This window comes from Crocodylus porosus, unplaced genomic scaffold (genome assembly GCF_001723895.1).
Source record: "Crocodylus porosus isolate Cpor-Errol unplaced genomic scaffold, CroPor_comp1, whole genome shotgun sequence".
NCBI lineage: Eukaryota > Metazoa > Chordata > Crocodylia > Crocodylidae > Crocodylus > Crocodylus porosus.
In genome coordinates, this window is record NW_017728951.1 from 17,103,517 (window position 1) to 17,164,511 (window position 60,995).

General features: G+C 41.4%; 1 protein-coding gene across 1 annotated transcript; it reads right to left on the minus strand.

The window, feature by feature from the left end:
- Positions 1-11,973: 11,973 nt before the first annotated feature.
- On the minus strand, positions 11,974-52,120 carry FAM160B1 (family with sequence similarity 160 member B1). Its single transcript, XM_019555476.1, has 17 exons — positions 52,103-52,120; positions 50,654-50,732; positions 43,810-43,979; positions 40,559-40,663; positions 39,845-39,967; positions 34,748-35,041; positions 34,058-34,254; positions 32,641-32,755; positions 32,445-32,521; positions 32,163-32,355; positions 30,640-30,809; positions 29,148-29,291; positions 26,486-26,576; positions 24,851-24,994; positions 18,115-18,255; positions 16,650-16,753; positions 11,974-16,538 (listed from the first exon to the last, which is right to left on the minus strand). The coding sequence occupies exons 1-17, from the start codon at positions 52,118-52,120 to the stop codon at positions 16,433-16,435; spliced, it is 2,271 nt and encodes a 756-aa protein (XP_019411021.1). The 3' UTR covers positions 11,974-16,432.
- Between the last annotated feature and the right edge of the window lie 8,875 nt (positions 52,121-60,995).

A 60,995-nucleotide genomic window follows, 5' to 3' on the forward strand; every position in this document is an offset into this window, starting at 1 on the left:
GAAAAACAGAACAAGTTTATGGGCGGGGGGCAACATTGGGGACGGGGGGCGGGGGACTTACCATAATTCATTTAAGTTGGGAGACTTTTTTTTTTTTTTTTTTCCAAAACGAGTCACTAGCATGAAGTGTTCTGGTAAGTTATTGCATAGACTCCAGGCTTCCTTTCACCTCTCGCCTGCTCCCAGAAAGGGCAGCAGCATTTCTGAGCAGCATAATAATGGCAGCCAAATCCTTCTGCAGCAAGATGGACAAGGGGAGAAGGACTCTGTACAAGAGGCAGAATGCAGGTCAACACTGCAAAGTATGAACGCAAATCATCGAATCATAGTTGCTCCTTTCCAACAAGTCCTTTCTTTAAGGACTTGAATATTTTCCTTTTTTTAATGGGTCTCAGAACACACAGTGGACATTTTTAATCCAGTGGGACAAGCTTGCAGGAGCAGAGGGATAGCAAGTCTTCTGAAATAAGCCCTATTTTGCTTAAAGAAAGGTACAAAGAAAGGACATGAGACCATGAAAAAGATCCATTGGACCATGAAGTATTTGAAGCTACCGGTGCGTGATGGCAGAGCCCCCTCTGTAGAAAAGGGACCAGATTTTACTGACAGTATCAAACACTCCCTTGAATAAATCATCAACCCAGGGTGGTTTTGGTTGTTACTGCTTTGTTTTGCACTACAGCCAAATCCTGACTTCACTAGTCAACCCGGCTTTTGACTTTTAGTGCAACCAGGGCTTGAGCAGTAAATACTTCTAATGCAAACCTTTTGCCTTCTGTCAGCTTTTGCTTTGGGGTCTGGTTGGGAGGAAAACCCAATGGAAACAGCTTCAACACCTTGAGCTGAGAGAGACTCTCCATCACTCAGCATCAGTGCCGATAACACCAGTCTTCTTTTGAAGGTTTCCACTACTGTAACACCTCCCACCCATCTTGGCAAACACTGGTTTGATTCCTGTTTAGACATGGCATGGAGGACACGCTGGGATCTAATGCACTTGGGTGCTTCTCCTGCTGCCTCGTGGGTTATCAATACCAGATTCAAGGTCCAGCAGCCTGCAGGACAGCCGAGCATTAGCAGATAAGAAAAAGAGAGGTTAACATTACAAACCACGAATCACCAGTCTGTAGCCTTTTTAAATCTTTTTCTGTTCTTTCCTTTCCTCCCACTGTAATTTTCAGTTGTAGCAATACCTATTGATAGCAGCCGCATTGTTACACTGTTGTGACACTTCAGGCGAGCCCTCATCCATTTCAGTCATTGATCCACTGGTGTGTGCCAGATGAAAAAGGGAGAGGTTGCACTCATTCTTCCTCCCCGCCCCCCCTTTCCACCTCACCGGGTGGCTGCCAAGTGCTCCACACTGTAAATCCCCGTTCGGTTGCAGAAGCGCAGTGTTAATTGCCATGCTACAAATGTTGACCCCCAAGAACAAAACTAAAATTAAAGCTACAGGGCCAAAGAAGTGGGTGAAATGCTATAAAAATGCTTCCACTGCATATCTCAGTGATGACTTTGGCCCACCGCCTGATAACAGCAGAAGGAACGATAAATTAAGACCTGCAATCCAAAACACAGGCATGGACTCACCCCGCGGGAATTCGGAGCGGCATGCGAAGCAGAAGGGGGTTGCCTAAAGGAGAGTACATTATAGTATATATAAAGGAATATTATATGGGAGAGAAAGAGAACAGCCTAGCAATCCCCAAACCCCAGAAAGACAGGGGTTAAATCACACCTCAGATACATAATTAATAATGAAAGCAGAGTTGAATGGATCTTATTTTGGACATTTACGGTTAATCCATATTGGAATCTTATGGTTAAGTAATCCGCTGAGTTAAAGAATCAATAACTGAAAAGAATCATTGATTAAGCTTATAGCTTGCTTTTTGGGGGTTTTTTTTAATATGTCCAAGTAACCTGTGGGCAGGCTCTCTTCCTTCTCCTTTCTCACTACATCCTCGTGCCATTTTTCCTTTTCTCTATATTGGTTATTTGGGGGATCAAAGAATAAAAGTGCATGAATATCTTGTTAGCTTTCAAAAGTCCACCCAGCAGTAGGTAATTGGTTTCCAGTCAACCCTAGATTGCCTTTGATCGTTAAAGCCCTTACAAAGGGATGTCTTGCCATGGTACTTGCCTGCACATTCAGCTGCCCATAGCTGTCATTTGCAAAGACTGCGGTTTATCTGATAAAGATGAGAGAGACTTATAATTCTGCTTTCTTTCATGGAAGGAAATGCAGCTTATTTGTTACAAACAGGAATGAGTTATGACTGGTTACATCCCTGTGACAAAGCTAAAAGTTTTCATGGGGAAAACAGAGGCTGCAAGTTGCACAGCAAGTGAGAAGCCAAGCCAGGAACAGAAGCCAGGCTCTTTTGACATCAAGGATTGAACCCCAAGATTATTCGTCCCTTCATACCATGTTTACATGGTGAACTTACCATGACAGGCAGTGGCACCGTCAGGCATGCCACACTGCTGTGCACAGGCTGTGGTGGTGCCTGAAGGCAGTGGAGCCACATGTATGTATGCGTGTGTGTTTGGCTCTGTGAGTGAGCTAATTAGCACGAGGGCAGGCTACCTTGCAATCACTTAGCAGTGCTAGCTAGCCTGCCCACAGATCTGCATGGATGCAGCTACATAGCTTCTGGTATAAGAGGCAGCCCACCCGAAACCACAAAGATTGTTTGATTGCACCCTTGCCTGGCACAGTAGATCTGACCTCAGTGCGCTCTTGCAAACAGCTTGTCCGCTCACAGTCAAGTGCTGTGCTCGCACTAGAAAAACAGGTACTTCAGAAAATTAGGGTGCAATTACCCTTCTCGGTTTAGTGGGAATATAAGTTTTTCATTTGCCAACCCTGCAATAAAACCACTGTTTGGGACATAAGGAACAGCCCCTTTTTTTTTTTTTTTTTTTTTAAGTCTGCAGGACCCAGCTCTTTGTGTTACCTACACACACGTATGCAACCTGTGACTGAGACCATTCCTTTGAATAAATGGGGTGCATTCATGCTGCTTAAAATTGGCCAGCCACCAGGTTCCTGCCCTAGAGCAACCACCAGCCTCACTGTCAGAATCACTCTCTGCGTCTCTGAAGGCTTCCTTAATAGAAGAGCAGCATCAGCTCTTTACAGCACATCGTCCCCGAGAGATGCAGCGGCAGCATCCCCTACATGATTTCTGACTCAGCCACCTTTATAGGCTCGTGGCTTAGAATGGTTTTAAATACAAATATCAGCTCCCACAAAATGCGTTGCAATATTTAGTGAGTCAAGACACCAAGAGAAAAATGCCAAGCTAATAATAGTTCCCACTGATAAATTATCTCCCCACCTGCACACTAACTTGTCAGGAAGAAATACAGTTCCTGCCAGGTTGGCACTGGAACAATGAACCATTATGTCTTTGGCGGGGGACCCGAGAGCAGAGAGAAGATTATTCTGATAGAATTGCATCTTGCAGGGGAAAGTGCAGCTATTGAGGGGGTGGCACAGGGAACGGGGCAGGGGGTGGGAATGAAATGCGCGGTGTTTCTAAGTTTAGGAATCGGGTCTAACTCTGAGGCCCTTTCTGAGCTGAATTTGCATCAGCTTAAAGGACACTGCCTGAGTAAGGCACTCAACAGCTGTCCCAGATAGCAAGTGCCATTCTTACTGCTGATCTTTTAGGTTGTCAGCTCGTGGTGGGAAGGGACTGAATTTTCTCTGGTTGCACAGGGGCTAGCACAACAAAGTTAGGCCAAATGTCAGTGCCGAAAACCAGAGAGGCTATTGGCCATGTTAGTCTGAAATTAGGCAGAGCAGGTGGCATCTTATAGACTAACTCATTCAAAGAAACATGAGCTCTATAACATGCCACCCTCCCCAGTGCTAAATAATGTTATTAACCAACTGTCCTGCTAACTGTTCAAGGATTCACATGATTAGCTTTGTATGAAAAACTTCTGCTAGGTGAAGTGCTAGAGGTCAGGAGTCCTCAAAGCTGTTGGAGATAGGAGTATGGTGGATGCTAGGAAAGGGATACTCATACTCTTCTCTTGGGGCTAGGTCCACCATACTCAGACAAAACAAATTCCTTTATGATTAGGGTGGTTGGCACAACCTCCCCGGGAACTACAGCACCTCCTGTCATGGGCCTGACAGTAATCAGCACACCTGCAGCTGTCCACCTTTGCACCGCATGCAAATCTAAGGCTGATGCCCTATATCTTGCAGCAGATTGTGCCTATGTTGCATACTGAAAAAATCCATAATGCAAATAAATACCTATGGTAAGTAACTCCTTCCTGGCCCCTCATTAGTCTATGTCCTGAAGCATTAAAAATGTTGTGTCATCATTTGCTGCAGAGATTACCAATGGTCAAAGTTGTCTGGCTCTCACATGGAAAGGAAAACGTTTCACTCATTCAAAAACAGAAACCCACGAGGTCAGCACTCCTGGCACAAAAGGGAATGGCTCAGCAGGGAGCCAGATATTATATCATCCCAGTGTGGGGAGAATAATAAAGGCAATTAAAAACAGCTAAATGGAGAAGGGAACAAGGTAGAGTGAACAATCAGCAAGAGAAACAGTAATGGAAATTTGCATGAGAACTAAGTAAACTTATGACAGATTTGTTTAAATGGTCTCCATTATTCTGCCCACGATTATTAGTACCAGGTTAGTTACAGTTCCCACATCCTTCATTCTTCCTGAAACAAAATGAAATTAAGATAGCCAAGTAGTGATCTACTGGATAAATATCAGCTTTCTGATACAACTGCTCATAGCTCAGGGAATCAATGTCAATTATACTGTAGTCCAAAGTGCCTTGCAAATAATAGACTTTTCCTTTCCATTTCAACCAGTATAGAAATACATTCAGTTGTTCCAGCTTTCCATTCTCATACTGAACCAGCCAGAACTGTGGTTGTCAAAGATCATGTTTGGGGTTTAGTGACTTTTAGCAACCGATTTTGAAATGGTGGTACCACCTGACTAGTTGAACAAATCACATTTAGTTTTATGTTGGCCTTTTTTAAAGGAAGTCTGTAAAATACATTATTCTAATTGATATATTACAACAAAGAGCAGCCTATTTTTGATGTCTAACAGTTGTGGGGAGTTGAGGAAACCAAACTGGCACAAAGAATTAAAAGTAAACTGCAAAGAAAAGGTACATCGAGTTTTTGCTTTTTTAGGATGTCTAGTAACATGCAAGAAAAGGATGAAGAATGACTTACTTTCAGAAGCTCATTGAATTCTATTCCAACTGTGCAATAGGTTTAATGGAAGACAATACCTTACGAATTCCTTGCTGGACCATTATAGTTACGTCACTCTTCCACTATAGTAATTGTTTGTTGAAAAAAACTGTCTAATTTGATTTTGCTATTAAAATAACATCTTCATAGCTGACATTGAGATGACTGCACCGCTGTGCTAGGTTCTGTGTGTATCTATAGTACAAGACTGCAACAGAAAGCTTACCATTGGAACAGGCAAATTTCAGAGCATTAGGATTATTATTTTTTCTGATCTCAATGGAAGGCCAGAGAAGAACAAACAAAGCTTCTTGAACTCTTATTAGATGGCGTTAGAGCCTTTCTAGATCAGCTGCTAGCTCGTCTTGCCTGGTCCCACAATACACACCCTATGTGCTTCAACCCTGCTTCAGTTATGCCCAGCCCATCGTCCCGCCTGCCCCTAGTTCTCTGTGCAACTCTGTAAGCCTTCCCCTTCGTTTCTTCTATGAGCCTTCTCTAACTCTGATTTATCATTTCCATCCCTTTGTCCTCATCGGAAATTAACCATTCTCTCTACATCTCCCTCCCTGCCAACAAGATGTCAGGAATAGCTTTCTTCAGCTCTAGCCAACCTCCGTCATGTACCCAGTGTTTGGTTAGTTTGGTCATGACCAAAGTCTAGTGAGCCCATGTCACAGGCCCTGTGAACAAAGGGTTGTTTCCACATTCACAAAAGCATTAAAACATTCCAGCAGTTTCATGATAACATTAGAACATCAGCAGGAGTTCAGATAGATTCAGACAGAGACCCCTTAAATTGTCATAAAGCTCTGACAGAAAGAAAAACTAACAAACAAAAACCTCCACAATTATCAAGCTTTCTTTATCCTTCGTAAGGAAGAAGGATGCACAATCATGATTTTCTTTTCTTCTTAGCAAATGTCCTTTCCTGGCTTGTTTTAAAGTCACTTTTTTGTCACTTGGAGTCCTCCTTTCTTTCCCTGGCCCACACTACCCCTAGTTGTTATTTTGGAGAAAGTTGAACCACTGCAGAAGGTTCATGAATTATTTGAAAGTGAAGACCTGGCACCAAAATTCCTATTTCTGTCAATATAGCCTGGAGATAGATGGATAGATAGATCTGTTGCTATCTATATAGCCACATATATATGGATATGGATATGTTAGTCCCCTGTCCTACAACTGCATCTAAATGGGAGAACCCATCTTGATTTTAGGATTAGGTTGATTTTTGAATGTGATGTCCTTAATGTACTTAGAAAATTGAAATAGTTATGAATTACTGAAGTTGAAAGGTAAAGAGAAGAGAGAGAGAGAGAGAGGATATTCTGTGAGACTTGAAGAAATAGAGATACACGAACAGGGAATGTAAAAAGGCAAGGCAGCAAATGTTATAAAAGTTTTACTTACCTTCCAGGGGTATAGGTTGTAGTCGTGTTGGTCTAAGGACATAGGGGGGCTAGGGAGAGACATTACACATAAGCTGGTTTAAGTGATCAGAAACTGATTTAAACCTGCAACAGAACATAAGTTCAGTGGATATAAACTAGTTTCAAAATGGCTGAAACTGGTTTAAAATAAACCTGGTTGAATGTGGTATCAGACTTATCTGATTTGGGTCAACCGGTTTATGCAATGTCTGTCCCAGACCCCTTCCTGGTCCAAAGTTAAACCAGAGTCCCCCAGCATCCCAGATGCTTTGCAGCCCTGGGCTGAGCTGGACTGGGCTGTTTGGTCCAGAGAGCAGGAATGGCCCTGTTCTTCTGCTCCCTAGATGGATCTTTAGCGGAGACTGGAGGCACAGCAGGGTCTGCCTGGCTTCCCCCTGCCCCCTGCTCAAGCAGTGATCCCCCCTTCCTTCCTCATATCTCCCACAGCACAAACTCCAGCCCCACAGACCCTAGGCTTATGGGATGCTAGTGAATGCTGAGAGGCGTCTGTGTGCGTCTCTCCCCAATTTCACTGGGACAGGACAAAGGCAGACAGGACAGTGTCTGCTTAGGGCTTTTGAAGTTAATCAGCAGGTCAACTGGTAATATCCCTCCGTTCCTTCCCTGGAAAAAGCTGTTTAAGAAGAGCTTGAACCAATGAGAGAGGCTTTTGTTTTGTTGATGGGCTGATAAATGCTCTGTTGTCAGCCCCCTGCTGGCTCCCTCCCATCAGGGTTGCAGATGGTCTGAAGAAGGGAGAGGGTGAATGAAAAGCTCCATATCATCAACAGATCCATGCACTGCACACACCCCCTTTGCCTCAGAGTGCTAGCCACGGCCTAGCAACACGCCCGCCCCTTGAGCAGCAAGTGGGGAAAAGCCTGGGACTGTGCAGGCAGGGTGGGGCTTTAAACCCCTCCCTAATCAGGGTATCCTGCTGGGGCCTGACAATGCCACCTGGAGCTCAGCACTTTGGAAGGGAAGGGGAGGGCTGCCCTAGTGCCCCCCACTTCTAGCTTGAGCCACTGCAGGCATGTGCCTGCATTTCCTCAGTCTAGAGAGAATGTCTGTGAAGTTGCAAACTGGTTCCGATATCTTTTATTAGTCCACCTAAAATAGTGGAAAAAATTCTTCTTTGCACACTGAAAATCTAACAAAGACAAGAATACCCAATTACCTGTGGGGGCACATTTCTCACATGAAAACCACTCTCCCCAATCTCCCAGTTCTAATCCTCAAAGGGAATTTTCAAAACATCTTTTGCAGACGAGCCTACAAACTTCACTTCATCAATCTCCTTGATACAAAAAATCATGGACTAATATAGACACTGCATTTATGGTACACTATAACTTGCCTAACATCTGATACTCCAGTTAACCTCTCTCCTATTTACCAGCTATATCTTATCACCAGGACTACATTCCCCTTCTCTCCCTCCCATCCAGGAAGAGCACAGAACAACTGCATATGCTTCCTCACCCTGAAGCGTGTTTGCACCTGAAGCGTGTAAAGAAGAACTTTTCCAACTATTTTAGCTGAGCTAATAAAAGATACCAGATTTACCTAAAGAACCTCATCTGCCTACTCACCTTTCAGGAAGCTTATAGGAAAACTGAAACTCTGGAAATAAACAAAGTGCTCACGGACATGCAGCTAAGGGCAAAAAAAAAGTCTCAAGGAAGACAGAGGAAATAAAAATTCATGACCCAGAAAATAAACTCAAATTAAGAAATACAAACTTGACAGGTGCTTCCTGTGGATAGGGAGATGAGGGAAGCAGAAGTGGGTTTCTTGAGTGAAAGATAATGAAGTTTCAGGGCCTGGGTAATTTGTTTCTTCTCTACAATGTGTCTCAGTGTGTGAGGATCCTTGGCAAAGCTAATCAGGCATCACCACCTGCTATTTGTGCAGGGCGCAACTCTTGGAATGAGGTTATTACTTAAGCAAATCTCATTGTAGGGGCTGAAAATTGCTTTCCTTGGATCACCGAGAATTATTTGGGTTAGACTTTCAGGGGGACCAATTCACTCTCCTATGTTCTAGCAGGACAGCTTTAAATTATTCAAGAGCCCTTAATAAGCCCAGAAACGTGAGAGATAAGAGACCCCTGAGCTCATCTCCTTCCCAGTGCAGGATGGCTTCCTGTTGTACATTAAATAGTGGTTTGTCCAGTCTGATTTTCAAATGTGTCAAGTGATGGGTTTGCTGCCATTCCTCCTGGGAGGCTGACAGATCTCGCTGTCAGGGAGTTTTCATTGACACTGAGCCTCAATTTTCCCTAGTGCCATCCCATTATGCCCAATTTCACTCCCATCAATTATGCTAAATAATTCCTCAGTTCTTGACAGTTAAATCCTTCATACCTTTGTAGATTTATGTTCCTCTTCCACCTTAGCCATTGGTTTAGGCACTCTGGACACATTTAACCCTTTTAACCTTTCCACCTCAGCCAGTCAGTCCCACTTTCCTGAATAGCTTTTGATGTTCTTGTCAGAACTCCCTCCAGCCCTGGTCTCAAAAGGCAAAAATAGTCATTTATTACTATGCAGGAGCAAGACCTGCAGTTTATCCTTTTTCCTTCCAAGCTGGGAGTAGATAATGTAGACTGGTAGCATCACCGCCTTCCCTGAAATGCACAAGCACACACAAAACATCTTCACCCCCACCACACCAACCTTCCTGGAGTTTTTTTTCTTAATCTTACCTAGCGGCCCCCAAACCCTGACAGATTGCACATCACCAATTTAAAATGATACAACCTTAAGTACCACCAGCAAATTTTTCAATTCAACCTTAAGTATCACCAGCAAATTTTTGCCACATAAAAAGTAATGATAATAAATCTGTTAATGCGTACCACTGGTGGTACCCGTACCACAGATTGGGAACCGCCTAGCAAACTCCTAAGGTAGACACGTGCTTAGTGGGCTGGGCTGACTCGGGTTCTCCATGGAGGATTTCTTCCCTTCCAGCTCTCCACCTGTGCAACTGTTTGTTTGAAGCAACTGAGGCCCATTTCATCTGGTTACCCAGATATGTCAACTGAATAGATTTGTACTTCTCTGCAGGATCTTCGATCTAAAATCATAGGATCATATTACACACAATAGGGACAGAAAGGGACCTCATGAGGTCATAACCCCGAGCTCAAGGCAGGATTCATTTCTGTCTAAACAATTCTAGCCAACTATTTAACATGCACTTAAACACTTGCAGTGGCAGAGATCCCACAACCTAAGTCAGCAGCTCCAGTGCTTAACCACCATAATTAGAGAGTTCTACCTAATATCCAACCTGAATTTTCCTGGTTGCAATTTTGGCAATCATCCAGCATACTATTACGTAATGCTTTTGTGGTAAGGGAGGAGGCCACCCTTTATTTTCTTTCCTGTGGAGAGTTATATTTTTCAGCATTTAAAGTACTTCACTAGGACAAAACACAACCATAATATGAAAGAGCAGAAAGGCAGAAGCAGTAAGTAGCATGCTCATGTTATCAAAGTGATGAGATATTGTTTTTTAATGTCATAGCTGTCAATCCTGTAGTATCATGGTATTTAATTTCATGCAACTGACAGCCTTTCCTGTAAACAAGCAGAAAGCAGGCCATGAAAGACTGATCAAAAGTGAGTCACATAACACAGGTATCATCCTCCAAGGGTGGCATCAATGGGCCCTGCCACTTGAAGAGAAGCCAAGTTGTAAAATGTCAGCCAGATGCACCTCAGTATCCTATTTTACAGATCTCCAAAAGCGAGACCAGCCATCTGTCTGAACTTGTAACATTTGGCTTTTCACACTTGCCTTGCTTTGAGATTCCCCAGAAGCTTATGACACCTGAAGGCTCTAATCCACCATGTGCCTCGCTTGATTTCTGAATTGTGCTTCAGTTCTCCCGTTCATCTTTCAAACAGAGCTCAGCAGATAAAGGCCGTGTCAGTGGCACAGGGTCTAGGCCCACAGGACTTATCCAGTTTGTGAGAGATTCATTTCTCTGAACATTAATCTACCTTAACTCACTTGGATCACATTCCACACCTGTTTGACACCAGAAGGATCAGGAGGTTAACGAAGTCAGTAAGTCAGCATTAATCATACTTGCATCAAAGAGGCCCTAAAACAGGTTAATAGTATTACAGTAAAAGCCACATCTAGATGGACCACTGTGTCTTTTTTTTTTTTTAAGGTATATAGAGCCTCAAAAGAGAAAGACATCTGAATGGCAAAAGCCTGAATATAGCAGCTTGGCTTTGAAATGTAGGATTGCTATACGGTATTTGGGAGATGCTAAAGCCATATAGTCAAAACTGAGAAAGATTTAAGACTAGCATTTTAAGCAGTCTCTCCATACTGCTAAGGACTTAAGTCCTGGAATCTTTGACTCCTTCCTGTAGGCAAAGCAAATAATGGGAAATGACAATTTCTGGGGCCTAAGAGTAAAGCTGGAAATCACAGAAACCCATAAATACATCTATTAAGTGCATCTTGACAGCAGGAAATCCAAGTGTTGCCATCTTTATGTTACAGCTGAGAAAGCATTTGCAGTGGTTTCTCTCCTTTACACGCAGCACAGTAACAGAGAGAGTAAAAATGGACATCAAGAAATAAAAAGATTTGTAAATGAGCTTACAGGAATTACAGTGCAACTGAAGCAGTTTTCAAGGACAGGTACCTGATAGATACCGTACCATGCTGACAACCCGCAATCACCCAGTACCACATACACATGTATGGGGATCTATATCATGTATTGCTCAAGTTGCTTTTTCATTAGAGTTCACAAGCTAAGTTGGGGAGAAAGAGAATGGAAACCTCAAGGTGCTGCAGGCACCTCACGGCAGCTGTTCAAGTAGATGGCATAGGCATTTGGGTCTGTAAACTAGGCACTGTGCTCTTGGAGGTCACCTGAGACATACAACTAGGGTCTTGACCATTTGCAAGCTCAAAGTAGTGGGACACTAGCCTATCTGGAGTGAGTGATTACATTCAGTCTGCTTCACTTACCTCCAGGTTTTAAATGGCAGACTGGATGTACTGTTTCACTTTGTGTACTAAACCATACTGCTGCTGTGTCCAAACAAACATCTGCTACGCTTTATCCCAGAAATGGCTGCATTTGTTGAAACACAAAACTTGTACAGAGCCTGAATATCCTTCAGGATGAAATGCACAATACAAAATACAACATTTTCATTCTGTCACAGCGATTTTGTGCCATTTTCTCCCAAAAATGAGCATCCAAAACTCATCTGGAATTTTGCAAAAATATAAATCAGCAATCACTTCATTTAAATTAGATTAATTTATTTTGAGAATATCCCTTTTAATCCTGCATGCATTGTTAGCACAAAAATTGTATTGTATCACAACCTCCTTTGTAAAACCTGGTATTGTACGTATTGTAATGTGGCTGCTTCAACAGTTCCTTTGTTGGAAATCACACATCTGCTAACCCTTGGCAACACTGTCAGTCAGTGACCTACACAAAGTTCAATAGAAAAAGTTTACTGAATATCCTCTGTTTAATGTAAACAAGGCAGGAGGCAAAACAAAGAGAATATATTCATAGAGTAACACTATTTTACAGGGCACAGAAAATATTAGTGACCATGGTTGGAAAGCCTTGTATATTATACAGTTTACAGATTGGGATTTATCATACAACCCAAAGCACATTTATGCAATCTGTAGATTTTACATAGTACTTCACTGTAACATTTCTCTCAGCAAGACAAATAAGGATGTATTTCATAATCACATGGCAGCTGTGCATTCATATAGTAAGTCATGGTAAGAAATTTACCATGCACGTACAAAGCAATTCCATGATTACCGGTGCCCTGTAAAATCAAGTGTAACAATCTTTACACTAGCAATAGTGTAAGCGAGCTCAGGATTTCGGTCCTTGTATATACACAGGTGATGTACAACCAGACTGAAGCTGTGTATCAAATCACAGCTCTCATATTGCACAGACGAATACATTACTGAACGTTACATTGATAAGATTTGAATGCTAGGGAGACTACAGGAAACAGACTATGGACAAACTTCTGTTCTAGCACGTATATGTTACTTATTACAAAATTTTCTACATCAGCTTCCAAATCAGGTACATACAATACATGGCAAAAAAGTAAAAATGTCTTTATTTACAGAAATGTGCATTAGGGTTAAAATGCAGTTTGGATCTGCTTATTGGAACCAACTACTCCCACTATTTACCCCCCAAGTATATCACTCTAACACTAGTGGCCACATTTTCCAGGGTAGTGAGCAGCACCTGCCAGTCCCACGCACACCTGAGGGATTTGCATATGCACTGAACATCTCGCTCCAAGGCCGGTGTTTCTCAGGTGTTCACTTGTGGGCAATAAATAACTAGTTACAAACGCACGTATAAACAGAGAGAACCAAAACGGGCATCTCAGTGACAGACATAGATCTGATGAATGAAAATGTGGACTTTAACTCTCTGCTTTAAAAAATAAAAGTGCATGAAAAACTTAAACAGAAAGAAAGCTCTATCTCTAAAGGAAAATTCAAATGGTCTTTTTTATATATAAAATAAAGTCATTGTCATCATTTCTGGTCATTATGGTTTCCTAAGGACCGCCCACATAAGCAGTAAAGGCTAACGCTTTCCTTTTCATTGATTCTTTAAGTATCAGGATAGATCCACTTTTTATAATTTATGGACTGAATTACATTTGGTTTGTCAGATAGCATCACCATGGCTACTGAAGACCGAACACTAAACAATTACATCTCCGATTTAAGAGTATTTGCAGTGAACCTTTATTGTTCTGCAGTGCAAGCACTAATTTATCAGAGTTGCAGCTAGGTGGATTGTTTTGCATTTAAAAGACACAGATGCTGCTGCTGTCTTTGCATGCAGTGATGGATACAACCCTTTACTGTGCAATGAGCTCAGGAATCAGCAACTGATTAAAAAAATAATGCCACTGTCTCCACCCTGCACTTCTTGAATGGCTTTACTGTGATTGCATTATTCAGACTGCTCCAGTGGAGATTTACCTTATGATCTTTCTTGCTTTCATGTTAACAGTGTTACGTCTTCTGGTTTGTTGCTAATAGGATATTAGGCAAATTCTAAGAGTCAGAGGGTTTGTTTCCCAATAAATAATGAAAATAGTAATTAAATTGGGAGGAAAACACAATTAAACTCAAACTACAAGCTAAAACAATAAAGGTGTCAATTCAGCAAAGCACTTAAATGTGTGTGTAGCTCCACTGCTTATCTTTGAGCATCTTCCTAAGTTTCATTAAAATGACTGTGATTTGGGAAGATACTTGAAATTAAGCTCATGTTTAAATGCTTGGCTAATTGAGGGCCTAAGTTAACATAACTGTGCGTATTACATATAAATCTACAAATATATATATATATATATATATATATTTGTGCTATGTGCACTGTGTACTGGCAGTTGCATTAAATTAACAAAGCTTCTCAAATGAACTGATTGTAATGCACATCACTCTAAAAATCATTTGCTACTCACAAAACATCTGTCTAAAAGGACAGGAATGAAGAGAAACCATTCTTCCTTAAATCTGCTCTTATTAACCTATCTGATGAAAACTTTATTTGGCCAAATTTAGCAAATCTGGCACAGGGAATTAAAAGGAATATTTCCATGTAACAGTTAAAGCCAAAGCCACGCTCTCTTGGGAACATCATTCGTGCCAGTTGTGAGACACTGTAGTTCTGTTGATGGCAAGCAGCACAGGGAGCTGGTGAATCAACGTGCTGTGTTACAGCAGTCACCTTTGGGCAATGCTTCTCTCTTTTGGAGTGGTGCCAAACCTGCTTTTTTTTAGCCTCCACAACCCATTAACCTTACAGGAGTATTCACCAGCAGAACCCTCCCACTGCTAAACATACTTGGGAGCGATTTTTGCCCATGACTGGGGAGAACGCTCTCGTTGCGCTTTATATATTTGCGAATTTAAAGAAGTACTCGCCATCAAGTGTCTACAAATGTAAAATCCAAAAAACAAAACAGGCAGCAAAATCAGGGGCAGCCAGATTCTTATGCCAGATACACTCATGCAAATCTGGAGGAACTCAAGTGACTTGATTAAATTAGTCCAAATTTACACTGAAGTAAATCAGATTAGAAACTGGCACTCTGTGTGCAAATAGCGTATTAGGCAAGACAAGCAAAGGGAAACACTGTAAACATTCAGGGCTACATCCTGCTTTGTCTGTCTTGGCTTCAATGTCAACAGGAGGGGCTAGGGGGACTGTTCTGTGCAAACAGCAGGGCAAAGATCACCATGACTGGGAGGAAGGTTAAGGAGCATGTCCAGCCCCTCTGTCTTGCTAGTGCATATGCCACTGACAGCAACAAGAGCTTGTTGAGGTGCAAGTTGCAATCACTCAAAAAGAGCAGGAGCAAAGGGTGCTTGAGGGGTCCATCCTCCTGAGCCTTCAGTGTCTGCTCCGGCTGGTACATGTACCCCATAGCTTGTGCTGGCTAGTAGGTTTCATATTGCAAAGGGTGCACTGGGAAGCAGGTTTGCTTCCTAGCACTGTGGAAACCAGGGGAGGTGTTTTGGTCCTAAGAATAGTATCAGCCCTTTGAGTGCCGCCTCATGTGGCATGAGTCCATCTTTTGCGTGGACACTACCATTAGGATGAGAACAGTAAAAAAAACGAGTTAAGAATGACAGAAGATTTCCTTTGCCAATTTTAAAGGCACAGAAATATACTTAAACCAACATCTGCTAAATGGCATTTTAAAACAAAATGAATACTGTTTCAGCAACTACTACTAACGACCTGTATAATTAACAGCCTTAAGAAAGGGACATAACTCAGACAAACTGAGGCCCACACGCAGAAGTCTATAGCAAATCTACTTACACAGATGAACACAACAAATCATTTGGAAAGTCAAAGACCACCATACTACAAATACCCACTCTTACAATATACTTCCCAACTACAGAGAGGATCTGATTCAACATTGCGTTACTGACAGTTGTACAGTGCAACTCCATTAAGATCAGCTTTACACTGATGCAACTTCTGAAAAATGCAGTAGTGAATCAGAAATTTTTTTGCAGAACAGTCAAAAAAATTAAAATCAATTGCATACAGATCATATGCATTTGCAGGTTTTTTCATCCTCTCTCCATTTTAAATAATACACTCGTTCTCTGCTTGCTGACTCACTCTTTTCCTTTCATATTTCCAGCTGAAGAGAAAAAAAGCCCCTTAAATAATTAAGACATGAAAACATTACAAAATTAGCTTGATGTTTAAAAATAATAAAGGTCACAAGACAGAAGCAAGCATATAAGCCTCAGATTATAATAAAACCCCAAACTCCTAAAACACTGTTAAAACAAGAGAATAGTGAGCAAAGTTCGGAGCCTGGGGTTCATCAGTTTTTGCAGCTCTTCAAACGATGGCTAGAAATGTTATGTTTTGATTTTCCTGAAGACTCTTTGATTGCATTCTGGGTTCAGTGTCAACTTGAATGGATAGATCTTCATTTCCTTCACAACACGGCTTGTACTGACAAATTGTGAAACGATGACCAAGAACTTGCCATTCACCATCACCCAACAGAAATTCTATCGTGTGCACTTTGGTGGGAGGCTTTATCCCTGCTTGCCTGAGTGGGTCAATGGGTTTGTTGTTTTGTTTTGTTTTTTTTGACTGAAACGTACTAGAAGATTTTGGAGCTCAGCCACATGACACGTTCATTTACGGTGTAGATGAGGTGTGGTATTTCACAAATGCAATTGCTGCCAGCTCTTTACAGAACTCTTCCAGTACAATCACTCCCTCTAGTAATGTCATGTGGTCAATGCTGGGAACAAGGGGAAAAAAACAAAACAGAAAAAAAAAACAACACAAGATGAGAAGCTGCACATGAAAGCAAAAGAAATATCACAAAAGGACTGCAATTTAGTTTACTTACATGGGCCCCTCAGGCTCTAAGCCAAGAAGACGCTTTCTGACCAGCAGAAGTTTAGGAGTGAAATCTGGAATGCGCTGGATTCTCACCATAAGGTCTCCAACGACCTGCAAACCGCAGAGGCAGAGACATACTGTATGAAGTGATGCAAATGAAGAGCCAGACAATGGTCCTTAAATAGCACTTAGCTTGTGGTGTGGTTATTTCAGCTACACAGCTGTTCCACAAGGGCAGCTTTCTGCCCTTGGATTCTCAGGCCAAACTCTATCTAGTTTGTCAGCTACTGACAGCATGCCCTTCTTCTAATTACTGGAGAAACCAACAGAGTCATCTGGATGCAATCTGACACCCCAGATGGATGGCTGGCAGCAAAGACTGAATGGGGCAGACTTCTGTATCTTCAAGCATGAGTGACCAATGCCTGAGCTGAAAAGATCAGCACCGTGGTCGCATGCAGACTATGAACCCGTGAGGTCTGGTCACTAGATAGTGACAAAAGAACTGCACTGCATAAACCCAAAAAATCTTAGAAAGAATTAGAGACGTGGGGACAGCAGATAAAGACAGATGTAAGGTGTAAGCACTGTAAACCCTTCTTCATAGCTACCACAAATGGAAATTTCCTGTAGCCGTGGTGAATGTGTCTAACTAACACAGGTAAACAGAGTTGGCCAATATTATAATAGTTTTAGATAAGATTGCAGAAAGGGAGGTATTAAGGTGCAACATTATAGGGGGTGTGAAGTCAGTGACATGAAGGGACAGGAGACTTCAGTGCCAGCAATGTGCTTGGCACTGTAGGAGAATGAACAGCTCCCTCTGAAAAGCGTTATCAAAGGATTCACCCCTGGCTCAGGAGAAAAGGGACTGTGGTCAGAGAAGAGGCTTGCTTAGTCAAGTGAAGATGGCAGTGTGCTATAGGGAGAGATGAGATTGGAGGGAGATAAGTAGGAGCTATTTTATAGTGGACTGGGCTCTACAGGCAGGGCAGAGGGAGGGAGTCTCACTTGGCTAGGACACAAGACCATGTGTTATAGTGCTGCATGCAAAGCAGTGTTCAGAAGTGGAGCTTACTTGGGCCTGAATCCAAGCCAACTCCTTCATAATCCAGTTTCAGGACAGATGGATGCTTGTACTTACAGCAGCACGTGACACTACCACATGAATGACAGCAGTATGGCCTACCCAGCATTAAAACAATATTATTGAAGATGTAAGGGGAATTCTACACCCATATGATGAAATTGCATGAACATGGCGATGAAACATCTTCAGATACAACCAGCTCATTCAGTGGAAAGTGAATTTCCCTTGTAGGACACGTAAAGAATCTTTATATTCCTTGCAAGAGACTGAACTGTTGCCACTCTAAAGTCAACATTACCCACCCTTTAAAATTAGTTACAGAGATTCAAAGTTTCTCACCATGGCGTAAGCACATATAAACATTACCTCTTCATTTACTCACCCTGACAATAACAGAGAAGAGAGATCGACAACCTGAAGCCAAATTTACATAGGGATCCAAAAGGTATTCATGTATATGTGGATGAGGAAACAGGGAGAGTTTGGACAACACAGACGTAACCTGTAAATTTACATCGTATGGCTGTGAACAAAAGGAGTCATCAGTTAGTTTCATTACGGCTCTTCTTCCTATAATCCATGTTTAGGTTGCTACTGAAGCAGGGAGGAATCCAGTTAAAATAGCAGGGAAGTCCTGCCATCCCCCAGCCACAACACACTGCACGCTGCTCTGCAACAAATATCATCATTATTCAAGGTCTTTGATTCAGAAGATCAGGCTACCCACGCACATAAATAAATAAACAGACAATAAATATAGTGAGGTGCTAGCTAAAGATTATACAGGATCTAAATATTTGATCACTTGTGTATTGAGAAGCTGATTGAGATTACAGGAGCTTGGGAGCCATCTAAGGGCCTAAAACAGACTGAGAGGAACAGATAAAATAATTAGGTTAAGTCACAAACAAATCAGCATCAACAGATTTCTAAATGGAAAAAGCCCCAAAGGCTGGCTGTTGGAACAGGCAGTAATTGTGACTGCTTTACACCTTTCCATTAAACTGAATGTGCCTGACCTTTTTTACATGTTCTCCTTCTGTGATCTCATGTTTGAAATATTCTCTTTTCCAATCTTTTTATTAGCCATGGGTGTGCCCTTAGTTTTGCCATAGCCTTTGCTGATCTTATCATTACATTTTTGAACAAAGCACACACTATCCATCATGTTGCAATGGGAGTAGTTCACTGATACAGGAAATATAACTGCAAAGACCCCAAGATTGAGGAGCTGCAGGGATATTGCTAAAGAAGTCCATGTCAGGATATTTAAGTATTGATGGCACTGAGTATCTGGAGTGGTAAAGAATCAGCAGAAAACTAGCATGATAGGCATGTATGGAGTGATGCTGCCTGACATCTGCCCAAGTGTCAAAGAGAAGTCTTAAGGAACGAAGGAGATGACTTGTGCTGAAGTGGCAGCTTCAACAGCTGCCGCAGCTACGATGAGCATGAAAGCTGGTGATGGAGAATTAGAGGGGTGGACAGGAGAGGTTGACTACAGCAAAATGAGTGCAGTTTGTAGCTGTGGTTTAAAACAAGGCAGAGCTGCTCAGTGATGAAGAATCAAGGAGGCCTGTCCTAACTTTCAAAACTTTACCCTGTAGAAAGGTTGAGCACTATTTTCCTGTAGGATTTGGCCTCAATATTTCAGGTCAACTAAACTCCAGTTTTAGCTGCTTCGTCAATGTAGATATCTTTACATGCATGTATTTTTGTTCCTTTTAACACAAAAGCTTTCTGAATAACTGCAGCATAGGCAATAAAAATACTATCCCCTTTTAAAGTTGCCATTAGGTGTTAGTGGACTTAAATCCTCCTTTGCTTTAAAAGGAGCTTTTGCACATACACAGTCTATTTTCAATTATTTTAAACCTCAAACTTCTCCATAAAACTTGATTAACATGTTGGTACACTGCTTGGAAAGCATCCTGTAATAACATACACCTTTTCCAGCATTTTGCCTTCTAGGATGCATGTTCCAGTGCTGATTTTAAAATCATTAAAGTTCTTGTCTTTGTGCAGCCTTCAAGCACTAGCTTTCTTCCTATCCAAAGTCACAAGCAGGCTCTCATACATGCAGGTCCTTTCTAAATAAAGATAGGGTCAACTACAAGTTATCTTCTATGCAATCCAAAGCCACTGTCCTGCACTGGGAAACGGACATAATAATACTTGCTCTCCTATACAGAGCCATGAGATCTAGGGAGGAGTAATATCTCAGAGGGAGGTATTACGGCATATTGGAAGATTCTGGCAATCACGTGGTGTCCCCTAAACATCAGTGCAGAATCAGTTCATAGATCTTTATAGTGTGAACAGGGCCGTGACTCAGTCAGGCTGAGAATTTCAGTTTATTTTAGCAGACTCTCTCAGTTTTTGCCTCTGCTGGAACAGATTACATCCCGTTCAGGAGAAACCGCTGCCAAGCTATTCAGAAATTGCATAATAGAATCCATCTCGATAAAACGGCTGCTGACTTTTATTGGATGACTATGAACGACAATGATACGCACACTAGAAACATACAGATAGGAAACTATGCAATGCTTAGGGTTGATCTTTTCTTTCTTTTCCTTCTCTTTCACTCCGAAATAGGAAGGACATTTACAGATGGCTAGGCCATCTCGTGGCAAAAGCAAGTACTGCACTGTGGGATTCAGGGCCAGGAAAGCAGCTTGGCCAACTCGTAGTAGGAAGGGTATTTTGTGCTCCTTTCTAAAGAGCAAATAAAAATGTAACCACCATCAGGAACTTGAGAAATCTGTGTCTGCCTGGCCTGGTAATGACAGCCTTCAGAGAAAAGCATGGAAACAATGGGTAGGAATAAGAATTCCCTTAGTGGAATACATTTCCATAAAACTGGTATTTTCATATAACTGTTCCTGGTACTTACTCTTCAGCTACTGAGGTGATATTTTGACTTTTTAAAATGATCACTGGAGAACCAGTTTATAACGACATTTAAATTGTTATCATTACACTTCTCAGTTGCGTCCTACCGAGACATCAGGTGACAGTTCACACCTCTCCCCTGTGGTTATAACATGTCACTCAAGGGGGAAGCCAGGTGTTTCACAGACTGGTTGAAGTGAACTTACAAGGCTCTCTTTTCTTTCTACCCCCAATCAGTGGGAACTATTTTTGTACCTCAGCCTCCATCGATGTGATAGGGAACTGATCCTTATCTTCGTTTGTAAAGGATTTTAAGACCTCTAGATAAAAAGTGCAAAAATGATCAGGATGTTTGTAAGCTGAAGATGGTGTTCCCAAACAAGGCCAAGTTATTCTGAAGGCAGATATTCAAGATCATCCCAATTCCTTCCAGAAACAAGTGCACAATCTGGGTTCATCTACTGTGAAAGCACAACTCGTTGTGCATGGTGTTTCCCTCCTCTTGAGGTTGATGGTTTTGTTGCGCCAGAGGAACAGAGCTGCTTCAGGAAGCTTTAAAGCGACCTGAGCTCAATCCTATGGAAGACTTTGATGAGAAGAGGACTGAAACCCTGGACGGGACATAGTATTCAATAAGGTGAGAGCAGAGGATGAGGCATGGCAGCGATGCCTGTTCAGCAGGTGGAAGTATTGGGTTTTGAAGTAGTTGAAGCTTTCAGGATAGGAGTTTCTTCTCACAGAGCATTTGTTTCTCTGCTTATCAGCAGACATAGTCAGGCACCAATGCATCAGCTAACCCAGCCCCCAGTTTTCATCACAGCCACAAGGGCTGGAAACTCAACTCTGAAGAAACACGGAGAGGCTGCAGGAACGGGTGAAATCGTGAATAAATTACTTCCAGGATGTACCAGCCAGAATCAGGTCAAGCCAACTCCTTTCCACAGCACTCAGACTACAGGAAGGAAAGAAACTACTTGACCACATGAGCTCTTAAGAAACAAAGAGCTAAGCATCATGCAAACACAGTTGAGCCTCATTATTTGACAAACCCCTGTGGGAGAGTGAGAGAAAAGTTCTTTAAAAGGTGTTCCCATCATAGGGTTAGTCAATTTGCTGTCTCGTAATGATGAAAAGGATTGGTTCCAATCAGTTAGGGAAGCTGAAGGCAAAGGTTTGTTATAACAGGGTTGTACTGTACAGTTTATACTACTAACAGAGGGAAACGTAACTTAGTTATAAAGCACCGAACTGGGATTCAAGAGACCTGGTTCTAGTCACAGCTTTGCCACTGGCCTCCTTGGTGGCTTTGGACCTGTCTCTCTGCCTCACTAAATAAAGCAAAGCTAAGAATACTGACCTCTGTAAAGCCTTCTATGATCTGCAAATAAAAAAATACTACATAAGAGTATTATATTATTGTGACAATGCTTAAAGAGCGATTAACACAACCTGCAGCTGCTGTGTCCATAATTAAATGCTCTTCTAAATTTTCCATTTGGGGCTGGCATTTCCAATAGCATGGATCATGTCAAAATCATCTGATAGAGCTGAGGGTTATTTTTCTGGGTTACATTAGCACTTCACTACTAATTATTCACAGGACACTTTTCAATTTGGTTTTAAGGGCAGGTTCTGGTAGGAAGTCACTCTAGCAATTTACTCGTGCTGCCCAGTTCAGGTTGTTTGTTTTAATTCTTTTGGAGTCGAGTATTGTTTTTGATGCCACAGACCGTAACATCTTGCTTGACTAACTCTGAAATTGGGCCATGCTGACAGGTACTACATCAAATTGGCATTGTGCTTCAATAACAGATGCTATTTTTGTTCCAATAGTAGGCATTTGTTCTTCAGGGGTCCCAGAGGGATATATTTTGTCCCTTTTACAATTTACTATTTCTCTCTCATTGCCCAAACAAAATTTTCAAATGTATGAGATTTATGCTTCCTAAGAGCTGATGATACGTGGATTTATTTATGACTCAATTTTAATAACACTTCAGTTAGTGATGTGTGGAATACGTGTGTATTGAAAACAAGACCTTAAGAGTATACAACATGTTTTTTAAGTTAAACGGGATGCAACAAGTACAACAGATACAAAAACCATTTGCCAGAGGAATGTTTCCTCTTTCCCCAAAAATATGGAATTTCTGATGCACCCAAAGTCATACAAAACATAGTTGTATTAAAATCAAGTGGTTAATGATATATATGCATTAGCATGCATACCTGACTTTGAAATCTCAGTCTTTTCCAATGTGGAAAAATAAGATTAATCTAATGCAATAAACATCTAACTATAATAAAACTCAAAGAAATTCAGTGTTACAGTACAAAATCTGCCCAAGGGCTTACTTAGTCTGGATGGAGTACACTGAAGATGACATGATATAAGGATACATTCTGCAGTATGTAGACAAAGTGGGGGGAGCAGTGCTTTAATTAGAGTGGCTCTCAGAGCTGCTCTAATTAAGCACTGCTGCATCTCATGCTTTAATGGTCCTGTGCTTAAAAATGGCAGCAGGTGCACTTGAACTAAAGTTTGTTTGACTAAATTCATCGAGTCTGCTCCAATGTGCTGGAATTCCAGCAGGTTGGAGCAGCCTCTGCACTCGTGTATAGGCTCTCAGTGGTGTAACGATGAAATGCTACCACCTCTCCTTTTGAAATCTCCTCGACTTTATAAATTAAATTCAACTCATGTGTGGTCTTTTCTCCAAACATGGGCAGGTCACAGCTTCTGGGTGCTGTTGCCTTCTGCCAGGGTCTATGAGCCCCCATCTGCTCTTCTGGCTCTTCCCATCTCTCCTGGCAGCACCATCTTACACATGGAGCTAGCTGCAAAGTTGTTTTCAGGGAATCACAGAACCACAGTAAAGCAGGGCTGGAAGGGACCTAAGAAGGTTGTCTAGTGCAATCCCTGTTCAAAGCAAAAACACCCTCAACTAAGCCATCCCACACAAGTATTTGTCTAATCTGCACTTACAAAAAATGTCAAGGAAGAAGGTTTCACTTTTCAATGAACACTTGAAAGCACCACTTGTATAGCATGTAACACTACTCTGGAGATAATATAGACTTTCAGGTCTTGTTTTCTTGAGAAAGAAGTGTGCAAGGGGTCTTAACTCTAAGAGCTAGCTCAACTTCAGGAACTTGAGGTAAAATCCTAACAAAGTCTACAGTTTTCGTACACACAAAAAAAATCACCCTTTTTCCCTCCTCTAGTGAAGACAGAGCCACAGAGAAGATAAAGGCAGAAAAGAGAAGAGAAAGAAAAAAGAGAAAGGAAAAAATATCATAAAATGGGGTTAAACAAAAAGGCATCACCAATTTCTTCTGCTTGTAACAGCTATATTAATATTAGAATATAATGAAATGGTAGGGAAAGACTTATTTTTAGGTCTATTGGAGTTGGTGGGGAGGAAATCCATACCCTCTAGAAATGTTCTTAGCTCTCTAGTATAAGGACAGCATGGTGCAAAATATATAATGATACTGTTTTAGTTTTAATATAATGGACAGTTATTATACAGTAAAGTTTATTAGTATATACTGGACCTGAACTGTTAGAAAAATGTAAATATAAATGCTGGAAAAATCAGAATAGGCTTAATGAAGCTAACATATGCAAAGGTCATATTTTTTACAACCTGTTAAAAATACAAGCAGCTTTTTAGCTATTAAACATGTTTTCTTCCATCCCTTATTCCTTCCCATAACATCCACTTTCTGCTGGGAGGACAATCATGCAAGAAATACTTGAATTTTTGTTAATTTGACAACAGTAGTTCCTTACCCACCTTAAACTTTGGGGACATTTCTAACAATCTGTATTTTAATTTAAATAAACGTAAGATTAGAGAAAACATTTAATACACAAAAAAGTCTGTTAACAGAAGTAAATGGAGTTTAGTGTAAGTGAAGTTAATCTACTTTTAGTATTTATAGAGTGCCAGTTCCTACGTAACTTACCAGTCTAGAAATCCCAACAGCAAGGATATGATGTAGACTAACTCCTCTGGCAATTGGAGAAGACTGCCAAACTAAAACCTTAATGTTCCTACTACCTAGAGAAGTCAAATTATACAGAATATGGTGGGGGAGTTACACAATAATATACTGTTGAGCATGTAGTATAGGCATTGATGTGACCTTGTGGAAACTAGTCGTTAATAAGAAAATAATAGCATCAGAAATGAGAGTCATAATGTGCTTTCTGTTACCTGATCAAGAATCCTGCCCATTCGGTCAAACAAAACTTTCAAGAAATGTCCTTCAAAAAATGGTGCTTCTAAATTGCACTTTTCCAAAGACCTGGGAGAACCTAGCCACTCCCATCGTAGGCAGATCGCACAATAATCCCGGAACTAGGAAGAAAGCAAAACATACTTAACTTTAAACAAAACACAGTGCAGACTGCAGAAGCAAGATCATTTGTAGAAACCATTTCACGTCTTGTTCCTACCCAGTGATGCACAGAACTATGAGTGGTGGCTACGGGAGAACTTCTCTTCTTACAACCATCCTGTTTTGAAAACACTCCGTGACAAAAAAATATCAGCCTCCATGCAAATACCCATTTCCCCCAATGATGTGTGCAACCTTATGGGACTTCTACAAACATCTTTCAGGGAGAATGGAGCCCTGACATTTTTGCTGGCTTGGCATACGGGCATATCCCAGTATGGGATGGTCACAGTGATGCATACATACTGCTTGGGATTCATCTGAAGCAGGAGTAATGGCAGTCAGTGAATTTATGCTGGAATAAAACAGGTGCGAGAGAAAAATCCCTTGTGAATTTTCCTCAAAGTACAGACTTAAGGAATTAGAACAACTACTTGGGTGGAATCATACCAGCATGGAGATTTTCCTTTCAAGTTAAATATTTGAAACAACAGGCATATCTTTGTGAATATATGGCAGACACCATTTCTCCTCTCTTATAGCTCTCAGAAGATTTTTTTCCCCAAGGAGGGAGATAATATGCACTTTCCTGCATCCAAAATTAGAATTTTATGAGAACTGTATGGAAATAGCTGCTCTCCCCAAGTTTTCACTTTCCATTTTCCTTTCTCTTCAGGAAAGGTGATGGATAAAACTCTCCTATCAATGCAGAAGGCAGAGCTTTCCGTTTTTAAGTGTTCTTACCACCATTCAGACAGTGGAAAATATTACTAGCACTGCTACACATATTTTTGTCCTTGTTTAATTTCTCTTGTACAAATTTGTTCTTCTATAGGAATTCACAGGCCTTCCCTGGGAACACTACAAACAAATGTCAATTATTCTCTGCCCAAGGAGATTTTTCATTATATTTTCAAAACAAAAACTCCATTTGTTATTTCAAAATATTAAACATTGATGTTTTCCCTTCCCACCAGCATTCTCGACTTCAAGCCTGCATGCCTGAGGCTACACGTTATTTACACTGAACCTTTATTTTGAAAGCCCTGGGTTCTGTAACTCATATACAGAATTTTTACATCCCCTCAGTTCTTCCAAAGATCCTGCCAGACAATTCATCTAGTGAATGCAAATAAACACAAAAGCAATTTAAGAACCAGTCTGCAGTGCAGGTTTCCTCTTATTATATTTCTTGCATGAATATTAATGTGCTTAAAATCATCCATAATTCCCATTATATTTGTGGTAACTGGATTTCAACTCAATTAAAAACTCTACAGGTAAGTTCTGATTAGTCCATATCGACTGAATTTGCATTCTTCTATCACCAGCTTATTTTGAAAGATATTTTCCATAGGACTAAACTTTTCCAAAACCATGTGTAAATTCTAATGAGCAATTCAAATTCCTGCAGTGATTAGTGAGAGGAAAAGATGAGTTTTGTACCATACCTGTCTGTGGGCATCTCTGAGGTAGGTGTCATAACCTGTACCCTCTACGTGGTATGAAGATTTGGCTTCATCAGGTACAAGACAGAGAAAGCTAAAAGTAATATAAATACATTGATAAATAAATGTTAGTCTGTATGATAGCAGGCCAGAATTTCATCATCAGTGGTTACAAGACTGAATCATCTGTTTAATGTACAAAGTGGGTTAACAAGGTAACATTACATGAAGAAATGGCACCATGAAATCTATGGTCAGTACATTTAGTCATATAACCACTGGTTTATATTCTGAAGTGTTTGTGTGCTTAGATGTACAAAAGTTTGTTTCTCTAGTACAAAATATGGGGAAAAAAGTGCAGGGTTTGTTACTTCTGAAAGCTGGCTAGTAAAAAGAAGGTGGAAAATCATAGCCACTTCCCAGCATTTGCTCAAGATTAAACCACATCAAGGCCAAATCCAGAGAAAGTCTATTGGTCCACTCATCAAGTCCAAGAGAACGGAATCCATATTTAAAGCTATATTAAGTTAATTTTAAGTGCTTTTATTGAATAAATAATTTATTTTCAGTTTGTTATGATGAAATACAGTAAAGAAGATAATGGATTATTTGTTGGTAGATGTTCCAGCTACAAATATTGCTGCCATTTGTTGAGTTTTGTATAATGGCTGTAAGCCTTCAGCAGACATTAAATTGAGTCTTAGTTCTAGGAAACGCTAACTCATTACAAGGAAATAAGCAAGAATTACTCCATCCGAGGTAAGTTAAAGAAAATCTGACTTTCACAAATGGTTGCCAGTGTCTCCCTACAGGCAGAGAATGGCCAGTGATACCAGTGAGAATTGTGTGTGCAAGGGAAAGCAGACTATCAGCGGACATCCCCCATGTGCTTCTTATTAACAAAGAAAAAAGCGAAATCTTCTGCAAAGCATTTCAAATACACAGGAGATTTCCATTCCACTAACTAATGCAAATATAACTGGACAACAGTGTCTGGGGAAAACAAAACAAAACACACTACAACTATTCAGTCTGGTATTCAAACAATTTACTTCCCTTGGGTCCCTGGCAGATGTTAAAATAATGGCACAACCAGGATGAGAGGAATTGTATACTCCTTCCCAAAATCATGCACCCTGGTAGGTTAGATATGAGATGGGGCATAAGATTCCTCCAGTCCCAACTCTGCAACCGCTGGACTGAACCAGGTCCTGGGGCTGCCTCAATCCTAATCCCACAGATTGGGTGTGGGCAGCTACATCTTAGCCCCAGGCATGGCCCATGACTGATCCTGACACTCAGCCATTTTGAGACCCAGAGCAGTCTCCAGCCTGATTGCCAAGATCTGCTGGTCTCAAGCTGGGCCCAGGGCTATCTGGTGCCAAAGCCAATAAACAGGTGATAATCTGCATTGGTCAGGACAGCCCCAGGTCCAGGACACATGCTACACATTCAATTTAAGGCACCATAGAAAGCAGCCGCAAAGATATTTTACATTATATGAGGAACATGTTTGTGGCTTGTTAGCTGTTTTATGGCACCATAAATTAGCTGAGCTCATGGCATGTTGTAATTTATGATATGACTAACACCAAAACACTGGTGCTACCTTGCTAATGTGGATTAAGTTATTAGATGGCATCTGACCCCACTCTTCATATTATTACCATCAAGAAAAATACCAATACTAAAGCACTTTTAATAATTTGTCCTCTTTGCGTCTATGGAAGGACAGAACACTTACAGAGATGTAACTGGCATTAAACTGCTGTAAAAAAAGTAGTGGGAAAAAAAAAAGATGCAACACCTTAGACAGGGATAACACTCCATCTAATCCAGTGAAGAATCTCTCCTGAATCAGGGGTAAAACTCTATCAGTGTTGGCTATGCTGCTTTAGTTGTCGGTCAGCAACCATTCAAGGACAGCTATTTGCTAATGACAACTAAGTTATATTACCTATCCCCTGCTGCCTAGCTGCAAAGCACAGTAATACTGCAATCTGTGCAGGTTATCAGGATAGATGGACATTTTACTATTTTAGATCCTACTGCAATCTCCATGTGTGTACAGACAAGCTGACATAAATTACACCAAGACTTCTCATTTCTAGTTCAGAGTATGCACAGCCATAAATTACAGGAGAGAGAGATGTGGCATCATTTCCTGAGAATGGGAACAATGGATGAACTATAATTCATCCTCCACTACCCACTGCACCCACTACAATTGTTCAGGGGACAACTATGGGCTGAGCTATGCAAAATTCCCACTGTCTTCAGTGCAGGATTGTCAAGATTTAGGAGACTGGCTACTTAAGGGAAAGATGAACACAACAAATGCTCATGAAAGGGGACATATCTTTATAACCCAGCAGCTTCATAGCTAAAAGGCCAAAAAGACTATGTAGAGTCTCTGGCTGGGAAGTTCTGCCTTATGTTAGCTGGCTACCTTATATTGAATTATTTTACTTGTTTGTTACAAACTCTAACCCTTGAGGAGGAACCCACTGACTGAAATTGCTAAACTGTTTATTTCTACTGAGTCGTTCCACCAGCTTACACAAAACAGCATGATGCCAACTAACCATCTAAATTAAATTTATTTTATGCACTCTCTCTCTCTCTCACTCACACACACACTTTTTATTTCTTCTTTCCAACTCACCTATTTACAATTTTGTGAACTTCAGTCTTCCCGTCATTTCTTGGATGTTCTGGACTGATTGGTGGAGAGGCACTCAGCCACTCTTGATTCAACAATGTGTTATCCGGGGAGAGATCAGTAAATAATGGATCTTCTTCCAGGTCTCTGTAACATGATATTAGACACAAGCACAGAATAATTCATTAATATATTATGGAAGATACGAAGACTTCCAATTGACAGGCATAGGCTCTCTAGGTTGCCACAATTTGGACAAAATTTCAATGAATGATTATGCAACAGTATCGGTATTTAGAGGAAAAAATGATGCCCATCTTTTTAGGCAGAGGCTTATTTAGTGGTCTGTGCTACAGAGCCAGGAATTTCTTGTATCTAATTCTGATACAATGAATCCCTCTGTATCAAGTTACTTTAATATTTTGACTCAGTTTCCCCCTGTACATATGAAGGGGACAATAATACTTATACAGGCAGTCCCTGACTTACAATGTTTTGAGTTACAACATTTCACATTTACAATGATTATAAATTCGACTTTTTCAACTTTATGACATCAGTTTCGACTTTACAACACTTGATCAGATGCAACGCCACGCCAGCAAACAAGTTCGCTGGGTCGCTCATCTCCCTGAAGAACATCTGTCCAAACTGCCTTGGACACTTTGTTTAAGAAAGCAGACAAGACTCCAGAAAAACCTGCAGCCGAGTTTCCTGAGAAGACTCCAGACAAGAACCCTTCAAAAGTCCAACCAGGAGCCTTTCAAAAAGTCCAGCAACATCACCTCAAAGAAGTCCTTCCAAATAAATATGATTGCTATTTACAATATAAATACATTAAAGTAGCTATATTAATCATCTATAATTGATCGAGTAGAAAATTCTGGGGTACGTCTGGTGAAAATAGGGTATCAGGCCTTGGTTCAGGAACCAATCCCCCATTTGTAACATTGTTTCTTATGAGAAAATTGGTTCCGAGTTGCAATGTATTGACTTAAGACATGGTTTTTCAGGAACCAATTGTGTCGTAAGTCTGAGGACTGCCTGTATACCACCTTTGAAGGGTGTTTGAAATGCTTAAACACTGAAGATTAAAGGACACTATGGTCCAGATTCAGCAAGATTCTTAGACATGGGGCTAACCTCCATTGATAAGTCCTACTGAAGCCAACGGGGCTACGTGAATTTAAAGTCTGGGATATATGCAAGTAACTTGCTAAATGCGGACCTTTGTGTATGTTACTATTTAAGGAAGAGGTTTTTGCTACTTGCTAGCCTCTTTTCCACCTGCTGTTGATCTAGTAAATTGTATCTTAAATATGGTTACAGACTGCAGTAGTTACTACAATGATGCTAACACAAAGGATAAATCATTTTTTCCTTCTCCTTCAGTGAACAAAAGCATTGATCATAAAGGAGTTTTACTCTGAAAGTAAAGAACTGAAAAGTGCTCGGCTGATGTAAAGTTTCTCACTCACAAAACAGGAAAACTTACACTGCTCCTGCTATCTGCCCATTCTCCACTATATCTTTGTCTTCCTGACAGGGTGGTTTATATTCCATGTAATTTCTTTCCTCTAAATTCCTTAGAACCAAGTTGTAAAGAATGTGTTCGTTGGGTTTTTGCAAAAGGTGCTCAAACATTCTTAAAGTCATGATGCTGATCTGCAACATAAAAATAAATTATTCACGTAAACCCACATAACACCTTTAAATTGCTATTCTCATCTTAATAAGAGTGGCTGTATTTACTAAGACTGGGATATTGCTGTTATTATTCATACGTATTACAAAAGGTGCCTATCAGGAGCAGAACATCATTGTGCAAGGTGCTGCATGCATGCAGATGTGGGGAAAGAATACAGTGGTCTGTGTATTAATTAAAACCTTCATTTTTATACAGCAGCAGATTGACACAGCTCTTTAAGACAGATGAACTGTGCCATATTCATGGTGCTCCTGCAAAAGCACTCACAAACTTAAGCTTCAATTCTATGAGCCACGGCAGACGCACACACTGGGTTCAGGGCCTAAAAGCAACAGGGAAGCAGTACAGGTATCACTCTGACTTGCTTTGTGATCTGAAATATTCAAACCAGGCACCTACACAAAAGGAGAATGATCTTCAACAGGACTGAAAGCTGACCTCCAGTGGGCTGCAGAGGGATTTCTGAGGTGCCTTTTCATGTCTGAAAAATCAGTTTATGTTGATGCCCTGGTTTATAGGTGTCTGCTAGTGCATTTAATAGCTAGGCAAAATGAGCATGTAAAGCACTGAGTGATGCATTGAAAAAGGAAAGGACAAAAGCATACAGTATTTAAACTTAGAGTGCAAGGGGTGACATAAGACAGAATACACAAATTCAGGAATGTGCAAGGAAGGAAAAATGGATTCTATAAGAATTTACCATATAAGCATTTCTTTTTGAAAAGGGTGACTGCAAGCTGTTCCATGGGGAGTCTCAGTGAAGTCAAATTATTTCAACAGATCTCTGAATGGAGTAGCTTGAAGGATTAGCACTTACTGTAACTCTAGCACTTTAGAGTCAGCATATCTACAGTGTGCACATTCTCAGTTCTATCTATTGACTTGAGCAACAAAAATAAGTTTTATTGTCCTTTAATGGCAGCCTGACAGAACCAGCATGGCAAAGAGAAAAGGGAATATGACATCATTAACAAAAATCTAAAATGAACTCCAAAGGAGGGACCAGATTTTGCAGCAACTTACATGAATGCAAGCCCCAAAAAGACATGGATACGTGTATGCAAATTAGGCAAAAAAAGCACTTTATTTGGTAGTGATGTGCTGGTCAGACAGAACAGTCCGACTTTCACTCTCTAGTGGAAGTTGTATAGGATGGGCAGTGAAAAAAATCTCCCCTGCCTCTCACTGGTAAAACTTAGCTAGATATTAACAACACAACTAAGCATGGAACTTCACAATGCCATTTCTGCAGTCACTGTTCAGACAACAACTGCACTGGAGATGCACACACTGACTTTGTGATTGCTCACCTCATCAGAAATATGATCACAGTGCTCAATTAACCTATGTCGCAATGGATGTCTATTGATGTCTGTCAGGGTTTCTGGCTCCCTGTGCTCTCCAAGTAGGAAGTAAACCATTTCTTGCAGCAAGACATCTGACGTGACTTGGCGGACAATACGATGTAAAAGTGCAGTTGATGTGAGGATCCCGATCTCTGAACTGAACAATAAGCTAAATGTTATTAAGATAAGGGATTCACTCTGAAAATGTCAACGTGACATGTTTTCCACATGGAAGAGGCCACTCACGTTTGCATCAGCTGAGGTTCTATGACACCAACAAAAAATCGTTCTCGCACGGCTCTTGCCATAGTGACAGCAGCAGTCTGAAACACAGGGTACAAAACACTAGCTTTCAAACTCAAAGGCTACAGAACAAGTGGAACAATGTCTTTTCTGAACTTAGTCTGGATTATCCATGTTTAGGCTAGAAAACATTTCAAACCTTTTGCGCTTCCTTAATGAGCTGATCACAATAGTCGAACCAGGAGAAAAAGGAAATGAGGGCTCTTTTCCCTGGAAATGCAGAAGCATCTTCTTTGTAGTTGTATGAATCCAAACTGGAGGACAAAGGGAAACGGACACATTTACTCTAGGTGCGTTAAACAAATAGTGGACCCAATACTGCTCACACTGAACACACTGGCAAAATTCCCTATCTCTTCTAATAGCACTGCGCAGAAAGAGACGAGGGATAACGGTTTTGCTCTTGGCCTCCCAATTATACTGGAGTGCTACCAAACCACTCTATTGACTTAAATGACATGTTCAAGTATACACAGTACGTTCACCCAAATAATTCTACTTCACAATACTTAGATTGATTTTAAAATCTATTAAAACATCAAGGACTATTGATCATCCCATTACACTAAATTTTCATTAAACTGACAAATTAATTCCTGTGGTGTGGTAAAGGAAATAATTCTTCTTTGTTGCATAGGAGAATTCCATGCAGCCAACCCCACACCTAGTAGCTGACCTAAAGGATCTCTTTAAGAAAAATACTGTATTTAGCCAAATATGAGATGACCCTTAACGTAAGAAAATCCCCCTCCCATATATAGAATTATATACTATATATTTATATAATTATATAATTATATTATTATTAGATTCTATATATGGACAATTTACAAATGTATTATAACAAATTCCAGGCACAGAATCTGATTATTGGAGGTTTGCCATGAAATTGTTTCTCTCCCATTACTACAGCACAGAAAATAAATCTGGGGGGAGGCAAGTGGCCCCCTTGCCCACTGTCTCCCCAACTTCTCTCCCCTGCAGCCCCACACCCCACCTGTCAGACCCTGCTTTCTCTAAGCATATGGAATTGAGGGGCAAATTTGAAAACACTGCCTTTGAAATAATCATGCCTGTAGTAATATATACTTAGTTCATCCAGAATTGATGCGTTTTACTGCTACTTTAGCACAGGAGCTCCATAATATACTTTTAAGCATAATATACTTAATATAAGCATAATATACTTAAAACATAAATATACTTTTAAGCAGCACTTTTGTATCTACTTATATATAGCACAAACTATGCATGCTATTAGTTCAAAGGCAGAAGACTCATGAATTATCATAGATTTTAACTGAAATCTAACCAAATGCAATGGGGTATGTGCTCTTAGGATGACCAACTGCCCATAAACTAGTAGCCGTCTCTCAAAAATAAGAAATGCACTGGATAGTCCAAGTCTTCAGAGTTCCATATAATATTCAAACTCTCACTGAACCTGCTTGTGTGTTTGCTTTACCTGTGCTAAATATCTAATCTAACCATAGAAACTTTGTTTCAGTGCATGATGCAAAGTCCTCACACATGAAAAAGAGAAACAACATACTTACCCCCAGTTAATTGCCTCTATTGTTTCAATATCTAAAGGATCTACCAATTGAGGCAGGGCTTTGTAGAGTGTGGCAAGCCTGTCTGTAAGCAATTCACATAAACAAGTGCTTTCCATCAAGCACCTGGCTGCTGCTGGCTCGGGCAAACTCACTAACAGCATGAGTCCTTCACATGCCTTCACTGCTATTCGACCATCCTGCACAGCAAACACAAGATAGTTAAACAAACCAAGAACAAAACTCTTTCAAAGCCAAACATCAGAAAAAAGTCTTCAAAAAACAGGTTGAATGCATTTCTTGATGTTTCTTGTTCAGAATGTGGAACAAATATTTCTATTGGATTTAAATCTTACCATTAAAAAACTTCTTTCTTGAAGAAGGTTTTTGACATGGTAATTGTAAACCTAAAATCTATACAGTTGCACATTAGATTAGGCTTAAACCAACCATCACCTCACAATTACAGGGAAGTCCAAAAAGTTTTATACTCCCTGCTATATTCGGTAAGTAATAGCAAGTCAAGTCTTTCCCAACTTTCCTTGACATTATCAGAAAGAATCTTTTACTTCAATATGAATTAGGGGAAAAGCTGACTGAGACACAAATCCTAAACTTATTTCTGAGGTTTTGCAACATCCCAAATGCTCTACTCATTTTCAGTCCCATTGAAAGGGAATGAAAACCACTCACCGGGCTTCTTGTGAGATTCAGCAAAGAATTCACTAAATTGTAGTCGTGGTTTGGACGAACAGCTGAGGCTTCAGGAGATGAAGTGACATTTAGTTCATCCAGACTGAATGATAGATCATCTGCCTGTTGAGGAAGGTCATCAGCTTTCTCTGTGTGCTCTGCTCTAGCAGTAGCAGATCTCTCTTCAGGTTGCACAGACTGTCCTCTGCCTGTTATCAAGGAATCTTGGCCTTTTAGCACCTCTTCTGAAATTACACTTGCTGATCCTCTGGAAGTCATTGCTTTTATCTTATTCTGAAAAGGACATTACTAGGTAAAATTTCTGTTGGTCTAAGAGCAGAAATTTACTAAAAAAAAGGGTTTCCACCCATAACATATGAAGCAGTTTTCTACAAGGCTGGATGCATTAGCCATACAGAACATTAAGAGTGGCAGGAGCATGTAACTGTTTAAAGCTAACACAGCTTGGTAGCCTGTCCAAACTTTATGTCAATCTGTTTTAAAGCATCTCTGTGCCATTTGCAAAGAGATGACTTTTTTTCCCCTCTTATCAAGCAGCTGAGGAGGAAAGTCATTTGATTTATCCCATCTCCGATATGAATTTATATTTACTCTAGGCAGTCCATTTTGACCCCAACACATTTGATGGAAAATGTGGCTTTTTTCAGGACAAGATCTCAATCCAACTCATCTCTGTGACTCTGCAAAAACCATTTCTAACTCCAGGCATGTCACAAACTGATTGTTTGCTCCTATAGGTTTGATTTCAAATGGAAGCACGGGAAAAAAGGACCTACAAGTTGCTCTCAATCGATGCTGTACTTTTACTGTCTCCTTCTAAATTTCATGAGAAAGGGAAGCTAAAATCCTTTACTGGGCACCTGGGACTATAAGACCATCATATAGAACTTTCTCAGGTGTTTGCCTACCCGCTTTGTCATCCTGAAAGAAGACAACCCTACTTCTCTGTTTCAAATAAGTGAAGACACACTAAGACCTGTGTGTTCTACAGAACCAAGGAGATTGGTTGCAAGGAGCCTCTTCTTCTGCCCTATGCATAAATGTGTAATACTGCTTTATACTCGTAAATTAAGACTTTACCACAAGACAGACCATAATAAAAGACTATAAATCCAAAGGGTTTCCTTCATCTATAATAAAGTCCTGATTATTACAAACAAGTCTGAAGTATTACCAAGTTTAAAGAGCTAGCAGATCAGTTAATAGTTTTTACTACATACAAAACCAGCAGGTCCTAACTACATGGGAGTCAGATGCCAACTACAGAAATGCTCTGAACACCTGCCCAACTGATGTGCATTCTTTGTGAAGAGATTATAGTGAATGAAACGATGTAGTAATACAGAGGAAAAGCAACCCAGGTTTGCCAATATCAGAATTAATCTAGTACATGGTACAAGAAGTACGAATTTGGGATACACTGTACAGCAGTGCTACATACAATCTAGTACAGAAGAATTAATTTGGGATCCACTGGAAAAATTATGGTTTTAGCATACACAAAAAATGGTCTTTTCTCCAGGAAGGGCTTTTCTATACTGCCAATAGCATAAGGACACAAAGTGATCAGTGTACAAAGCCAAATATTTTATATCAACTATTTTTAGCAATGAAATTACTTGTTCTTAGAGTATCTCTCATGTTGTCTATAAATGGAAAGTGCCTTTATCATACATGAACTATGACCCCTGTATGAGAAGGCAAAAGGCCCCAAAGATATAAGCACCCCTTTCAGTTTGAAGACGGCTCACCACATATTTTTCTAGCAGGTAATAGACAGCATACTACACGTCAGACACGTATATAAGTTGCATTTGGTTAGTCATGCAGTTCTGCAGGTGAGCTGCTCACCTGCTTCCTGTAAGAGTGCAGGACAGGATCTTGAATGACCTAATAGAAAAGGTGTCATACAATATATGTTTAATGCTTTCTAATCATACTATTCCTCTAAGTGAGCAGAAAACACAGTGAGGAACAGGCAACTTAAAAACACAGTGATCCATTTTCTTCACATATAACATCAGAAAGCCAGATTCTGCTGCAGCTCATACAACTCCACCCTACGAAAGTTAAAACTAATTTAATAACATGTTGTGAAAAAGCTGTGGCATCAAAGCTTAGTGAGACAGTCAGCTCAAAATATGGCTGGGATCAAAAATAAATGCATTGTCAGCTTGTAATATCCAAAATTCACCCCCAACCATTTAGTCAGCTCAGCCCTAAAATGACACAGCAGAAATCAAAATATCAAGAGGATGAAGTGGAATCCATCAGTAGCTGCAATATCTTCTCTAGCAGGAGATTACCAAAATGGGGACTATTTAGAAAGGGCTGAAGACAGACAGGATATGAAAAAAAGGTGTATAAAATAATAACTCGGATAAGAAGATAAATCATGCATTCCTGTTTATCCATTTTCTTGATGCAAAAAAGCTAGGGGAAACATAATTAAATGAGAGAAATGTAAAAACAAGGAACAGAAGCTCTTTTTAAACAACACACAATTAGCCTTTCGAACTGGCTGTCATTACAACCTAGAGGCTGAGACTTGAGTAGGTTTCAAAAAGTATTTTCGTGAAGTCTTATCAATTGCCGTCTACCTAAATTGGTTTAATTTTCCCAAGAGATGCAGATGTGCCATGAGGCTCCCAGCTAAAATAGAAGAAAGGTTTTGTAACAAAGTACGTCAGCTAAAGTAGTGAACAGCAAACTACTGAAAACAAAATCAAATGCGTGACTACCTTTTTCATATGTACAGGTCTATAAAATATAGTACAAGCACAGTAAGAAGCTTCCAAGAGGAGGGTACGTTTATATCTATATATAAGCACGCAGGTACAGAAGTGTAGATGAAGAATGTGATACCAAAGTTTCAGCTACAAATACTGTCTGTGTTAATGGGATTTGCAAGAAAAACGCCAAGCAGAAAGTTTACTCTCTCAGGTCTTTCAAGGTGAGCTAGATATCAAGTCACAACATAAGGATACTGAAATTCCTTGAAGCATGACTGGTAGACCCAACAGTGTGCATTTCAAGAAAGGTCTGTTTCTTGAATAGGGACATGTAAAATGCTCTATAAAGTAATGTCTTTCCTGAAATTGGTAAAGAGTTCTGCTTCCGGCCACTATTTAGAAGTATCATTTCAAGGATTACAGAGCTTCCAGTCACCTCTTTAAGCTAAGACGCAACTCTAACACAAAACTCAGTGAAGCTAAAATTCTCTTGGCAATTCAGTATCATCCTGCTTTTTAAATCTGCCACATCCTGCTTTTTAAATCTGCCACATGCTGAAGCTTCTCATGCTGATATTCTGAAAGTCAAGCAGCATAATCACATTTGATAAATTGTTTTGCTTCTTATGAGTCTCAGATTTTATTTCAGTGAGATTATTAGCATAGCAATCACCGAGTGTCTTATTTTCTCTATTCTGATTAGGCTGAGAAGAATTAGCAAAGCCATATCTAAGGAAACCCTACTCCCATGTGACCACACAATTGATCCGATTACCAGCAAGCATCTATTTAATTTGTCTCTGTTGCACATTTGAGTCATTCTAAGACAGTGTTTCAGCAATCACAAAAAACTATTTTGTGTGCAATGATCATTTATTGGACCACATCACTTCTCTACCTAGTCGTAAATGATAGGTGCCTTGGACAAGGCCACCATCAGTGTTTCTTGCTGCTGTGTCATTTCCCACTTTGTCACAGACTTACAGCTTGGGCAGCCAGTCTGCTGTTGGTTTCTAAAACTCCTTCATAGTAAGCCCCATACTATGTCATGTCTCCAGCTCTTGCCATCTCCAGCTGGTGACCAGCTTTGCCTGCAGCTCCATGATTTCAGCATGAATCTTCTGAATCTGATCTTCTTATTTGGACTTCCATTTTGGTCTATATCTTGTCAGCAGTTTCCCCCTCCCCCTGCTTTAACCATTATGCTCGCCCAAACCTTGGTTGCGATGCGGATCATATGATTTTTCCCAACCATGTTTAAGTTTTCCCATTTTAGCCTGCTGGAATATTCTCCAAGTAACATCCCTCCAGGCTGGCTTCTGAATGCTGCCAGGATTTCAGCAATTCTAGCATTGTAATAGAAGCAACACCTGTACTGACTGTACAGCTTCTACAGGTCTGGTGACCTGAGACAGCTATCTGGGTAACTTCTATAGAAAGCTGTAATACGCAACTTTAAACCTGAATCCCCTTATTATTTGAGGTCTGAACAGTAATAACTACACTGGAGATGAAAGCATAAAATTATTGTTTGGGGGTGAAAAATAGAAAATGAATCCTTTTTTGGGAAAGCCTATGAAATATTCCTTGCACACATTATATATCTTTACATATGTTATATCTAATGCTTCTTGTGACAAAATAGTAAACACCAGATCAAATAAACATGAGGATTTTTTAAATGGAGGCTACATTCTGTAATCTATGCTTTTATTTATTCCGTCCAGATAAGAGCAGGAATTCAACTTACAAATTATTTCTACTCACACTCTCATGTATACCAATGTTATATATTAAGTTACAGGGACAGACTGTAGAAACTCGTCTTCTTTTCAGCTAGAAAACAATGCCACGTTGGAGACTGTAAGTCAGCAATTTTGTAGTTAATGCTTCAAACCATGTCTCACAACCAAGTAAGGGTTCAATCCTGCAAGGCATTCAGCACCTTGCAAGATGTACTCAATGCCATACGGGACCTGTTCCTTGGTCTCAACTAGCCTGAGAGGAAAAACAAGGCAAATGCCCAAGTTCATTCCTGAAGGCAGGAGTCCCCCGTCACATTGTTACTTTGCCACTGGACTCTTTTTATTTACTTACATATTTTAATTTGTGGCCTGTAAAGGTTGTGCTCTACAGAGATTTAAGCTGGAAAAGTTGTGAGTTCTGAATGAAATTGTGGCAAAAAAGAATGGAACTACTCAAGCCTCTACAAGCAAAAATAAAGAAAACTCTCTTGCTTATTTCAGGATAGGATACAGTAAGTATCTCCATTTCATAGGAAGCTTTTGTCTCTAGTATACTTGTTTTTAAATGTACCTGCAAACTAGGGATTTGACCTACTCACCTCAAGGAAGAAGTTGACCAGGTATGGATCCTGTTTCAGCTTTGCACATACTATGCAGAGAAACTGAATTTCTTCATTTTCTGTTGGTGTTGCTAAAACTTCACCACAAAGCCGGATTAATTTCTGTCAAAGAATGAAAAGGGAGGATTAAAAAAATGGACACATGTATGGACACATAGCCTCCATGCAGCATCTGCTCCCCCCACCTGCCCTTCTCTCTCTCCCGTTTACCTTTGCTCTGCACCAGCAGGCTCCATTCATGCTGCAGCCTCGGGCACCGAGCATAGCTCCATAGCAGTGGTGAGCAGTAAGCATGACTAGGGCCAGGGCCAGGCTGGAGCTGTGCTCAGTGCCCCAGGATAGAATGGGGATGAAGACTGCTGGTGTGGAGCAGGCTTGGGAGGAAAGCAGGGAGCAGAGGTGGCAGGGAGACAGCCACAAGCTCTCTGACCTCCCCACATCACCTGCCTCCCCTCCTGCAGCGGTGGTAGGGATGAATTAAAGATGACTCTCCAATAATTAGATTCTACTCGTGAAAAATTATAACAAATTTATACATTTTCCGTGTATAAATTATAACTACTGGGGGGGCATCTTAAATTTAGGGTCATCTTAGATTCAAGTAGATATGACAGTTAAAATGGTTATTATGTTTAAGTTTAAAAAAAAAAGTCACATGAGAGATGAAGTATATATTTCTGATGTGCACAGTACCTGCACTGGTCTATGTACGTTTATATGTGGGAGAAGAGGTTGTCGTATTCTCCCTAGAAGTTTTGTATAGAAAGCCAGAACTTGCTGTTTCATTCCTGGAGGACACTACAGCACAAGAGAAATACAATGAACATGAAATAAAAACAACGCATCAACTGATCTGAACAAAAGTTCACATTAAATTTGAATATTTTTAACCAAATTACTTGAATAAATTCACCATAAATGAACCAGTTATTTTTAACATTGTTGTGCAAAACCAATGGAAAATATCACCTCTAAGTCTAAATATTTTCTGTTGTGAACATAGACATTTTCAGTCGTCTGTACTGTGGCAAGTCAATGTCCAAATTAAGTGGGACAGGTATACTAGCTTTGATGGAGTTGCCCTAGCTTCTGATTAGTCTATTGTTTTCACAAAACTTGGCAGCGTGATATCCTAGGGCTTACATCAATCGCTTTCAGTTACATAACAGAACATGGGGAGTGGGTTTTAGGGAAATTTAGGCTGATGCCACCATGGAAGGCAACCTTTTTGGCACGTATGCCATAAATTAGCTCTGCGCCCTCCCCAAGTGCCCACCCCCATCCCTTTCCCCTACCCAACCTGCTTTGCTTTCTTCTCCCTGCGCTGTCTCCTCCCATATGTCCCACTCCATCCTCTGCTCTGGACTGGTTTATTTCCCAGTCAGTCCCAGCTGGCCAGGCTTCCTGTTCTCCGCCCCCGGGTACTGCTAATCTCCCCTCCCCTTTTGCTACTGTGTTTGGTAGCCAGCTGTTTATAAACTGGGCTCTGCAAGTGTGAGTCCAGAGCCCAGTGTCAGTCATCTCACCTCAGGAGGTTTCTGTTCTCACCTGCAGCAAAAAGCTGGACCTCTATCACTCTGGCTGCTCTGGCTGGGTTTGCTTCTGCTGCTGGTGATACCACCCCCCTTCAGGCTACAAAAGTTCTGGCTGTAAAGGGGCTTTGCTGATTTTTATTTCTTGGCCCTATTTTCCATGTAACAGGGTTACAGTTCCCTGTTACACGACCCCTACTTATATGAAGCTCATCTAAGGGTCTACCTAAACTGTAAGGTTAGTTTTAAGCTCTGTTCACATGACTGGAAACTAATTAATTTGTACAGTAATCTCAATAAATGTTTGTAATTTGCCCTAGGGCAAAGGTGTCAAACACATCTGGCCCTGTGGGGGTACAAGACTGGTTCAGAGGCTGGATGAATGATATGGGGGCCTGCCCCACTAAATGAATCATGCTCATGGACTGTCCTCCCCCCAGTGCTGGATCCAGCACACGCAACGCTTGTTTCAGGACACGGCGGGAAGAGGCCCAGCATCCTAGATGCATGGCAGTGGCTGCAGTAAAGCTGCTGTGCTGGGCTTCTTCCCATGGTGCTGCTAGGTTTCCAGCACTGTTGCTCTCACCCAGGTGCTTTGACACTGCTGACCAAAGCAAACATTCATAGTGCCCAGACTAACATATCCACTAATCTGAGTTGGCTGGTAAACAATTAGTCAAAAGGCCCCTGGTGGAGATGCACCCTAATGGTGGAACAAAAGAATAAGGCTAAATCAGAGGTTAGTAACCTATGGCCATGGAGCCATTTGATCCAGCCTGCAAGTGCAGGACTTCAGCAGTATTCAGCAGTGGGGGCTTTGGCAGCAGTCACTCTTCCCATGCCGCTGCAAGGAAAATGCCACCCATGGCTGGGGCTTGGCATCCACACTTCCACCTCTGACCCAAACTGCATCATTCTATCCTGTAGCCTATAAAAGTTTGCTGGCCAATGACCTAAATCTTTATCACGAAGTGAATTATTCTTTAATTGGAGTCACCTGTGACATCCTACATGCAATTCATGAGCGATGAAGTCTAAATGAAATGCTGTATAGGAACCATTTGTGCAGGCCTACTCTTTTAAGTGTCATGACTTCCCTCAACTCTTAGAAGCATCTTGCCAGCTATGAAGTTTGCACATCTCAACTGCATTACATTTTTCTCACAGATTGTGTTGCTCTGCTGTCCCAACCATATGTCTGAGCTAATGAATCTGCCCATTAAGGCATCCATTATGGCACTTCATTAGCCAAGACGCAGGACAGTCCAGTAATAGAGATATGGGTAAAAGTGATTTCAGAAGGAAGACACTGCAGTATTCTGGGATCGGACAGCTAGTACATACTCTAAATGTACATAAAACTTAAGCAGACAAAGCAAAGAATATGTGTGAATTTGTGTAAGGTGCAAGACTGACAAGCACAGCTCTCCATTTCCCCAGAACAGGCCACGGGACTGCAGCGGTGCCTAACTAATGCACTTGCACTGTGACATGAGCATAACACTACTAGTTAATTTCATCATCTGTTCACTTCTTGGCTTTTCCGCTGACAAGACAATCAAGGAGAATGTCAACAGAGGGGTAGTGGTTTTTGTGGACAGCTGGTACTGGGAAGTACACGGAGACTACTAAACCTATTTCATGTTAAGTCACAAAGGAACCACAAAAAGGTTATTGTTACTGACCTGGGCTGGATTCATACTAGTGCTCCAGATATATAAAAGTTCACTACTGACAAATTTAATTATTGTTGATGCAAGGTTCTTCCTACACGTAACAAGTGTTAATTAATGCAATCTTCATCTAACTACAAATCTGGAACCATCAGTTCTTTACGCTTAAAAATAATTGGCCTCTTGCAAACCTAAATTATGGGAAGCTGAAAAGGCAGTGTCAAATATATTGAGCTGTATGGCCATGCGCAACACAGCATAGTTCTAGACACCTGCCAGTTGAGCATACAGCAAAAGTGACTTTGTATCTTCCCACTCCCAATTGCTGGGGATGTTAAACCAGCCTGACATGTATTATAGTAGATTCGGGACCAGATTCTCTCATGTCAAAATTCCAAGCTAGAGCAACTTGCATTTTAGCTCTATACCTAACACAGGAGCAGGGAGAATGCAGCTTGGGAAACTCTGAGCCCCTAAGCAACTTAACATCCCTTTTGTACCACTGGAGTTGAGAAAACAAGAAGACTTGAGAACCCCAAACACCTAGCTCAAATTTCTCTCTGTTCTTTTAGACTATCTAAAGACCAAAGTGCAAGGATTTCATAGTGCCTCAAAGTCCCATCTTGCCAGAAGCTGAGCATCCTCAACACTTACTAAATTCATGAACGACAAACATGTTAAGTGCCTTGAAGCATCACTTCCTACAAATGTGAAGTTTCATTGTTAGAGGAGAACTTACATCGGCTTTGCCTAGAGTATACAATGTCTCTAAGATCTTGTGATGTAGCAAATACTCCATACAAGGCCCTGTCTCTCCCGATTCCCTCTCATTTTCTTCTTGAACTAGGATATCCAACATCTGCTCCAGATGAGAAGGAATGTTGGTGTCAGTAACAGGAGCTTTGTCATCTAAATAAAACAAACAGAGAAAAAAATGACAAAAAGAGAATGTTTACTTTCCTTCAAGTTCTGTTATAAAATTCTGCTTAAGAAATGACCACTGTGTTATTCAAAATTATCTTAAAGAATATTAGGAGAAAATTTGTTAGAGCATGTATTCATTTATTACCTAGTTTCTTCCTATGTACCAACACATTCAGCCTAAATTTTCAGTATGGACTAGAGATCCTGGTGCTCAACCTGAAAGACCTTAAAGGCTCTCAGTTTTCCAGAAGTGTTACCAACCTACCACCTGAAAAATTGGACCCTTGGAAGTGGACCCTTAAACTGGTCTCCCCGTTGGTTCTGAAAATGTGGACAGCTGTACACATTATGTATTGGTTTAATCTTAATGTGAAATGCACATTTTGAGACATTATTCACATGATCAGAGAGATGGGGAGAAAGAGACTGGAGTTTGTGGACAGTAATAAAAGACAGGAATTGAACCCTGCTCTTCTAGGTCCCAGAATAGCATCTACCTCACTTTTACCATTCAGCCTCAGTTTTAACAGCATAGATCACACCTTTTATCTAGCTCATCTACTGCAGCTCCCTGCTGTGCTGTCCCTTCACACAATAGCTTGGAATCTGTGGACATCAGTGAAGATTAGCTTCAACCGTCACAAGGGAGATAGAGAAGCTATTTATATTTTTATTGCACAAATAATGTAAATACAGGTCATTTTAAAGAGGGTCTTGGGCAGGGTTCTTATCTTCTCTTTATTAAAACACTGTAGTGTTTTATTTAAATTTTACCCATCAACTCTGTAATGGAAAAGGGCAAGTTTCCAATCAATTACATGGAAATCCATGGAGTTACTCTTAATTTACACCAACATAACTGGGAGATGGCATTAACCCAAGGTACTGTTCAGCACAGTCTTATCTCTAGGAATCTAGAAACAACACTTCCTGAGCCAGATTCTGATTGGACAAATAACAGTCAAATTAGTCATTTGTTCTTATGCAACAACCTAAATATAACTTCCTTGAATACAGAGAGAAACAAGGTCACAGTAGACAACAGCCACATCAGAGCAGTTTCAAAACTTTTCACATAGGCATCAGTTATCTTACACTAATTTGGTGAAACTGGATCTTCTGGGACCTAATGCTGTTTCCACTAGAGTCATGGTAAAATTCCTATTAGGGTCAAAGGCAATATATGCCTAACCCCATAACTCTGAAGATCCTTTAGGACAGCATTTCTCAACCTGTAAGTCACGACCCAAAAATGGGTTGCAAGAATATATGAAAGGGTCATAGAACAACTTTAAATATGGATTGAACAAACTTTACAAATGAATTCTCTTTTAAAGGAGAAAAGTGTGGGAAACTGGCTTTTTCTTTGCAGGCTGAAAGAGTTCCAGCCTGCAAGGGGCTGCTTATGCCCCACCCCCATGCCCACACCCCTCTGTCCCATACTGTGGGGCTGGGGCTTAGGGGCAAGGTGCAGTGGGTCAGGAGTGAGGGGCACTGAGTCAGGACTGGCAATCTATGTTTACAAATGGGTTCTGGTACAAAAAAGGTTGAGAACTGCTGCTTCAGGAAGTTTTTCTTTTTTGGGGTAAGCTGGTGGTAAAGGAGAGGTAACAGGGAGAAAAGAAAGATTTTTGCAAATAAGTCTTTAGCATACTTCAATACCCATGTATCATCTTGTCTTCACTCTAGGAGGCCCCACAAAGTATGACTAAACCTGGCAATCTGAACAAAAGGGTCAGGTTTTCAGCCCTTAGGAGGTAAATATTGATTTAAACAAGAAAACAAAAGTCCTGAAGGCTTTGAAGATGAGAATATGAGATTCATTAGCCACTCCAATAAATATGCAGATGTAATACAGTGAATAAGGGAGGGTAATATTTGTCTTTCAGAACATTAGACTGGAATCAGTGATTAGAATGGTAATTATTTATGTATTTGTTCTAAGAAATCATGGGACTACTGGAAATGTGATTAACAGAGCCATAATTCACCTGAATATCCAGCTTTTAAATTAAAATGAAAAGAGCACAGTGGAGCATCTACATCTTTTACAAAATATGGTTCAGTCTGGTCAGGCAGCAACCAGAGCTGCAATTTAAAAATCCCATTACTAGAGAGAAATTATGTTGAAATGAAAAAAAAAAACCCTACCAAAACAGAAAGGTGCCAAATACTGAACAGTGCATGGACTGACTTAGGCTGTTAAGGTATTTGGCAAAACCTGAGAAAGAAAAGAAAATATACCAGGTACCAGAAGGATTTTTATCAGGGAAGATTACATTTTTTCAGATGTGTGTTATGACTGTACTGAACAGGTGAGACCAGAAATTAGGTCTGATATAAAAATGTAGTTTTCTCAGTATACTGCCTATTTTTTGTTGTTATTCACTCTTTGGCCATGAAAAGGCACTGAATTTTCAAGTAGGAGGATTGCCATTACCCTGGTAGAAACAAGTACTCATTCAATCCCTCCTGGAAGAAACATGGCCCCAGAAGATCTGGGTGTCAAGTTGGAAGATTTCCTTTACAAGAAAACTCTCCACAAGAATGAATGCTTGTACACTCCGCTCCCGGTCTGGTCTGGTCTGGTCTGGTCTGGTCTGGTCTGGTCTGGTCGGGAAGCAATGGGGCAATGCTCCCTGCCTCTTCCCAGCATGGAGACTGCCTCCTTTGGGGGCTTTGCCCTACTGCCTCCCTCCCCTCCCAGACCAGTCCACTGCTACTCCCTGCCTCTCTCAAACCAGGCACTGCAGCTGGGTAGTGGGAATGGCAATGGCAAGGCTGGGAACTAGGCTCTCGCCAAGCCTACTTCCTCACACCTCTGGCTTCACGTTGCACCTGGGCAGTGATTTAAATGCCAGTGTGGGTAGGAGATGGGTTCTCCCTTCCCCAGGTCCTGGCCTCGTGGGCTTTAAATTGCGCTGCCCAGGGTAATGGGCAATGCTCTCCATGTTTCCCCAAACCAAGAACTGGTCTGAGGAAAAGGCTGGGAGTTCCACCCCACTGCTCCAGCCCCTTCCTGGACCAGCTTATGGGTAGAGAGTGGGGTGGTAGAGAAAGACTCCCAGGAGTCCTCAGTCTGGAGAAGTGGGGGGAGCTTTTCCCCTGCCACTCTACTCCCCCTTGGGACTGGGAGGAATGGAGTAGCCAGCACCCCCTAAGCCTTCCCCAGGCTGCGAACATCCCATCCCGTGAGAAGCAGGGGGTGGGGATCGTTGCAGGCTGAATGCCTATACTGCTCCCTTTCCTAGAAACTTTTCTAGTAGTGGAAATTTCTCCTGCTCATGGCCTTTGTCTACCAAAGTGATTTGCCAACAGTGGATTACAGGTAAAGACCTGTCCTTGGACCATAACCTTGTCATGGTGAAGAGGCTTGTGTATTCCAATGACCCTCAGAGTTAAGTTGTCTGGAGTCTTGTACTCCTGGTAGGGTGTCCCCTGGTGAACAGATCTGAAGTGAGGTCCCAGACTAAGCATGGTCCAAACTCCTAAAGACCCCAACAGTGGAAGAGGCGTACTTGAGGACCTGCTGTTTCTCTGTGGATGTGAAGGCAGATGAGGGCTACAGCAGGATAGAGGTCTCCAGTTGTCTTGGATGTCTTTGCCACTGGGTTCAGCGCTCCCTCCTATCAAACTTGTGTAGATGTCGCTTGCGCACCAGCCTCCTCACTTTAAAAGATGTTATGTGCAGGCCTCTGCCAAGGATGTTAACATCTCCCACAAACCAAGTTTTATGGTGATGGATGAGTCATGGTGGGGGCATGAACAGTGATTTCTGAGACTCCCTAGTCACAAATCTGCACATTTGCAGTCATGTGATGGTCATTTTGCACTTACTGAGACAGAAGTACAATTGGCCAGCTGCGGCCACGACTAAGCAGTCCTCTTTAGGATCCCCTCTGCTCATCCTGAATGGGGAAGGGACTAGAAAAGGTGCCCTAAATATAGACCGTCTCAAACCCCCCTGGCTGGATTGTCACTTCCAGTGGGATCATTCTACTTGCAGCCAAAACCAGCAAAATAAAGTACTGAAGTTCACCAGATGTAATGTCTGCACTCTCATGGACCTCCTGAATAGCGAGTGTCCTGAAAGAAGAACCACAAGCTAGAGATCTTACAAGACATGACATCGATACTGCTGCCCTAAGCAAGACCCACTGGGCAGATAAAGGCCAGTTGAAAGGAGGTGGCTACACCTTTTTTTAGAAAGTCATCTGAAGAGAGGCATTCATGGGGTTGGCTTTGCCATCCAGAACAAGATTGTCAGCCAGCTTTCAGAACTCCCTATGGGCATTAACATACGTCTTATGGCTCTCTGCCTCAAGCTCAATAACAACCAATATGCTACAATCATCAGTGCATACACCCCCGCACTTGACAATGAAGAGGTCAACATGGAACAGTTCTACTGCACTCTTGAAACAGTCCTGAATGCCACTGCCAAAGAAGACAAGCTCATCCTCATGGGTGACTTCAACGCAAGAGTTGGGTAACACTCCAAACTCTGGAGTGGCACCATTGGGAAAGAGGGAGTGGGGAAAGTCACTCCTCCTCCTCAGCAAATGTTCAGAGCATGACTTGCTCATCACGAATACCAACTTAAGACAGTGTGACAAATATAATAAACATCCACGCTCCAACCACTGGCACCTTCTTGACTATATTGTCAGAACCTGTGCTCATACTGATGTCCATATCACCTGAGTCCTGACAGGCGCAGATGACTGCTGGAAGGACCACTGTTTAGAAAGATCAATCATGGACATGCAGCATACACCACAACGACATAAACCAACCAAAAGGAATGTGGAAGAGATTTAACATCAAGATACTCCAAGACCAAGTTAGATGCGAGGCTCTTCAGCAACACCTTACAGAGAGGCTCTCTGACCTACCTGATGACATGGACATCTAGGCATAATGGCAGGAGCTTAAAAACATTATTCAAAAGGCATATGCTGAATCAATTGGATACTGCACTTACCATCATCAACATTGATTTCACAAGAACAATGAGAAAATCCTAGCACTTACCCATCAAAAGTGACTCTCATTCTGTAGTTGGCAAAATGAACCCTTCAACCAGCAAAAACGAGAGACTTACCACTGGCTCAAAACTGCAGTTCAGAGGAGACTATGGGACATCACAAACCAGAGATGTCAAGTGAAGGCCAGAAAAATTCAAAGTTTTAGTGATCAATATGACATGAGAAGCTTCTTCCAAGCAATAAAAGCCATCCACGGGCGATATGTCAATGGCCCAACTCCCTTGCGATCTCAGGACAGCTTCCACTCTTCTCATGGACCATGTTATCTATCAAGCAACACTGGAAGGAGTACTTCAAGACTCTACTCAACCATGAATCTGAGGTCTCAGCTGCCATGATGGAAGCCATCCCTCAACACTCAGTAACAGAACCTCTTGCTGATCCTCCACCCTTCAAAGACATCTGGATTGCCACCACTCAGACCAAGAACAATAAGGTGCCAGGCCCACACAGCACCCCTGAAGAGGACTTCAAAGCTGATGGAACAGCACTAGTGCAAATATTTCACCAACTTCTCATCAAAATATGAATTAACATGGAAGTTCCATCTGACTTAAACAACACCAACTTTGTAGCCATCTTCAAGAAATGGAACAAGTCAGTGCGCAGGAATTACAGAAGCACTGCCATCGTCTCCTCTGCCAGGAAGATTCTTACTTGCATCCTTCTGAATCACCTCCTCCCCCTTGCTGAAGATGTCCTTCCAGAAATCCACTGTGGCTTTAGACCATTGCTGTGTCTTTGCTGACTGTAATCAATAGATGGAAGCTAAGATCCTGGTGTACAATGTAATGGTTATCCCCGTGCTCCTCTACGTGTGTGAGATGTGGCTGACATATCAAAGCTATCTTAAGGACCTGGAATGGTTCCATCGGCGGTGTCTTAGAAAGATCCTGTCTTACATAGAAAGATCACTGCACCAATGCCAGCATCCTTTTTGCAGCTAATGTAACCAGCATTGAGGCAAAGATCATGAAACATCAACTCCACTGGGCTGGGCGCTGCATGCAGGTGGCTGACACTTGTCTCCTGAAGCAAGTCCTTTTCTCTCAACTTACACATGGTAAGAGAACCCACAAAGGACACAGAAAGCACTACAAGGACACCCTAAAAGCATATCTTAAGAAAGGTGGTATCAACCCTACACATTGGGAAGTGCTGGCTGGTAACAGGTCTTAATGGCACTGCACCATACATCAAGCCACAGCCCCCTTTGAAGAGAATCGTCTTGCTCAGAAAGCCAATAAACGGCAGAGGGGGAAGAAAAGCACACAACATCCTGGCCAACAGTTGTGCCCCACCTCCCACTCCCCCCAACACTTCCCTGCTCCTTGTCATGTCTGCGAACAAACTTGCAGAGCATGGTTGGACTCTTCAGCCACCTTAAAACTCACCAGTAATACCCCCCTGGTAGACATCATCCTCGTATCGAGGGCTAGCTGATGAAATGACAGGTAAAGGACATTTGAAAAAAAATTATTTACTGTTATTTTGACAAGAGTAAGAAAAACTCACTTAATTGGGAAATACAGAAAGGTTTTTAGATCTTCACTTTTCAGTATTCTAATTACCCTCCTGCCATAGTAAAGATGCAAAAATGGATTCTTTTACCTGTAGTTTCTATGTAGTAATGGGTAATTGCTTTCCAGTGGTAAACAAAATCTTCTTGTAATGGAAGAGAAGGCGCAAGCTAGAGAAATAGAAAAAAAACAACTGGTTAGAAATGATAAAAATACACTTCCTGTATGAGTGAACTGGAGTAATAGCTCTAGGAGACTAGTGCTACAGAATACAATCTTTTCCCATATTGTTATGCATTTAAAATTATTCAGAGAAAACCACATCTTACAGACAGAATGTCCTGCAGCTACTTCTATACCCACTTGTAACCACACAATTAAACCAGCAATTAAAGCAATTGCATATGTAGGAGAGTACTTTTCATTTCTTTTAGGGGTGCACCGATAAAGACTTTTTTGGCCAATACCAATGGCAGATTATTAACCAGCCATATTGGCCAGCGCTGAACCGATGGCCGATATGGAGCTTGCAGTCTGAAGAGCAGCATCCGGCCAGTAAATCTGTGAGGGGGAAGAGGCAAGGAAAAAAGAAAACAAGCTAAACTCCTTTCACCCTTTCCCTTTAGTTCTCTTCCACATAAAGCACAAACTGCAGCACTACTTCACTCAGTTCTTGCCCAGATAGTCTTCCCTGCTAACTGTTGGGACCCATGGTTCCTAAAGCAGGTCCTAGTTTTATACATCAGTGCAGAGCAACACCCCCTCATAAAAGTTGATACATTAGCTCCTTCTCTGAATTTCCAGATACTTTTATAAGCTTCTTGGCTTTGCAATGAAGAGTCTGGCCACTTGCGGTGGCAACTGGAAACAAGGGGATCAAGGGCTACATGGCTGTTAGGCTGTCTGTGCATCATGTGTAAATGCTATATAACATTTAGGGTTCACAAACCACATATCATAATAGAAAAGATGTAGAACCACTCACAACTGGAATAGAACATCCCTCAACAAAAATTTCACGACTTCCACATACTGTTATTGGGCTCTACTTCCTACACATCTTTCTAAGGAAAGAATACCAGAATAATTCACCCAGCACATTGCTGACAAAGACATCCAAATTCTTCTAGGGCAGGCTGCACAATCACTCAATAGAATGCAGCACAACAGCAAGAAAGGAGAGGACCTTTTTAAAATGATTCCCAAATATATCTAGTTATATTTGTTAGACATGTGAAAGGCTGAATCAAGTGTCTGTGTTTGAAAGGCCTGTGTTAAGAGTTTGTGTGTTTTTAGTGTCTACATATTTCAGACTCGAGGTGCAAACCCTGCTAGGCTGGTGGGGGCCAACTTTTTGGCAGGGGTGCCAGAAATTAGCTCCACATCCTCCCCAAGAGCCACTCTGATCACCTTCCTGATCTACTGTTCTTCTGCCCCCTTCCCCATGCTCCCTGCTGATCTGTTGCTCTGCTTTCTGCTCCTTGCCCTATCTGCCACTGTACTGCTTTCCCCCCTCCCTGATCTGCTGCACCTCACATACACCGGCTGCCTCTGCCATGTTTCTAAAAGGGGTCCTAAGGGCCCCTTCCACACACGCAGGGTGTGATGGGAGCTGATGCACGATCCACATAATCATGCTTCCTGCCTGCTGTGCATGATTAGGAAGCATAATTGTGCATCAGATCCCATCATACTTTATTGCTGGCGCAGGGGAGCCCAGGACCACGATACTGGGCTCCTCCTGCACTGGCAAGTACAGAATTATAGAAATACAGAAAGTTAGTGCTGGAAGGGACCTCAGGAAGTCATCTAGTTCAATCCCCTGCTGACATACCTGTAGAAACTCTTCTTGTTACCTTTTACAGCCTTGCTAGCTGCAACTCCAATTGTGCTTTGGCCTTCCTGCTTTCATCCCTGTATACCTGAGCAATACACTTACATTCCTCCTTAGTTGTTTGCCCACGTTACCACTTCTCATATGCTTCCTTTATGTGTTTTATCACACTGAAGACTTCCCTGCTAAGCAACACTGGTCTTCTGCCTGCTAGTCTCCCTGCGCACTGGGACGGTTCACTTTTCTGCCCTCAGTAAGGTTTCTTCAAAGTACAGCCAACTCTCCCAGACTCCCTTCCCCCTAAGACTGGCCTCCCAGGGGATTCTGCCTCTCCGTTCCCTGAGTCGAAATAATCTTTTCTGAAGTCCAGAGTCTCTGCTGCTCTCCTTTCCCTTCCTCAGGATCCTTAACTCAAGTAGCAAACTCTCGTGGCTGGGAGCCCTGCCAACTGAGTTAGGCTCCCAGCCATGGGGGTGAACATATCCAATTAACAGCATCATAGAAACCAGCTACATATTCCACATTTTTTGTGGCATAACTTTGTGGCTTATTCCTTGCTTTATAACACCATTAATTGCTCTAATGTGTGGCTGGGTTACAACTTAAGACATGATTAACTGATTCATCACACTTCATGTAGGTGTGGCAGGAGCCTCTGTTCTTACGAGTGTAGTGCCATACAATGAAGTGCTGCAGGTTGGCTACTCCCTCCCTGGTTTTCCAGTCTGGCCCAGTAAGGCCGGCTTCCACAAGATGCTGTGTGTCTTCAACCTTCAGTAGAGTCAACAGGAACTGTGGGGCCTCAGACCTTTGTGTAACAGCACCTTATATGCTTCGGCTGCGAAAGAGAAACCCCATTTTTCTCTAGTCAGTGAGGTTTGCATTAATTATTGATAAAAATGTCAAACTCAATATACTAACAGTGTATTGTACGCCAAAATGGAAGTGGAGTTCGTAATGTTGCTGACCTTTTGCACTAGGGCACTGAAATGCAAGACAAGAAAAAGCAGCAGCACATGATAACTAACTACTGCCCAAGTGCTATTAAAACATCCCCTCACAAATGTCAACTAAGCAATCAAATTTACATTCGTTACCCATTCCCAGCCACTGCTGCGCACAATTACTTGTCCGTGTTTTTTTTGCCCTGCCTAGGGCAGCAAGAACAACGTGGCAGGGCACCCACTATCATGAAATATAAGGCATCAGGGAACCTTACATTGTGAACAAAAAAAAGGATATTTATTTTGCTACACAGCTCCTTTCATTACTGAAGCACACAGGTGTAATTGCAGGGAGAGGACACTTCTGTAAATATAAGGTTTTGTTTACTCTACTGAACCAGGAGGGATGGCTGGAGTCACTGTTATCAATTTACGCGTTTCTATAATAAAATATATTCAAAGCTTAGTTGTGCTTTAGAAATCACTGCAGAAAGCATTTCTTGGGAATAAAAAGCTTCTGCCCTTGGCTTTTCAGACCACATGATTTTCAAAAGTAACTCCAGACAGATGACATTAAAAACGTATCCTTGATGGATGCGATTCTCCTCTCTGCCTCTACTCTAGCCTCCTCTGTTTCTGGGTGAATTCAGTGTTTCTGAAGGGTGCTGGACTGAGGACTGCAATTTCCAACATGGATAATAATTTATCCATGGAGAGAGCAGGAGCAGTAGCAGCACTGGCCCTCTGCAACACATTGCCTCAAGGGACTGCTCTGTAGAGGTGAAAAGGTAACTTTAGATCACATCCTGATCTTCTTACTCAGCTAAAATTCTCCTTGAGTTTTGCCTGACTGATCCTTCAAACCCCTGTGAATGTGTCCACAGTGCTCAGACATCCTCTGGATCTTCTCTCATTTAAGAGGTTTGCTTTGGTTTCGCAAATGATTTGATCTTGAGAGAGAGAGAATGAGAAGGGGGGAAAAGGAATGGGTGGCAGGGAGACAAGGAGAGAACTGGTTTACTGGACCATGGCCTTTTCGATTCAGACAGCAATCTGAAGGCAAGTATTTCTCTTGTGAAGGTTTCAGATTTTTTCTCCTGTTTGTTTAGAGAAGATTTGGTGCTGGGAAATGGTGCCAAACTGGTAGCCACAGGTCTAGTATAGTTAAATAGTTAAATAGCCTAGTATAGTTAAAGCAGCACCAACCCCTGTCACACAATTACCTCAACATAAAGATATTGTATACCAGTATAGCTACTCCATTCTGGGAAGGGGAATAATCTTGACTAGTGTAACCACATCTGTACTAGGGGTCCCATCTGTATAAGTATTTCATTAAAAAACATCACCCCCTTGAATGAAATGATTATACTGGTACTAAATCTGCATGTAAACCAGGCCTACCATTCCCCATATCTGTTTATACAGCAGGGACAAAGCTAACAGAAGTGCAAGGACCCCAAGAACATTAACTGATTGAGTGGCATCCCATATCAGAGCAAAAGGCAAGGTCATTCTCCACAAACACTTGCTGTCTGCTACTACTAACTGGATGTTACTATTGCCACAATGTCCATCAGTCTCTTTGCTGAAACACACTTGTTGCCAAGTTTCTGGCCTGGTTTTAAAGGCCACTAACAAGCTGTTGCCCTTACTCAAATTTCAAGGAGATACAACAGATGCTAGAAGTGAAAAATGGGCTCTTTGCATTTGTTCATTTAAGTCATATTTGGAATCTCTCTGAATGCAAATTAAAGCTATTCATTTTTATTAATACTTATATTTCCATATGTTACCACCAATGCTGAGCCAGAATCCTTTATTACGAAGGAAAGGTTTCCTCCCGCAGAAAAAAAATAAAAGTCCCAGTTATAACAGAAAGACATGGATGTAGGTGTATCAGATGACCAGAACACACTGAACTACCTGTTAAAGCAGAAGTGCCCACTACAGTGGGCAGTGATTAACTAGCCCATCTAGTCACCATCTCCAACAGCCAAGGCTCCCTGAGCAAGCCAGTGTCCTCATTTGTCATCTGAGCTTTCAGTATAGTATCTGGGTGACTGTGTCTCAGTCAGCAGTCCGTTCAGACATCCCAGATAGCACAGTGATCGAATGGGAATTACTGATCTTTTTGGCAACTGCTAGAAGCTGCCCAAACGTTTCTTAAAAACTACAAAACTGAGACTTGAAAAAACCCACGCAAAGCAACAAGACGCCGATGAATTAGAAAATATTCACCTACGGTTTCTTCATAGATTTAAAAAATATTTGCTCGCACATTTTTAATTCATATTTTCTGGAAAGCTGTCTCAGCTCATCTGTAACATGCCTGCGGGGTGCCATGGACACTGGGGGTAAGGATATCCCTTTAGTGCTCCTTGGGCACTAAAACAGCAATGGGTAAAGGCTGATAGTATGTGTACCCAGGGTGAAGCAAGAAAGGCAAGTTGGGTGAATGAGGGATGACCGGGAAGTGCACAGTCTCTTTCCTCAGCCGGCCTGACTGGAGCTAGTCCTGCCCCTTCTTCACCTGGCCAAGTCACCCACTGGTTTGCAAGGGTCCACTAGTGTCAAATGTAAAGTTGAATGTATGTGTATTTACTTCCCATTTCACTAATGAATTGCAACAGGAGGTGTAGGTCTTATTTGCAGCAGAGACCAGGTGAGGCCATTGTGTCAAAGGAAGATGGAGAAGACAAAATTTTACTCTGAGCACTTCCAGTCGGAGACCTGAGAGCAGCATAAACAAGTTGAAGTAATTCTTAACCAGTGACCAGGCTTTTCTTTTAAAGATCAGTTTTGCCTAGAAGGAACCAGGCATGGCAAAGACAGAGGGAAAACAGTGCCAGAAATGAGGAAGGTACTTTATAATCAGATTCAGTTGAGAGACAAGCCTTGTGAGGTGATTTAACAAGCATTCACTGACCCTACCAGCAGCTAAAACCTGGTGTTGCTGCCAAACACCTTTACAGTGACACCGAATAATCCTGCTTAGGAGTGAAGTGGCTAGCAGTTCCAAGTGTTCAAAGTTCACAGTTTTCTTTGTAAATGTCTCAAAAAAGCCTCCAGGAGTATGTCTATACACTGCAAGTGCCAAAACACCTCATGCAAGCTCTCTAACCTCTGGAGCGGAGCTCACCGGCCCACACACAACACTGCACGAACGGGGCCGTATTGCTTCCAGTTCAGAAGCCAACACAATGCCCACTAGCACAGCCTGCCTCTGTAAGGCACTGCCTAGTCTTGGACAGATATTCCAAATATTTGCCATTAAGAGAGACTTAGCCATTCAACAAATGAATCCTAAGAAAACTAAGAGCGTGTCCTCTTTGGAACTTAGACCTACCACTCCACAGAGATGCTATTTCCTTCCAAGGAAACAGATGCAAGTTTCACAGGATAAGAGGGAGAAAATCCACCTTGCAGCCCCAATTATCGTGCATTGTAATTTACTTTTCGACAATCCTAAAGATTCAGCATTCCCTAAATATCTACATTTAGGGAGCACATCTGAGTAAAAGACAGGATAGAAACATCTCTGCAACTTGCTAGACAGAACCTCTCACTGGTTCGTTACAACCAACCTCATCAAACACTAACAGCCCCACTAGGAATTTGGCACTAAAATAACAACAGCCCCACTATCAATTTAGCACTAAAAATAACACAGGCCAACAGGAACCTTTTTCTCTTCCCCAGCACCCAATTTAAGGATGCATCTCTTTTTAGCTGGCTTTATTGTACAAGGCTATTGTAGCCCCCGTGATCATTCCATCAGGATAATGTATCACACAACGGAGCGTGGTCATCCAGATGATAGCATCTCAATCTTGTGCAGGAATTGGGAACTGCTGAAAAGACACCCGAGGCGCAAGCAGAAACAACTCATAATAAGAGACTGTAAAAGAAGGAATTTTTAAGGTTATATTAGAAAGCACTTCAACACATAAATAAAGAGAGAGAGTCACTGTAACCCAAGATTATTTAGGAAAAAATGGTGAAAAACTAAAAGCCGTTTGATAGAGGTGTCCAAAATGAAAGAAAGATTTAATTTACAAATGATGGCCCCTCATTTTAATCTCATCGCACTGCCAGCATAAAGGCGACACACAGTGAAATTAAAGGTCAGTCATTTGGGACATACTCAAAGCAAATGCTAGTTTGCACAATCAACCTTTGGAATTCCTTGTCAGGGGTCATAGAGCCAGCCACTGTGGCTAGATTACTTGATATATAAAAGTTAAGATAATTAGGGTGATCAGCTCTTAGCTGGCAGAGTGGAAACTCATACTGCGGTGCTACGTGTCTCAAAGTTAATTGTTCCTGTACCTAAATTATAGGCCAGAAACATTAATTAAGATGAATAAAACTGCATACCTGAAGGGTCAGGAAGTCAGCACCCCCTCCCTCCCTGCAAGTACAATTACACCTATGAGCATTCCTGAGAGGAGGAAGAAAATCTGCATTCCAGCACCAGCTATGGCTTATGTCTAGAGACAAGCTACTGCACTAGTGCGCCAGTATGTTCCAAAAAATCCTGTTTCCACAGGCTTTCCAAAGACGGGAGACTCTGGAACCAATGCATCTTCTTCCCCCAACCCCTGGATCAGAACCAGTCCTCGATTTCTTGACTTTCAGGGCAATTTGCTTGGGCTCCTGAAGAGGGAAGTTTTGCCAGCAGTTAAGTTTTGTGTGAGATTTGATGGGATGGGTTAGTTTTCTTGCTTGTTGCTGCTAACGGCTTATGCTGCTCTTTCACTCTGTTGGCTTGGTGAGGGCTTGGGAAAGGTATGTGTTAATATTTGGATACACTGCAAAAATAAATCCTGAAAATTCCTAGTAGTTCCTAGTAGTTAGAACACAGGAGAATGTGGCAGGGGTTAATCCAGAAGTTTTCCAGCTAGAATTTTTTGCACTCCTTTCTAATGTGAGAGGAGATTCAGGCTACCCACAGAGGGAGCACCATTTCAGACCTGGAAAAGTGGAAATACCACTCTGGTGGTATTTTTTTCATCTGCTAGTAGCAGACAAATGGTATGAGAAGTTTTAGAGCAGACAATGCCATTCCTCACTGTCCTGGGAATAGGGTGGCCATCATAGATGACATTCTGGTTTTCTGCTACTCTGTCCTCTGTTGATACAAAACTGGATACCTTTATGTCCTCTATTTTTCATAAAGGTATCTGGTTTCGTATCAGCAGAGGACAGAGGACAACCGGACTGTCCTCTATGATGGCCACCCTACCTGGGAATGATGTGCAACCACTGATAAGCCTTTAAAATTCTACCCTGAGAAATGACTGGAAAAAAAAAATTAATTCCACCACATTTGTCTTCCAAGAGCCTGCACATTTCACAGGAAAAAAAAAGTAATTTTTAATAGCCAGCCTTACAAGCTGAAACTAAAAGCAGAATGTCAATCTAAATTCCTTTCTGGCTTACACAATATTCACAGTCCCCTGACAGACAGGTCCAGTTCTAGCCCTTTCTTCTTCACAGATTTGCACAATTAGGAAGGACCCTGGTCCTGCCATTGGGCCTTTAAATGGTATTTAGGTGCCAAATTCTCACTGAAATCACTCCAATTTCAACCTAAATAGCTTTGAGGATGTAAGTGTTAGTTACCAATTCTGTCGGATGAGGCAAGATCTAAAAATGATCTCAGCTGGGGCTGCCACAGCAGCAGCAAAAATAGGAGTAAGTAGTAAAAAAGCAACTTCTAGTCCTGACAAAGTTCTTTGGGTGAATCTGATCTCTTTTATTAGACCATCTTAAATAGCTGGAAACAATTTTTTAGCAAGCTTTCAGGTTTAAAAACCCTTTGTCAGGCTGAGGAGGTCTCTGCAGTTCTAAACACTAGACAGTCACAGGCTTCAGTAATCTAAAATTTCAGCACGATTTTCATTTTCAGAGTACTTTACAATCAAACAAGTCCAAACTGTGAAGTAGAGGGAAGCAATAAGCTGAAAAGTAACTCATACGTTTCTGGTGCCTAAACCACTTGACTCCCAGAAGGTACTAAAGCCATACCTAATATCCTCTAGTTTCTGTGACTTTGTGGTTCATTTTCAGCACTAGAGCTCTTGATTTTTAGGCCTCTACCCTACCCATCACTGACCATAGTCCTTCCTACTCCGAGAAGTTTCACAACAGTTTCTGCAGAATGAGGCCAGCAAACTGTGAAAGGGAAGTGACCAGCTGAGCAAGAACAAGTGGAGCACTGGTGCACAGCAATGTCATATAAAAAATCACAGACTTACAGTTGTTTTGTCATTTGTCTCGCTCCTTGTTTATATGTTAATTTTTATCCTTTCCCATTTGCCACCCCAATTTTTTTCCTAGTTCTTCTGATGGGGCTAAAATGAAATCAGGTCTTTTCATTTACTTTTTTGTGCACCAGGCTAATCAATCAAGTAAACACGATCCTGGGAATATTTAATAGCCACCTTTTGTTGCAGAGCCAGAAAGATGATCACTTTTTTTGCCCAGTCCTACAGCACTTACTTATTCAAGTAATCATACTAAACACTCATGTTGACAGAGTTTTTAGGTCATCACCAATTTTTGTTGACCCTATATACAGCTGCATAGGGAGAGTCATAAACACAGGACTTGTAAGGAAGCCACTATCTTAACTTAAAATGTAACTTTGTAATGAAATGGTGGGTTTAAAAAAAAAAAAGACAATAAACACCTAGTCCTGTTGCCCACCAGGCCATTGATTTCAAACACATAAGCATTAAAAAACACCTATGCAATCCTACTGGAGTCAGCGGGACCCCCCCACCTGCCTTAAGTGAAGCAGGTGCTTAAACGTGTGTATGATCACAGCTAAATCGACACGGAAAGAAGCATCTCACATCAGATAGAAATTTTTTTAAAAGAGTATTTACATATTAAAGCAGCACCTTTAATAAATACCAGGATTACTCTGTTTTCAACCTTTTCCCCATCTGCTAAACAATTTCCCACAGAGGTGCAGACCCCTACGAATGCTACATGTGGATGGGGGTGGAGGTTGTCGCTGTGTCAGTCTAACCAGGCTCTTTGGGTGACTCCAACAGCTTGTATTAAAACCAACTTAAATAGTTGGGGAAAATTATTTTTAGCAAGCTTTTGGCAGGCTGACGACCTCTCTGCAGTTCATGTACCTTTTATTAGACCCACTTCAACTATGGAGGAGTGTTTGGGTGAATCCAATGTCTTTTATGACATAAATATGTAATAATATCCTCTAGTTTTTGTGGTTCATTCTTAGCATTAAAGCTCTTGATTTTTAGGCCTATAAACACTAAGAATGAACCACAAAACGGAGTATATTATTACATATTTATGTCATAAAAGATACTGGATTCATAATGTAATAACAGATACCGGATTCACCCAAAGACCCTTCCATAGTTTAGGATAGTCTAATAAAAAGGTTATTTCATGTTTATGTCTTAAAAGACATCGGTTTCACCCAGAGACCCTCGTCCGCCAGTGGCCTTAGATGGACCCGGCTGCCCCCCTGTTCACACACTTTTCATGGGTTGCCGTCATCTTCCCCGATTTGTGCTGAATTTGTCCCGACCCCAAATAAATGTGCGTCTGTGCCCTCGGCGGCCCCCTCTTCTCGCGGGGGTTGGGTCTGGTTTCACCCTCCCCCCCCC

Bases quoted from the DNA above. Each gene is read 5' to 3' on its own strand.
- FAM160B1 (XM_019555476.1), bottom strand. The intron at 32,756-34,057 runs GTAAGTATGTTG...TTTGTCCTCCAG, and splicing joins ATAGAGGCAATTAACTGGGG to TTTGGATTCATACAACTACA. The intron at 16,539-16,649 runs GTAAGTAAACTA...CCTTGTTCCCAG, and splicing joins TTAGAGCCTGAGGGGCCCAT to CATTGACCACATGACATTAC.